Source organism: Anser anser (genome assembly GCF_964211835.1).
Source record: "Anser anser genome assembly, chromosome: 1".
In the NCBI taxonomy this organism is placed as follows: domain Eukaryota; kingdom Metazoa; phylum Chordata; class Aves; order Anseriformes; family Anatidae; genus Anser; species Anser anser.
Genome location: NC_139720.1, coordinates 130,235,105 through 130,302,946, shown reverse-complemented (window position 1 = coordinate 130,302,946; position 67,842 = coordinate 130,235,105). Strand labels below are relative to the sequence as shown.

Below are 67,842 nucleotides of genomic sequence, written 5' to 3'. Positions count from 1 at the left end.
TTTTTAGACTAGCTATTGCTAATAACAAACTCCTTGAATGCTCTGTCGAGAAACTGTCGTTCTTGGTATGCAAACTTAGAAGATGAAATGGAATTGGTGTACAACACAGCAGCCTCTCATCAAAAAAAGAAGTAAAGTTTGACATGGCCCATAAGCCGATATTAACCCCTGTGCAAATCCAAAATACTCTCAGTGACCTACAAAACCTTCCACAGGATACACCCACTTCATCTCAGAAACCTCCCCTTATGCCATGGGACGGCTATGATTTTTTTTGGCCCTCTACTTCTCTGAACTTTGGAGAGGATTCAGTGCTTTCTCAGCAGCTGGCCGTAGGCTCTGGAATGTCTTTCTGAGGGAGGTCAGGAAAAGTATTACAGTGAAGCTTTCCTGCCTTTGAACTTGCATGTTAACTTTGATGTTCGGACATCCATGTTCTGTGTTAAAGATGTCTAGTTATGTTTAGTGTCATATCGTCAGTCCAATTCTGTCACCCTGTACCAGAAAGCTCCTCCCCTTGTCATATTCAAACTATCCTGAAAATTTTGTCTACCTGTGAGCCTGGAAAAACCTGTAATGGAAAGGAAAGACATCTTTGCTACTGCAAAGTTGGCAAAGATACTGCTAAATTTTCTATCCACAACTGTTTCATGAGCTTGGGGTACCACATGCTTTTCCCTGGCTGGGTTACTGTGTTGTATATTCATAAAATTGTCATTAATCTTGGGCATATTCAGAATCGGTCCTGCCCTGATCTGAGGTTGAGCTGCTATGAAGGGACCAGCAGCTGAAGAGGAAATCAGGTTTGGTTCTTTGCTAAATGCCTGAACTCGATGCATTCACTCCCTCGTTAAAAGTACATACAAGGTCAGAGTAAGACTGTGGAATATGTAAAGTAGTGAGCAAAGACAGTAACAGTAGACAGTAAAAAACAGTGATAGCAGAGTAATTACTGCTTTCAAGCCTGGTCCTTGAATGCTCCCTTAAGCACCCTCATGAATTGAGTTAAAGGAGAGAGATGATGGAGGAGGCTTAAAGAGACTCCTGTGGCGTTGTTCTGGTAGCAGATGTCACCTTGCCTCAAGGAGATCACTTCAGTGCTCCTGAAAACACAGAGAACTTTTCACCAGTACCACGCTAAATCACCTCCCTCTCAGCCTCCTCTCACGCTGAGTTTGTCACAGCCCCAGCCTGACGTACAACATTGCTTCTATTGAAAATCTTTCTTGAGCACAAAATATCGGTTTGGTGGAGTGCCTTTGCTGCATGTAATAAGTTGGTGTGTTAAATTAACACATTTGTTTATACAAATATGTCTAAAGCATGCAGTTTATTATTTCAAAACATTAGTAAATGGCAAGAACAATCGGTTGTTCACAAAGTAGTTCACAAAAGAACTGTACTGCTCCAGATCCTGATACTATGGTGAGGGAGCAATTGTGGTCCTGGAAAATAAATGCCACAACAAGAAATAGTGCTCTGCTCATAGAGCAGTAAGTTTTCTTTCCATTTTACAGGCACGTCTCCCTTCTAAGAACAATATCTAAGGCAGGTGAATTTGCTAATAGACATGAGAAGCTGATCAGCAGCTCTGTGTCTGTCAGGTCTCACATCCATTTCTACCCTGTGCTCCTAAGGCACGTCCCGAGGTCTTGATCTCTCAGTCACCCTCTGTGCACTTCAGCTCTCACTCAGCCGAGATCCCAGCTCCACTTCCCGCTCAAATCATGATGGTGATGAGGGAGAAGAGCCAGAGAGCTTGGGAGCCATCAGGGTACATATACCAAGGAGCGGCTTCTGGTCCCCTGAGCTCACACACAGGTCACGTCTCTGTCCTCACCAGCACAAGACTAGCTCACAGTGGCTGACAGTTGCTGTGTATAATCCTCTTTTGATCCTTCACCACACCAGTGGTGTTCTCCAGGGGTCAGTGTTGGGGCCCATTCTCTTTAATATTTTTACTGATGATTTGGATGAGGGAATTGAGTGCACCCTCAGTAAGTTTGCAGACGACACCCAGTTGGGGGGAAGTGTTGATCTGCCGGAGGGTAGGAAGGCCCTGCAGAGGGACCTGGACAGGACGGGTCAATGGGCAGGGGCCAATGGGATGAGGTTCAACATGGCTAAGTGCTGGGTCCTGCACTTTGGCCACAACAACCCCATGTAGTGCTACAGGCTTGGGGCAGAGTGGAGAAGCTTCTGGGGAGCTGGGGATTGGCCTCTTCTCGCAGGTAACTGGTGATAGGACTAGAGGGAATGGCCTCAAGTTGCACCAGGGAGGAGGTTCAGATTGGAAATGAGGAGACATTTCTTCTCAGAAAGAGCAGTCAGGCATTGGAACGGGTTGCCCAGGGAAGTGGTGGAGTCACCGTCCCTGGGGTTGTTCAAGGAAAGGTTGGATGTGGTGCTTAGGGACATGGTTCAGTGGGTGACATTGGTGGTAGGGGGATGGTTGGACCAGGTGAGCTTGGAGGTCTCTTCCAACCTTCATGATTCTATGATTCCATTCAGGGACCATTTTGGTGAGTGCCTGGTCTCAGAGCCCTTCCCTGTGCCCAGCAGGAGCAGTCCCTGGAAGCAGATCTGGGCTGCTGGCTGTCTTCTGCCTATTCAGCAGAGCCAGTGATCCTGCTTCGGGGCTCCCCACATGAGACAGAAAAAATTCCTGGGCAAACAATACAAAGTGATGACTGGGCTCTCCCTGACAGCTCAAATCGGTCAGAAATGTGGGTTAGCTTTGTACTGGCAGACCTAATGGATATCTGTCCTGCAGCCAGCATACAAGCGGCATCAGCTCTTTGACAAGTAATCTGACTAACGTGACAGAAATGCAGTCATGCCAGTATCCGATGTGGATCACATATGATACAGTAACAGGCAGATCTGGTATCAATTGTTATGAAGCCACAGTCTGTTGACTGGACTAGACTTGGCTTTACTATTTATTTATTTTTTTTAATTAGTTTTGCTACACTTTACAGTCTATTTAATTGCAGGTCTGAATTTCCATTTCTGCAGCCTCGAGGCCATTTCTGTGCTTTAGCATTTGCACATCGTCTGTGGTAGAAAAGAAGGCCTGTCTTACACTTCTTCTGTTTGTACCTTTAAGACAGGACTTGACAAACTCGTTAAAAAATCTTGGAAATTTATTGCCAAAGAGTCAATACAAGATGAAGTGCCGGAACTCCCAGATGGTTCAAATATTAAAATGCTAGCAATATGGGTTTTATTGAAAATTAAACAAGTCTGAGGACTTAGTGGAGGAAAGAAAAAAAAAGAAAAAAGAAAAAAGAAGTGCAGTGACAACAGCAGATGGAGCTATTGGAAACTTTAAATCTTGGTCCTGGTGGGGATGCAAAATATTCTCTGTACAAAGCTGCAGAACCTTCACCTGGTACGTTTTATATCCTACTACTAATGCTCCCACCATACATAAGCTCCAGAATGTTGTCAGCACTGTTCTTTGTGTTTATGGTACCCGTTATTGTAATACCGGCCTCTGCTTTCTACGCAGTTTGAATTAAAAGAAAAATGAGTTTCTTATTTAAAATAAAAAATAATAAATCTAATATTTCAATAGTTTGTATCTGGTCTTAAACTGTAAAGCAAGTAGAATTCATTTTACATGTACTTTAAAATCCATCCAAACAAGTGTTTCTTTAAGTTCATAGCAGTAGTGTAGCCTTGAATATGTAAAAATAAAAACAAGGCAAAGTCTCTAGAGGAAGCAGTAATTTTTATTTGACTGTTAGAGTGTGCAAAACTCTAACAGTTTGGTTTTTTTGTTTGTTTTTTACAGATGCTTTCAGACGCACAAACTCTTTTTGAGGTTTGAAACGGAAGCCATGGGCTTCAGGCTTTCTGCAGGTTGGAAACATTGCTGCAAGTATAATTTAATTACCATGAAGCAGAGCAAGGCGATAAGGTGATAGCCCTCCAGGGGACAGGTAGAGAGGGTAAGCAATTATTAGTTATGAAATCTTTAGGGGTGATTTGTGGACGGTTTTAAAATAGTATGCACAGGAAAACGCCAGAGCAGAGAGAGACCGGATTAATTTAAAGGGTTTTTCATAATATGCCTGTGTAATTGAGTTACGGGAGAATATTGCTGTTTATTACGGAGGCAGTATTGATAAGAAGTGTTACATAGTTCTTGTGAAATGTTGAGCCTTTCCTTGTGTTTTGTGGCTTGTATTGTTTGTTTTATTCTCAACGGTGAAGCTAAATAACAGCTATGCAACCACGTTTGAGAAATGAAACACAAATCTGAACAGTTAGCCCATTCATAGGGAGTAAGAAAAGCTTTCCCGAGAAAGAAAGAAGAACAAAGGAGGCACATGAATGTGCTTAGACAGCCAGATCAGGGGTCAAGGGAAAGTTCTGGATAAATACTTTACCATTGAGTCACCTGACAGAGTGTGATGGGTTAGTCTGGTTATCTTGCATCAGTTTCAGCTGAACCTGTGAAATTAAGGTACATGCTAGAAATGCAGTCCTCACCAGTTAAAAATACCACTTTGCAAAACAAGTGGGGCAGAAGACTAGGGGAAATGCTTCCTTCTTTGTTACGTTCTTGTCACTTACTTTGTAATTATACTCAATAACCTGATATTTTTGATATAATCGTTATGGTTTAAAATATATAGCATATACTAATGCAGACTAGAATAAAATCGTTGATTATTCAGCTGTAAATGTGACAAAGGTAGCTTTTGATGTTTAAGATATGAAATAGTTCACACTAAGTCATGAATCCTCAATGCTGTGAACCTGGGAGGACCTTTCAAATTGAATGGTGTCGTAAAATATGATAAAAGTGAAAACCAAGAAGGGTGTTAATGGCATAGAAGTCAAAATATAGACCAAGCCCTGACAGCATCTTTTTATGTACTCATTTTGCTTTATTGGCTAAAGGAGCAGTTTCCTTTTAAGTTAATTTAAAACAGACTTTCTCCCTCCTGGAGTGAAAAATTTTTATTGAAGTTTTGAGTAACTGCTGATGTAGGAGTCTGACAGAAATGAAACAAATGGCAGTACACCATTTATAACCCCTGACTTGTTTGTTTTTTAATGTAGAGTGTAATAAATGAGAACATGGATTCACTTGTCCTGGTAACCACCTCGTACTTCCACAAAGGTTTATTCATTCCATGAGTCCCAAATTAGAAGGTGACAGCTCCTTTCATATTTTGAAGTTGAAAAACATTTATCAATTATTTACAAAATATAAATGGAAATGGCAGCTGAAGGAGCTTCCACTACTGTTGTTTTATTTTGTTTTCTGGATTTCCTTTTCCTTTCTTTACACTACTGTAAAGCAAAGTAACTATTGATTTAAATAGCATAACTCCAGGCTTACAGTTGCACATGAAAGCAAAAAACATACCTTTTTTTTATTATTATTTTCTGACAACATATGCAGACAGGAGACATTCTAGAGAGCCACATGATGAGTAAGGGCACCCATGTGGGTAAGAATGGCTGGAAAACAGGAAAGGAACTTAAGAGTCAGCTGGACCTGATTCCCAAAGGATACATATGGATGTATATGCTTGCAGTATATATGACAGGATTTATGTATGGTCTGTCAAGCTTCCCATGAATAATGCGTGCTATAAGCAATGTCACAGTACATGACATACGACAGCTTCCGAAGTAAATGGCAGCAGGGCATTCAAGATTTGCTTGAGTTTCTTCAGTGTTACCTCTGTCCTTCTGGAAGTCAAGTACAGTCTTTACAAGTAGGTAAAGATTTCCTGACTCTTTCAAATGCAATGGGAATATATTGCTCATTCAGTCTTTTTCCTGCCCCGTCCCCCAAAAAAGCACATGCAGGTTTGAAAGCTAGCCACACAAAAAAAGTGATGTTCTTAGAAACTTCATGCACATTTTATTCAGAATTAGCAGTTATTATTTAAGTAGTGTCATTCCTATTATACACATGGATATGTAGAGGCCATAATCCAAATGTCGGATTAAAGACATCTCTCATTATATAAAAATTGAGACACACCATAACAGGAAATTTTAGCATTATTATTCTGGCTATGAAACCTGTAAATCATGTCCATATGTTTAAAAAGCAAGTCATGCTGAACGCGGTAATAAAAGGCATTTCAGACTTCAAACACTACGTTCCTCTGTTCAATAACCTTCCCTCTGAGAAGGTCATTTAGTCATAGGTTAAAAGCTAATGACATCAGTCAAACGCCAGATCTGCCATGAATTTTACATACCCCATTTAAGTCTCCTGAATTGTTTTATTAAATCTCTGTTATTAAATTCTGATGTATTGATATGAAAGATAAGAGAAAGCATTTATATTCCCAAGTTTATTGAATATTTTGAAATGGATTGACTCCAGAATTTCTCAAATCAAATAACACTATAAATTCTTACAAGTCCTCATCAAATTCTAATTATCTGTTTTGTTTCCGTCTCCACCCAGAGCCTCCTTTTAGTCATAGTTTTCCATGCAAAGGATTTACAGCCTGTGCCACAGTATTAGCAACATCCGGATCTTCTCTGGACAGTGACAATGATGATCATCATGCAGCACTGGCATTCACAACATTATGCTTAAACTCTTGAGTTTTTCCACATGGTGCTTGGGTGAATGCTATAAATAGTCAGTACGTGCTCTAGCTTTGGTTATTTTCTCATCATACAGGAGAGCAGGATGGAAAAGTGCGGCACACAGCAATGCAGAGACTGGCACAGAGTCTTACAGCTGGGGATCTGCCAGGATGGAAATTTATTGTAATAGAAATAAGCTGTAAGATCCCTGTGCTGCCAACACAGTAGTGAGCTGGCACAGTCCAAAAAGTACGTGACTGAAGGCTTCAGAAGATGGAAGTGCCTTTCTTAGTCCTTCTTTTTGCAGAAGCCAACAGGAAGGGAAGAATGGCCAATGCTCACACTCCGAGCCATTAACGTGTAAGGTTAGAGGAAGGTATTTTCACATTCAAAGTGTGAATCTGGCTAATTCAGAGCCTTGGGGTGCCTATGCTTTGCCACCAAGCACAGTGCCGTAGGTTAGGTGAAGTGAGAGAAGTTGCATCCATCCTATGGAGCTGCAGGGGAAGGCTGCAGTTCTGTCCTGGTGTGTGTGGTGTCCTTGGCCCTGGGACACCAGCAAGAGGCATCCCCTTCCCCTGCCAGCCCTGGCACAGTGTGTGTGCTCACTTCAGCCTCCTTTTGTGGCCCGGAGGGCCAGAGGCAGCTGGCTGACAGATTAATGGGTTAGTGGAAGAGGAAGAGTTGCGTGAGGTGCTGTGCTGCACCAGCAGGGAAAGAGGTGGGGTGTGATTAGGGTGCACGTATGCACATGCACACACACACACACACTCATCCCCAATTCTGCTAACCTGCAGAGGTTTGGGTACAAGTCTTAACTTTGCGTGCCAGAGCTGCCAATCCTCTTTGATCAAAGACACACATTTGTAAGCCTTCTGCAAATTACAACCACATATTTTCTCTCATTTGCACTAGTTTCTACCAAAAATATTTATCCAAGCATTTCACAAAGTGATCCAAAACAGTTTATCACAAAATTTTGAAGTTAAGGGTTAAAATCACTGTGTGGCTTAGGCTGAACAAAGCCTGTGGATGTAGCAACATCTCGCTTCTTCCCGCTGGGATCTTCAGTCCCAAGTGAGACCTCCAGGCACAGATCTGTTTTACAGTGGTCTAGGAAGGTGCGAAAACCTCAGAGCAGGGTTTGCAGTGGTGATCAGTGATGGGACCTTTCCAGGCTCAGTATCCATGCTTTTGCATTCTCCTGGGGGTTGGATGGCTCATGTCCAAATCCCTCTCTGCCTCACTAAGAAAAGCTTTCAAACATGGTTTTCAGCTCCTTAGTGATTGCTTTATCTAAGAGCCTTCTGGAGTTGGAGCAGACATATTTGTCTCTCAGGTTGGAGCAGTTCTGTTTAAAAAAAAGAATAAAATGAAGTGTTCACCCTGTCAGGGTAGAAAGCTGAGGAAGCCTCTACAGATCAGCATTGACAAGACCGAGACATAATTAATACAGGGCTCCAACTGCTAAATCTCAGTGTAAAACAAGCTAGGAAATGCAAAAGCTTAAACTCTTTCCACGTGTCACTCAAAGTCAGACCTCTGCACACCCAGAGGGCATCTTCTCATCCTGCCTTTTTATGTCAGTACAGCTCTACTGACTTCAGGAATTATTTATTCATGAGCCTAGCAGGTCTCCAGTCAGATCCAACCTGTGGAAAACCATTCATTTTCCAGTTGTTGCAGTGTTAAATGACACTATAAACTACTGCCCATGGGCGATGTGGTTATAGTAAAGGAATATACGTTAACTTTCTTGACACTGAAGAAGAATTCAGCTGTACAAACACTGATGTATAGTTTCAGGCAAAAGTGTATTGTTACTCCATATGCCACTAGTGCCATCAGTTAAGTGTCTAGTTCAGTGTGAGGTGCCTGGGCTTGCACAGCATCGTGCCTCTGCAGCTCCTTTGCTTTCTGAGGAATGTGCTAACAGTGAAGACGACATTAATCCCACCACAGGATCGGGGTACCCCCGACTACGGGTGAGGTGAAAAGTGATGGGGAGGTTTGTTTCTTTTAAGAACCTTTGCATAGCTCAAAGACTTCACCCACCATGAATATATGTCTGAATTTAGAGACTCTCAGAAGAGTGAGGGAAGTGTAATGGTGTGCTGCTTCTACTGCTTGTCCGGTTCACCTTATTTTGCACTGGGGTCCTGTTCTGGTCCTTGTTCATATGGCAGGCCAATTGCATGTGGCCTGTGCTCTGCAGGAAACCCCTCAGCAGGAGAGCCCAGTGCAGATGAGGAGGCGACTTATAGGATTCTTATAGGATTGAATTCTGACTTTATTTTTTAAAAAAATCTACTTTTCCCTATAAAAATACAACAAATAAATAAAATAAAATAACCCTCTGAGATGCACATCAAAAAGCTATTTTCTATTCCACACATTGTGTCGACCTTTCCATCTCCGTTGCAGTTGTTTCATTTCCTCTGTTCCCTCCATTCACAATGCAGTATAGAATTGGAGAATTCGGCAGAGCGGAAAAAATGATTCAGTCATCAAGACCATCACTTCCAGTTCAAGATTGCTGCTTACAATATTTTCTCTAGAATGACTCAGACCAGACTTCAGTGGCTCAGAAAATAATGTTGTCCTTGTACTTGACTTGGTTAAAACACTGTTATTCAGGCCTCACACTGCTGAAAAGAATTTCAGTGCAAAGGACATATTTTCATGGCATGGTAAGTTAAAAGCAAAATTATCGTTTCCCTTAGAAAATCACTGAACAGTTAGTACTAGTGTGGCTGTTATCCCCTTAGGGAGATTAACACACAGGAACAAATAAATAAATCACACATAGCTGTCAAGCAGATGTGGGAAAAATTATTCTTCCATACTGAAATTATTGGACCAAGTGACCTTGTTTTGACCTGGGGTTGGGCAGGAGCCAGTCCCAGTGGGACAAACATAAGGCTGTGCTTGAGGTGGCTTTGGGTTTTTGCTTATTTTCTTTTTGTTTGGCAGAGTTTTAGCAAAACAGAGAAAAAATCAAAACCACTCGAATAACTGATGTATTTATTTTCTTATATACACTTAAATATGGCACATCTGACAGTAGTTGTACAATAAACTCAAAATGATAATCAAAGCTGGACAGTAGATCAAATAACTCAGTGCTGACCCTATTAGAAGGCAAATCCTGTACACTGAATTTCTGAAGAAAATTTCACCCTAGAGTTGCGTTAGCTAAGGATTCAGAGGCTAAGATTATCTAGTCTCAATTTTTGAAAGACTGGCTGGTGACTGCGACTCTATTACCAGTACCAGCTTCATCTTCCATAGCATAACATTGAACTGGCTCTTTCTGCACTTTCTTCCACACAGACAGAAATTCATCAGTTGTTTTTACCTCTTACAGAACAATTATCAGTGTCTCAGAGGACTGACCTGCAGTTAGTGATAAATAAATAAATGCAGACTGGATTCATTCTTCTGCTGTTAATGTGGAAGATGTTCGTGTTTACTACTGTTTGAAAGTCAGTGACAGCTACGTTGCGAAGCAGTGGATTTTTGTGGAATTGAGGAAGTTCAGTCAAGGATTTTCTTTGCTTTGAGACCCATGAGAACCTCTCTTCTCCTTCGGACAACGACAATGCCTGGCACACGTTGGTTTTGCAGTGGGGCATGTTCTGGGTTGGGATGGACATTTGTCCTCACAGCTGTTTAACAAGGGAGAAAAAAGGAAAAAAGAGAGGAGCATTTTAATATGATAATTCTTCACTGTCACTTTCCCCGACTTTTTCATCATCCAACACGTAGGAGACATTTGAGAAAGTGCTGACACCCTACAAAAAGGGAGTAAAGACTTTGCTGCCTGGCAGTTGTTGTCTGCAGCAACATGTCTTCTTGTTGTCCATTCATCCACAGTCAACCTAAGTAATTCTTTCATTTCTTGCGTGAAGGAGTATTTTAAAAGCATATTTTCCATTTAAGTTTTGCTAAAGAAACCTCAAAACTAGTTACACAAAAAGATTTGGAAAATGCATGGAGTGTAATAGCCCCAAAACAATTTTCCTGGTTCTCAGAGGAATCAGACCTGATTGGATGGCTTTCTATGTGTACAAAATTTCATTAGCTCTAGCAAATCATTTGCTCTGAGGACAAATTTAATAGGGAATGAGCTGCATGGTGTGGGTGTTAATTTAGGGTACCTTTGTCCCTAGAAGTTCATGAAAAAGCATTTGGCTGTCACAAAGAACACAGGTTGGGTTCTGACTCGCTGGAAGTGCAAGATTCAGTGTCTCACAGTTAATCCCCTTTGTAACACAGTAATTTCAAGTGTAGCACTGTTTTAGCAGTCATTCCCCTAAGAATAGGGAAAAAAATAATAAATCTAGGTAGTTGAATAACATCCTTGTCCAGATTTCTCAAAACATTAAATGTTAATTAAATAAACCTTAGACTCTTCTATGACGTGAGTATTGTAAATACTATCTCTATTGTTATTATTATCTCCATAATTGCAGCAAGGTATTTTATCCTGGGTGGCACTCCTAGCTAATTCAGCACTTGCACCTCCAGCATCTATGCAAGCTAATTCAGATCTTGCAGTATAGGCACTGAATGACAAGGAGCGCTTACCTGCAGGTTTCAGCATGAAATATCTTGTGTTTCTGAGCACAGCTTTCCTGGCTCTCCCTACACAAATAGCAGCTGCAGTTCTCTTTACTTTGAAAGAAGTCTGTGGGACACTTCTGTCTACAGATGCATTCACAATTTTCTTCATCAAATTCCATAAGTTGTCCACACATAGCCAGTTCAGCAAGAGGAGGGAGTCCTGCAATAGTTCAAAAAACTTTTAGTGTTAGGCTTTACAAGGCTAAATCCTGCTCTGTAAGACACTGTCTCTTTCATTGCAATCAGTAGGACTCACATGTGTACTCTTTGATTTATTCTAATTTTATAATTTCTGCTGCAATTTACAGTGCAGAAATGGACTTCTCGAGTTTTTCAAGGGAGGAGTGAGCCGATTGTTTCACTAACTCTGATACTGTTATTTCTTGTGGGTTGAACCCTGCATAAAAGTACTTTATTTTGGGGCTGTATATCAGAAGTGCCAAATGTTAGGTTTTGGAACACACAAACCTTTACTGCGCTGCAGGTTTTAAAAAGAAAAATCTTAGAAAGGATTTAGTGGATGCCCTAGTCAAAGTTGCATATGCACACAAACTAGCACCCTCACTGCTCAATGTATTTCACTATCCATACACTCTGGAAATTTTTACACAAATAATATTATGTCTAGCATGATGCAAGCCAGTCTAGCACTTCAATAAGCAACATATGTACACTTGTCAGTTAACGAAAGGAGAAAATACTTTTTTTTCAGAAACAAAATCCCAGCCAAGCGAACACTCCAATACCTCATCTATCTTCCCTCAAAATACACATCTGGAGAACAATATGAGGCTAATCCTAGAAAAAAAGGGGAACATATTTTCTGAAAGCCACATTAAAACACTGGCAGCACATCCCTGGTTAAAGGTCACGGCATATAATGTGTCACTGGAAAGGTAATTTCCTGTAATTTTACAATTAGCTATTGGATTTAACCTATGGAATGTGGAATGTAACCTGTATCCATGACCTCTGCAACCTGAGCTGTGCTCTTACTGACCAGAACAGGCCTGTATGTTACTTGAAAGAAACCATCATTATTTACTTAATGCTGAAAAACCAATATCCAAAAAATAAAAATAAAAACCAAGTCCTATTTGAGGAGAGGAAAGAATCTGCCCCAAATTCTTGGAAAACAAACCACTTCCTTGGGGTGATAAAGCTTGGCGGGTATGAGTGTTTCAGTCTCACTGTTTTAACATCAAAGACAGAGTTTAAGTTATTTTGTCCTAGCCACAGCCAAGCACAACGTGCTTCAGAGAGTTATATTTTATCTGAGGAAATATTGAGTTTATGTCAACAAAAGCTATAATTCAACAAGCCACAAATTCTAATCTCCAAGCTGACCTTACAAAAGGCCAAGAGTGAAGAGGACTTTGGCTATTCATAGTCCTTTGGACATACTCTGAAATAGGGAGTACTAATCCTTTCTTGAGTGAAAAGACTAACATGAGTTTAACTACATAACTTGATGGTCAAATGATCTGATCCAGAATAAGAACAGATCCTACAGAAAAAGTTATGCAACCAATCTATTAGCCTTAGGACATTGCAAATAACAGAGTAGCTTAAGAAATTATTTAGTTTTACTTTAACTTGCTTGCTAGCTCGCTTTTATCATTGCCTTGCCTGGTTTTCTCTTTTGCTTGCTGAATGTAGGTTAAACCACAGAGTCAGGGCTTCCATGTCCATCTGCTCTACTGCTGTCACAATTTTACTTCAACTGTTACAATTTCCTAAGAAAATCAGTTACTTTAAAAAAGAATTACATAGGGCTTGGGGAAGATTTAACTTTACTCTTAATGTTTACTGCTAGTAGGTGTTTTTATACTTACTCAGTTCCCCCACAGAATATTTCCTGCAAATTTATTTGAGAGAGTAAAGTTTTCCATGAAAAGCAGAGGGAGAAAGGAAGTACTGGACACTTGTACTTACTTTCACAGATTTATAGAATCACAGAATCACAGAACGGTTTGGGTTGGAAGGGACCTTAAAGATCACCCAGTTCCAACCCCCCTGCCATGGGCAGGGACACCTCCCACCAGACCAGGTTGCCCAAAGCCCCATCGAGCCTGGCCTTGAACACTTCCAGGGATGGGGCATCCACAGCTTCTCTGGGAAACTTGGGCCAGTGCCTCACCACACTCTAAGTGAAGATTTTCCTTCTAACATCTTATTTAAATCTCCCCTCTTTTAGTTTAAAGCCATTACATCTTGTCCTATCCCTGACAAAGAGTCCCTCCCCAGCTTTCCTGCAGGCCCCCTTGAGGCACCGGAAGGCCACTGTAAGGTCTCCCCGTAGCCTTCTCTTCTCCAGGCTGAACAACTCCAACTCCCTCTGCCTGTCTTCATTTTACCCTCTCCCATCGTCTTCCATAGATCTTAAAGGGCGTACTTGCATACTCTTGAGTATATATAGCGTATCAGTTTAAAAGACTCCCAAATACCTTATTAGACTACCTAAAAGATAGTCTAATACTTTCAAAGATTATAATCTTTTGCACTGACTACAGCTAATAGGAAGGACTGATTTTACCCATTTTATTTCTTATTCCTGATACATCTGCTGTCAAGAATTTCCCATAATGAAGATTCAACACCTTACCCAAGCAACATATTCCAGGGGATAATTTTTTCTACAGTTAAAAAGCTTTCCCTAATGTACGTCATGCAATTTAAGGCAAATGCAAAATAAATTAAAAAATAAAAATAAAATAAAAAATCAAGGGTGCCGACTTCATTAACTCTTTTTAATACATTCCTGGTTCTTATTTAACTTGCTAATATAGATGGAGTAAAATGTCCACGGAAAAAACATGAGATGGGGATAAGCATATACGAGCGTTTATTTTCAGGTGATTTTCTACACCATAAGCCAGGCCCATCTATGTAGAATTAAAACTGTACCTCTCAAAACAGGAAATGGGACATAACCAAAATGAAACAGAAGCAGCTTGGACATAGTAAATAAATGTATCCATTGGTAATTTTATCTTTACCTTCCTGTCTGTTGTGATGCTGTACATCTACAACACATTCACATTTGTCACTATCCCAGATCCATCCATTATGGCAAAGTTTGTTGGCAAAGGGACAACTAGGAAAAGAAAAAAAAAAGATGGAAATTAAAAATAATTAAAAATAACATCATGTGCAGCATCATAGTCATTTGGCAAAATGAACCTATGCTTAAATATGTACAATGGACTGTTTTCAGGGTCAGAGGGACCAGCCTGACTTTTAGGTACTTGGATCTTGGAGGGGAGCTCACCAACTGGAAGAAGGCTGAAGTTCTCCAGTGTCTGCAAAGGAAGAGGATTCAGAGCAGCCAGCAGGCTGAGTGAGGGCTGGAAGTGGCTTTGCTGAAATGTCACCTATTCCCCAGCCCAGAAGTCTAGCTGAAGGGCACTTGCAGGGTCAAGCCTACATGCAGGGCTAGACAGAGACTTCTGAGCTAACTTTAAATGACTCTAGCTGTGTTTCCAGAGTGTTTGTTGAGTTAATGTAGTCGGTTTCCTTTGGGACTACAGCATGTTATGCCATACTTTGGAGTCAGATGTGAGATCACTTTTCTCCGGACACTGAGCCTGACAGATGCAAACCAGAACTGAATAAAAAAATCAAATCCATGGTTTGCATCAATTATGACCCAAGGTGGCATGAGGTACGGGAGAGTACTTTAGGCTGATCTCAGTACTCTCATGTGCCCTGGCTGAATAATGTGTGAGCAGAACTGCTCATGTCATGTTAAAAAATAAAATCTTTTGGGATAACAGAAAATGAGGGCACCGTTATAATCAGAACAAAGTAATTTTCATACCTTAGACCCCACAACATAGGTAGTCACTTGTAAATGAGGGAACTTACCCATCTTCTTCTGGGTACTGGACAGATCTTCGTATGATGGTGTACTGATGACGCTGGGTATTTGATAAACACTTACAGCCAGTGTGATTGGCAATTTTGATTGGCACAGGCTCTGGAACACTTGTCAAGGGAACTGAGATCTCAAAGAGCTAGGTAGGTGAAATAAAAGTTATTATTTTTTTTCAGTTTCCATTATGCAATTACTATATTAAATCAAAACTTCTTAGCCTTTGCCACCATTTGCCTCACCACTGCTCCTTTCTAGCAATAGTTACCATAGGCATGAATGAGCAGGTGGGCACTGAGGGTTTTGAAGTGAAAGGGAAACAACGCCTATCACTGTAGAAACTTGCCAAAATGGTCATCCCAGAGTCATATAACCAGCTACTAAATACCCAAGATCACCCCAAACTCTTTGCAAATGTACTCAAATGCCTCTTTTGAATTGCAAGGGCAAGATGGAAAAGATATAGACATTGGGAACTTTGTTCTCAATTATATCATCAGTTGAATCTCAGCCACTAATAGAAACATTTAGCTCTCCTAAGGTACTCACAGCTTGCATCTTAAGGTCCCTAACTTAAGTCCCACAGACTTCTTAGAGACAGAGGAAACGGGAGTAAATAAAAGAAGTTCAGTGCACTTTAGTTGGGTTCCTGGAGGGAATCATTCTTTGTTGATTGTAGTAGGAGCTTAAGGAACCAAGCAGCCTAACTTCAGTCATGCAAATTGTTTAAGGTGATCTCTGGGTAGCCTTGTAGAAGCCCTGGTTCTCTGGGCAGCTCTATGTCGGAGTCCTTGAAGTGACCCACACCCCCTCTGACCCAACAGGCCAGCTTTTTTCAAGTGGAAAGTAAGGCATAAAGTACTTCTCAGCATGCCAGGTTAGTGCTGCATCCAGATTCAGTGGCTGAGAAATAGTCCTAAGCCTGACTGTTTAGATATTTAAATGTAGGTGTCATAGTCTCTAACTTCAGGTGGCAGGAATATCTTTCAGTGGATATTTTATGCAAGGAAAAAAAAACATACTCTTACTTTTATGGGAGTAATTTCATAGATTTTAGAGAAGTCTGGGCTGCTGGTAGTGTGTCCAGGACTGGAATTAGCTGGGGGCTTTTGAGGGAATGGTTATTTTGAAGGGCACTAAAGGAATGTTACACTCTGCAGAATTGCAGCTTTTCAACAAACTTATGAACTGCTGCTCCAAAAACACATAAGTAAGTAAATACTTTTTAGCATGACCTAGCTCCCTGAGCTGATCAGATGTCTTTTGTGTATAGCCAACAGCTCATAAGTGCTTTCTCTGTCCGGTGTGGAATGAAAGCAATTAATGAACATTGACGCAAGAAGGACAGGTCCAGTGTGCCCAGACACAAAGGAATTACATTACAAAAAAAAACCTGAAACAATATGGAAGTGAATCAGGCCTGCTGACCTTCAAATGCTTCCCCATAAGGACTTCAATTTTGTTCTTAAAACAAAACAAACAAAACTGCCCTCAGTCTTTGTTCTGTCTTAAATAAAAACCTATTTGATAACTAGAATTTAATATATTAATACAAGTACAAAACGTTTTATAAGTAGGGGTGCCCGAGATGAAGATTAATCTAGGAGGACCTGTTCATTTTGTAGGTATGGACACTGATGGTTTCAAACATATTGCTGACTGAAAGTACTGAAGCTGGAACTGTGCTCAGTTCCCGACTGGAGCAAGGTATCTCAGTACATAGACGCTAGAGGGAGTCTCCTGAAAGAAGCTCTCTGGATACTCTCTCTATGCTCACTTTTTGGCACCAGTCATTAAAATTCACATATTTGTTTCTTTTTGCACCTAAGCAATAACTGGCTGCTGGTTCAAATCTTTCTTTTCCGAAGTAACTTGTGATTTGGGACATTCAGATCCTGAAGCATTCATATTGAGAGCAGTTGTCATCTGCTGCTGCAAGTGTCTCCTTTTAAGGCTCACAAAACTGTACCTCAATAACTATTAACCATCCTTGTGGAATTAATGGCAATTTTGAGAATGCAGCTCACAGACTCCTGGCCCCACACAACAAATTGTCCCAGATTTTTTCCTTTGGTGGAGGGCATTCCCACGAGCCAATGCTCTCAAGAGGTTCCAGCTCCAAGTAACAATACGTTAAAGAAGCATTAAACCCCGTAATGTCACATGAGCCTACAGTCACTTTCTCAGGACCTGATTTTCCATCTCTACGCATATATAAACATTTGTAATAATACCACATGAGTGTAAAATGTCATTGCACATGCCTGTGTTCACTCCACATAGATAAAAAAAAATCAATTCTTCTGTTTGTTATGACAGAGCAGACAGATCTTTCATAACAGGATTTCAGAAACCAAACATCCTCTTTCCCCTCCCTTCTTTGAGAGCCAGGGCAAAGGGAATGCATGTAAATAGGCTCATTTACCGTTTTTGACACGTAAGTTGTACTCGTGTTCATGCAGCTCAGGCTCTCCTCATTGCAGCAGCCTCCACATCTGAACACGTTCACACAGGGAGGCTTGAAGAATTTGTTGGTTGTCGTACCCAGCTCTTTGGCAACCTCCACACAGGTTTCCCTTGGCACACACTGAGTCTTTTGCCATTCCTCATCTATGACTGGAGAGAACACCATTTTTATGAGCAATCACGGCAAAGTAAACCTCTGATTAGTGAGGCAAAAACATTACATAAATGAAAATGAAGTGCTGGCAGGCCATCTGCACTTACTTGGATCAATTTAAGAACCAGAGAGAGGCGGAGTACAAAATTATCCCAGTAACTTACACCAGCTGCCCTGGCAAAGAGGTCGCTACATTTATCCGCCTTTGGTTTTCAACAGGGATGACCAAAATCTCCGTTCGTGTCCATGGGTTAAGTAGGGCCACATTGATCTCTGCTGGCGGAGGATCAGCTCCCCAGAGCCCATCTGGTCAGGCTGGCCCCAACCCTTTCTTCTCTCCTGCAGGGTCTTCTCCGTGCTGCCACCCTAGCCTCTCGCCATGCATACCCCACTGTGGGCGCATAGAGCCTGGGCCTGACTGGAAAAGCACATTAATGATTAACAGATTCTGGTCAGAGGGTATTAGTACTCCCACTGGATGTCAGCCAGCGAGCTGTTTCCAAGCTGCTGAATGAAATCCAAGACAAACATTCTCACACCTAAATACCCTCCGGGGTTTTAAGTTGGAATAACAGGAATATGAATTCAAGCGTGTTTTATCTATTCAAAACAACGTGGCATCTTTCAAATACTCAATTGGTGTAGACTAGTAATTTATTTCAGACCTATCTGTCAAACTCTGACTGTGAGAAGGAATAATGCATTCACTGGCTGAAGCACGGAGAGAAAATAGAAACATTTACATAATACCATCTCAGGTCTTCTTAGAGGTGGCCCTGCTTTTTTTTTTCTGCCTTTGCTTATCTGATTCATGTTATGGAATTACTCGAGAGTCATCAGTGCTTGTGCTTGAAGTCCTTAAAATTCTGAAAACATTTTTCCTGTCTGCCCCCCTCCAGCAGGTTTATGAAAGATGAAAAGCAACTTCTATACTATTAAGAAAATTGCTCTCCCAGTGCAGTCCATCTCCCTGCTATCGTGCCAGCAGTATGTACATTTATAGGGAAGTTCTAAAAATATGTATTTTTTCTGGAAGACTTTTAATCTAATTGCTATACTATGTCTTCAGATAAGCCTTTATTTCACTCTCTCCTACCTGACTTTCCTTTTATTTATTTAATTTTCTTCAACTAACTGTGTATATTTAAATCAGTTTGTTTATTTCTGCAGAGTTCTTCACTATGGCTGATTCACTTTACCTTCCAGTCATTCAAAAATTACAAAAAATAACAGTTTAGGGTCTGGATTCTGATTTTGCTTCCTGTAGCATAAATTAAAGGAAGAATCACTAAAATCAACAGAATTTTCTAGAGTAGTTGAGTCTATCAAAGCAGCAATCTAATCCTAAGCCTTAAAATAGAAAATAAAGTGTTTGCCAAACTTACTAAAGTACATGCATGTAATCACTTCAGATGTCACTTCAGTGAGGGTAAGCAGTGATGACCTTTCCAACTGCACATACCTTCCCTTTATTAATCACATTATTTATTTATTTATTTATTTATTTATTTTAAATAGAAGGGCTGCTGTAGGAAGGGCTGGTCAAAAAAGCGGGTGTCATGCTTTGTTGTGAAGCACTGTGGTCGCTGTGATCTCCCTGAGCAAGCACAGGGCATTTGCTCCAAAATCTGGCTCTGATGATACACACTCAAGCTTGAAAGTGCTGCTGTTGTATGTGAACTGAGCTGCTCTGAGGAGGTTGTGGTGGGACAGGGTGAGGAGGACTTTCAGTAAGTTCATTGTTAAAGCTCTAGAAAGGAGGAACAGTCTTAAAATCGCCCCGTTGGAGTTTGGGGTGCAGTGGCAGATGGTCTAGCAGTGAAGCTGTGAATAGGCTTGACCCAGCCTTCTCGTCATAGCACTTTACTAAAACAAAGCAGATGCTCTTGGCAAAAGGGACAGTGCTTACTGACTAGAAAGGGTGTGGGAAAGAAATACATGTTTATAGGCTCAGTTTTTTAAAAAGAGCTTTAATACCTTGCACATATTAAAATATTAGAACAAAGTCGTTTCTGTTCTGGGATTATTCCACTTTGGATGGAAGAATGGAGAAGATGACCCAATAGGCTTTTTTTAACTTAAATTTCAGTGACTGGACTTTGATTGAGAAAGCTGACATACCTGTGTCTAAAGTTAGATATTTAAAGGGAAAGAAGGATGTGAACTAACAGCTGTGACAAGTGGTTATGAGAATATTACATCTGTACAACTATAGGTATCTGACTTTATTACCTGAAGAGTTACATTGTTCTGCCATTGAAAATGCCTATTGCAAAAAGCCTACATTGCCTCAATACAATTTGACAACATCCTCTGTTGTTTCAGTGTATTGACAAAAGGAACATTTATTTTTTTCATAAATACAGAGGCTCACTCAATGAGCAACAGTGAATAGAGAAATACAGCATTTGACCCTGGGTACTACTTCTAATAACAGCTACAGGAACTCCTAATGTTTCTGTATAGGCTTGTAAAGGTGTGCAAACAAAATGTGTAACATTAATTAAAGTCCCCTTAGTTGTTCTTCCAATCTGTATTGGATGCTGGGGTTTGTTTTGTTTGGTTTGTGTATTTTTGTTGTTGTTTGTTTGCTTTTGTTTTGTTGTCTCTACAAAATTTTTATGAGATGCTTAAAGCCATGCCTGTCACATAAAAACCCTTTTCAGACTGGCATTCATCTCTGCATTTCTGTTCCATGGTTCAGAGAACTAAATTGAGGCCTTTGCTCAGTCATAATTTAGTTGAAATGTAGAAGCAATAGATATGAAAGCGACAGCAATTGCGTGCAAATGTGGCTGTGGTTATTGTAAAAGCAGTGCTGGAACAGGATCAGCAATATCCGATTTCCCCAAAGGAAAGTGATATGGTCATGTCACTTCAGGGTAAAGACTGAACAAAAAAAGAATAGTTTGATCTATACTTGGTTAGCCTATAGTGTAGCTTTGCTGTAGGAAATCCATCTCCATGACTGAAGCATAGTACTTGATCTTTTATTTTACATCGGTGAACATATAATGGCCCTTGAGTCTCTCACCTACAGGGAACAGTATTCATTTTTGCTCCACGTGGGGAAACAGAATGTGATTCCCTTCACTCAGGTGCTGGCTGGCAGTTTCAAAGCCTACTTCTCTCTAGAGAGATTTCCTCAAATAGAGAGAGAAGATTAGGGCAATACCTCCTTCCTGCAGTTCCCACTCAGACACCGCTGATGATGTGCAGTGCCTTATATCAAAACACACCTAATAAAGAAAGGGATTTTGATGCCTGTAGTAAAGCTCGTTTGTTTTTGCCTGCAAGCAAATTCCAGGATCTGGCAAGATGCTGCTGGCAGGCCCCTCAGCCCATCATTCCAGCCCACTCTATGCATGTTTACTTCCCCTCTTTTTGTGGAGTGACAAATTCGTACATAATACATCTTTCCCTAGAATGGTACACACAGTACAGTAAGCCTTATTTGCCCATAAAAGAAGGAGACATACTCAGACTGTTGCCTGACATTTCTTTGTATGGAGTCATTTTCCATGAATGCCCTGCTCTTTCCAGTCCAGGTGTATTCTAGGAAACCCCTGGCAATTAACCCATTACTGCATAAGAAACGATGGTCCTGAAGCTGCAACCAGACTCCAAACTTGCACCCACCTTTCAGTGTATCAATGTCATAGAAAGCAGCAGCAAATCTGGTGGAGCGATGTGATGCAGAGCGGGAGTCTAAATTGGCCAGACTTTTGAGTTTTAGCCTGCATTTCCACAGCTTCCAGTCCTCAGAATGAGTGATTCGAAGCAGCTCTTCCAGGCTGGATGCTCTCCTGATCTGCTGCTCTGACCGCTCCAGTGCTGACAGAGATGTCCTCTGGAAGGAAAGGGGGAAGTCAGAAAGCCAGTACATTTACAGCCTGTCCTAGATGCAGCACACACAGCACTTGCACCAGAGGCAGCATATTGCAGAGAACAGCTGAGAATACCTGGGAAAACAGGAGAACACAGGAATGTCCCTGTTTTTAACGGTGCCTGATGTCAGACCGATCCACAGCATTTGTGCCCTTATAAATTGGGAAGGTGAGATACACCCTTCCTCATCCTTTCCATCACAGCCATCAGAGCTGATCGACCAATGCAGGCTGCACTCCCCATGTCCCTGCTCCCCAGGGAACCTGGCATGTCATGCCAGCACTGGGTCACCTCTGCAGACGACCTGAATGAGTTCAGCTGGCAAGGACAACCCGGGCACCTTTGCAGAGAGCCACCTTGGGTGGCAAAACTCTGGTGTCAATCAGGAGACATCACTGCAAGAGTAGGTGATATAGCCAGGAGATGCCCTAAATATGAGGGCCGACCCACACAGTGGGCAAACACGACATTCAACGTGCTGCAAAGTGCAGAGTGCATCTGCCGTTTCCCACCATGATTGCCGTCTGGGTCATGCCCAAGTCAGCCAAGGCGGCCTCACATCAAGCCTCCATGCTGTGGCTGTGCAGCAGTGTTAGTGCAGTCATTGCATTTTCCACCTTCATGAGGTACATGACCGTTCTCCACTTCCATGGGAGAACACTCCCTACAAAGGCCTACACTGTTAGTTTAAAGTCATTATTCACTTAAAAATACCTTTTTAACAGAAACTTAACAGTGCACGGCACACCACAACAATACTGGTTTCTTTGGCTGCTGCTTTCTGACATCTGTGTGCCTTTACCAAGACACTGCATATTTATTTCCACTGACTCACCAGGTCTGCTAAAAACTACTGCCTCCAACCCAAGCAAAAGGTTATCTTTGTAAATGGCTGTGCTCTGCTGGGCTGGTGCTCAGCTGTGTTCTCTGGTAATGCAGTCGGCTGTGCTTTCTGACTGGCAGATAAAGGGCTGCACTGCCAGCTCTCATAAATAATGCACCACGTCCTAAAGGCAAGGCTGAAAGATGGGAGCTGGTGATTCGGCAGTCAGCAGCCTGCAGTCCCAGCCAGCAGCCAGCTAGTGTTCTGCATGAGCCTAGGGAAAGAGTGAGGGGAATAGTCACCTATGAGAGAAAGATTTCTAGATGAGATCTGAAACCTAGGCATTGACCACATCTGTTGTTCGTTATTAAAACATCTGTGGCATTTATTTTGCAATGATACAGATGTTAGCTTGTACACACTGGCCAAGTTCATTTTTGCATAATTACCTTCCACTGACCTAAAATTCCCTAAGTAGTTAACCAGAATAAGTTATTTACTCTTCTTTTATGCCCATATGGAACATTGTATCGTGCTCTAGAAAGCTGCCATGCTTTATTATGATGAAAGAGATGGCTGCTTTTCATAGGTGTATCATTTCTCATACATTTCATCTGTGGTGAAAACTGGAAAGCCCATCTCAATACTTACGGACAAATAGGTCAAAAGGAATGTGAAAAATTAGCACCAGTAACTTAACTGCAAGACAGTTTTACAAACAAGCTACCCAAAATTTTGCTGATCTAGGAAAGCTCAAATTCAGTTTGAGGTCAATATGTCAAGAGTTATTTTTTCAAAGAACCGCAGCTTATATTCACTCTCATACACATACTGTCTCCTTGACCCTGCAAAACATATGAGTACGGGACCAGGGGTGGTGTGGTAATGGGACCAAAGATGTTAAAAATGAAATGTATTAAGCATTAACCTTTTTTTTTGTCTTTAAAGTAAAAAAGAAAGAAAAAAGAAAGAAAGAAAGAAAGAAAGAAAGAAAGAAAGAAAGAAAGAAAGAAAGAAAGAAAGAAAGAAAGAAAGAAAGAAAGAAAGAAAGAAAGAAAGAAAGAAAGAAAGAAAGAAAGAAAGAAAGAAAGAAAGAAAGAAAGAAAGAAAGAAAGAAAAGGAAGGAAGGAAGGAAGGAAGAAAAAAGATGTTCAAGCTAGATCAGCATCCAAGACCTTTAAACTAGAATGAAATTACAGAGAACCAGTAAAATTATATGATGCTATTCTGTAAATGAAAAGACACATCTATGCATTTCTTGTAGAAGTCAATAGTTAGGACTTGCTTTTCCATTTCTTTCACTTAAATATCAAGTGTTATTATAGGAGAAAACTAATTTTAATCTTAAGGTCAAAAAATACACAAAAAATATGCATGCCTCATGGTACAGAAAAGATCTCTGTGTTTATCTAAAGCAAAAATTTGTACTGCTTAAAGTATCTTTGTATTTTTAAAGCTATACAAATTCATTGATGTGGAAATTAACTGACTTTATGCCTGCAAAACTAATATTGTATAGAAAGAGGAAAAAGTTTTATTAATAGAATTCAATTTTGTACAAAAAAAAATGCATATCAAATGGATTTTGAATTGTGGTAATTACAAAAGTATACCTCTGATATTGATGCACTATAGTGGTATTGACGGAGCTTGCCTATATATGCAGTTTGTTCCTTCTCTTCTTTTACTCTTTCTCTTATATTGGAAATTGGAGAAGTGCAGTCAAAGGAAACGGGAAAAGCAGTGCACATTACAGAATTCCCTTTACAGTCATTAGAAGTTAAACCTAGTTAGCTACACCGTGATTATCCAAAACTCACACAGAGCCCTTGGAACTGAGTTATCACTTCTCTGTGCCAGGGCTATTCAACCCTGAAGTGAATCATCTGCCTTTACTGTCTTCATATTTCCTAACAGATACACAAGCTCTTCATTTAATGGGATAGTCAGTTGCCTCCCAGCCCAATGTCAGGATAATTATGTTCCTTCTTCTTATATTTGACTTCTTCCTGGAGGGAACAGATTTTTCAGCTGATTTTTTAACTTCTTCTCAGGAATCCAATACAAAATTTCCGGATGCCATTTCCCATATCAACGACAGCATTGAGATAAAGTGCTGTCTCTCCCTCTGAGCACTACTGACACTAGGCGTGATGGTAAGCAGAAGGTACTGACAGATATCTGGAGAGGGCTGAATCCCAAGTAATTGTAGATTTTTACACTGTGGACATCTATTTTTTCTGTGACCTAGTCACTCTCAGCTCCCTCTACAGCTAAAGTAGAGAAATAGACACTTGTAGAGCATGAGGCATTTGAAATCATGTTGAAAATCTGCCAGCTGCCCAGTAAGTCAAGGCTCACCAGATCACAACAGTCATCTGTGTTGTGGATCTTTGGTTAAATGAATCTCACTGCAGCTTTCTGGGACATAAGACATTTGAAGACAAACATCTCATTTTCTTCTAGATGCTGAAACAGGAACAATGAATACTGCCTTACACATTTGTTTTGTCTTCATTGAGACTTTTACAATACACTCAATAAGATGTTCTTTTAAACACTTGCTAGAGCATGGACAGACTGTTCATAATCTAGAAAGAAGTCTCTCGTCTTTATACAGTTTGACCATAGAGGTGGATATCCACAACTTAAAAGCATTCAAAACTAAAAGTTTATAGAAGGAAAAAAAAGAAAAAAAGAAAACACATGGAAGATGCAGCAGCCCCACCAGCAGGATTATGGCCTCAGCTGGGGCACTCTTGTTATGGCACAGCAGCACTGAATAGTGTGTGGTCACAAACTCTTTCTCAAGCATACATTTGTATTTAGTGTGTTTTGAAAAGGACAGCATCATCTGAAAACATAAAACCTTTTATGGTCTCAGGCAATATCACAGATGACATACCATATGACTGGTAATGCTACACAGATGTGGACACTTCTTTCATGTACAACAGTTTGAATTCAAGCCCTGTTTAGTTACAGACAAACATACTCTGGCCGACTGAAAAGCTCCGCTTGGACGAGTGCAGCTTTGCACAGAAAGATGAATAAATGTTTCAAAATGTGAAATTGGATAAAGGTGTTAGATTTGACGACATTCCAAACCTACACCTCATGTGATAATCAAAGACTTTTTTTCCTTCTCACAGTGATAGCAAGTGGACAGCTTGCAAAGAGGTCAAAACTCCACTGATATTTTTGGGAGGTCCAGGTGCCCAGAACAAGCAAGAGGAACAGAGACACCTTCTATCTGCTTCTCCTAACTGCAGTCACCTTCATGTGCTATTTCAAACTTTTCAGAGACCCCTTCCTCCCTTTTTCAGGCTTTCTCTGATAATGAGAGCCCTTCCTTCCAGGTTCCTCCCCCTGTCATGGTGTCATGTGCACCACCTGTGCCCTCCTCAGTTCTTGTCTACCTGCAACATTCACCATTCTGCTTTCATCATCTTGTACTGCTTGGAACGCTGTACTTTTATGTTTATTTTTCCTTTTTTCTCCACAGTCTTAAGCGATGGGTCAGGTGAGAGCCTAATGAAATCTAACTCAGGCTGAGTTGTTCAACCTCTTCATGTAGAGACATCCATTTTTTCTCCCTGTCATGCCCTCACTCCCTTTCTCTTAGGTCACCAAAGATTTGAGTGGTTTTCTGGGATGAGGTTTCACCACTGTGGTAGTTGGTTGTGATAGTTGCAATCTAGCTGTGGAACAGGAATTCACTGCACTTAGCACTGCTCACATAGTTGGCAAAATGATGATCTCTGGCCCCCAAAAGCTTAAAATTTCCATTAAGGTTTGAGAGAGAAAGAAAACAGAGGAGCTATTGAAAAAGGGCCAGGACAACATTCTTTACATGATCCCAAAAAGAAAAAAATAAAAATAAAAATATATCTTTGGAACCATATCATTGGAAATCTCAAAATGTCACAAACTTTCACTACCCATAAATGTATACCCCATACTAAACCATGTACATAATGTTATTGGCTACAATAAATGTTTGCTTAGAACTCATCAATAACAAATAACAAAACAAAGTACAAGTAGTATAGTAGGTTTAAGTAGTTCATTCTTATCTCTTCATCTTGTTGCTACTTTTAATATCATTTTTCAAAGCATCACAATGAATTCCATGCCCAAAGATAAAAATCTGATTTGTACTCAAATCAATTTTTCTGTTTTTCATGACAGGAACCTCCCATATGTTCCAAAACTTTCTTCAGTTCAAAGAGGAATATCTATTTTCCTGCATTTGGACTATGAGCAATATCATTGACATCAGGAAATGATAACGTGGGTTAACATTGTGATTTTTGGATAATTACAACTTCTGTCCTTCCAAAAGAAACCATAATGGACTATCTATCTTCTTCCTAGCAATCTCAGATGCCAGAGAACTCTAAAAGTAGTTAGCATTGGAAAGAAAAAAGAGAAAGAGCAGCAGTACATTCAGGGGCCTTTCCCACCTTGGAAGATGGTTTAAATCAGACAGAGTTCATTACCCTGTTAACTTATAATAGTCAAACATTTGTCTTGTGTGTCAGGTTGTACAGATGCAGAATTTCACAATTAGTCTGCACTGCTCAAACTGTGCCCCTTCTTGAGACTTAGTATTGTCAAGCTCCTATCAGATGTTGCCACTCAACAGCTTGCACCTTTTCTTCATGCTTGACAAGCTCCTAGGTTTCTTGCTTAAGGAAAAAGTATCCTACACATTTCAAACTGATGTCTGAGTGAGCCAGCAGAACACAATACATTTTTACATTTCACTCCTTCTAGTATGTCACAGATGATCTCTGCATTAGTGCTGTATTTGGCCCATTCAGGACCCTCTGGAGGTATTTTGAACAACAGAGAAAAGATGCGTAGAAAGCAATGGTGAAAGAAAGGCCCACTGATGTCCTAAATTTACTCAAGGACCCATACCACAAACACATGCCTAGGACCCCAAATTAATTCTTTTCAAGTTCAGTATTTTTATTTAAGAAAACAGATGCACAGTGAATAATATTTTGCATGTACAACAAGGCAAAAATAAAGGTTTACCAAAATCCGTATATTACACGCACCGAGGAAAGTTCTACTTGCATTTCACTTTATACTCAGGCACACTCGCAGACTCAAGAAAGACATCACTAAAGCTTACACAGATGTCTAAACCACTTTCTTTTAGCCCCAGCCCCAGCAGTCCTTATCCACAGTGGGACATAAACCTCTTCTCAAAGCTATACATGTGTAACATCTCTTCTGAAAGAGAACATATTTTTTTTCCAATTTAGGGTCACAGATAATATTGTGGCAAGTGCTGCACAAATACCAATGGAAAGCTTCAACATTATCACTATGTCTGGAGCCAGGACAAATGATTAAGGAACCTCTCAATAACCTTGCACTGTTTTATGATCCATCTTCTCAGCAGTTAAACAATAAAAAGAAGGTAAGAACTTTACCTTGCCAAACAAAGCAGATTTTAGCTGCATAACAAAGAGTTATGATTCTCTTAATGCCATTGTATTACAAACATTGCCAAGCAGGTTTAAACTAAGTTCAAACTAAATCTTTCAAAATTAACTAATTTAGTGGGGGTGGTTTCATCACAAAGTAAGGGCACTTGGGCGTCGACAAAGAGTGCTGGCAGCAAATGGGAACATTTTGAAGCTTTATGCGAGTGCCATGTGCTTGATGCAGCACTAGCAGCCACATGTAGCTCAAAAGAAGTCACAAAGACTTCATGCAACCAGATGATGCAACTGCACCAAGGCCTAAAGGAGCTGGGACTGGCTAAAGACAAGGACTGCCAGTTGCCTGGGTGGAGGACTTTACTTCATGCCCTGCCTCAAAGCCACGTTGTGGTTCATAGTGTAGTCTGTTAGCTGATCTGACCAAGGAATCTCTACACTGAAAGCGAAAGCGAGTTCTTGTGGAAAAGTCTTGCTCTCTCTTGGCAGGAAAACAGCCCAGCTCCTACACAAAGATGGTGCCTTAAGTCATCATTTGAGCATTTCCCTGATGAAATTGACAAGCTTCCATATAATCTCTGAAGTAAGAAGAACTCCTTTTGATGATTTGCATCATTTTTAGTAACTATTTCTAGCATTATTGTGGTTTCCAGGAGTATGGGCCTTGGGTATGAACACAAAATAAAGAGACCATCCCTAACCTGGTGACTACAACCGAAGTAGAAGAGAAAACAGAGGAAGGCATTCATCCAAAGAGATTACCAAGAAAACACAGAAAATAATGCTTAGAGTCATAGGCCCTGATTTTGAGATAGCAGGGGTCCAACCAGCGTCAAGTTTTATCATAACAAATATTGTCAATTTTACAGCATCTTGTATTCTTGGGTGTTGCATAACAGGCAATAAAATTGTGAAACTCTTCTGCAGCTTGTAAGCATCAGATTTGCAGGAGTAACTTACAGCCTTATCAAGAAGTAACTGCCTCAGCTTTTAAACGTCTAGCATGGGGAGTTTAACTTTACCATGTCTGACACATAATAGCTTGCATTAATTTTATCATCACCATTGTATTTCATTTCTGAGGAGAAAAAAAAAATGTTTTCAACAGCTCCTCTAAAATCAGAACTTTGATTCTCTGTCAGCTATGAACTTTTGATCTATGTAATACCATCCCTGACAGTATCCCCTCTGGGCTCATGATTATCTATGCATTATTAGTGCACAAAGAAGCTATTTTTAATTATAATGAATGTGACCTCATAGAGACAAAACAATGAGATATTTTGACTTCCTACTAATATTCTTCCCTAAAACAAATAGGATTCTTATGGAATTTCTCACTGACATTTAAAGGCTCTTCCGTCTTTATCAGAAACATGGATGAAGCTTCAGGGGCTTTCAGTACTTCATTCCACCTTCAGATGGAGACTGTTTAAACAAAAACTTAAATCTGTTCTAATACTCAGGAAAAAAATTCAAGCTCTCTCAGACTTATTGGGACACTCACCTGGGCTGTCATTCGAGTTACAGTATCAATAATCTGGAGGGACATGCAGCTTATGCTAAAGTCAAGTGTTGGTCCAGTGAGGCTGACTTCTAGCTTTCACTTTTTTGAAAGTTCTTTCTTCAGAGGAAATTGTGTTGAAAGACTACAACTATATTGTCTGAGTAGATTGCAAAAAACATACAACTGGACAGAATTTCTTTTTAAGAGGTTGGAAATGACCGAGTCTTTCCCCAAATACAAAATTACTAGGGACTGTGTTACAGTTGAAAAACCCTATCATATCAATGATAGCCAAAGAAGTTGCTGGGGGGGGGGGGGCGAGGAGCGGGCTTGAGGACTCCCGCAAGTACTGGGGCAACTTTTGTCTGCACAAAAGCCCTCTCAGCAAATTGAGGCCTTGATGTGACTGCTAATACTTTCAGCTTTTCAGATGTGTCCACTGCTACAGTATTTTCTGCAACTGCATCAGAGAGTGACCCCATATAACTCCCACAAGCAAAAATATGCATGTGTCAAAAATGCATCTTCTGGCTGCAGTGCCCAGACAGCTACTCCTGATTTGTCCAAGGAGCAGAAAATGGTCCTCTGAGTGGAAAGCCTGAAGGTCATCTCTCTACCCTCACCATTGCCTGCTTGCCCAGCTAGAGCTCAAAGTTTGGAAAGCAGGCAGAAGAACAAAAGTTTTGCTTCCCCCATCCAAAACCTAGGAGACACCTCTCTGCTGTCTGCCTCCAGAGTTAAAGAGTATTTGTCTTGACCATACTTTCTCTCAGGAAAGGGTGACTGTGTGATCAGTCCAGTCATCCCACAAGGTCTAGTGTGTCAATGCTGCTGAAAGAGAAACTGCATAGCACCCTGTCCTGTAAAGAAGAGCAGCAGCAAATGGCCAGAGCACAGAAAGAAAGTCTCACAGTTACATTATGTGTGGTTTTGGGAGGAACATAAAGTGGTAAAACTGATAGTTTCATCTGGTGTTTTATCAGGGAGCAGGGGACTGATGGAAACATTCATCTGAGAGAGTCATATTTCTCACTGATAAAGAAATGATGTTTGAGGGTCTCTTTTGATAAAAATTTGTCAGCACATCATTTGGCCAAGACCCAAAACTGGAGAAGCAACTTCTAGACTGCTCCAACGTTGCTGTTTAGCATGTTAATAAGTTCCCTCCAGACTCTTCTCCTCCAGGCTCTCGCCTCACTCCCAGTGAAAACAGGAGACTTAATTACCCATTTCCTAAGATTAGTAGTCAAGGTGGTGATAAACAGCTTATAATTTAGTTGAGGATGATATACTTTCAGAAGTAAATCATATTAGCTACCCTGTGTCTTCAGGAGAACAGCTGTTTTATATTTTGAATGGCCTTTTCAATTAGAATATATCTTTTGTGGTGCTACAGCAAACAAATCAGACTTGTTGCACTTTAGTAATGTGATTACATTATCAAAATCCTCAGACATGAGACATTTTGGTTATTCTACTCTGAACATTTGGTTTGAATGAAACTAAATACTCAAAGCAAAGCAGTGAAAATAGCAGAATGTTGCATGACTTGGAATTGAAACCATGAATCTCAGATTATTTCATTTCTTTTATGTGTCTAAACAATCAGAAACTGATAATGTATCAGAATATTTCTCACAACTATATATTTTTGTCCAGATAGATCTTTTTAATTAAAATTAATAATTATTATGAGTGGTTTTTTTTTTTTCTAGCCAGCAAATATTTTTAGAATCAACTACAACTCTCATCAAACAAATCTTCCTTCCCACAGCCAGGTCTTTTGGCTCTCATGGGAAACTCCCTCACAGCAGCTAAAGTATGCTTTTGAAGATAACAGCATTCACTATGCCTCGTCTTGTTGGCAGTGATGGAAAAACAAGATGGATAGATGGAAAAAAGAAATAGGTCTACTGTGGTGTGGAGTTTCTTCCTTTTCAAGCCTGGTTATCTACATTGAGACTTTGCCTTTAGGCCCCTCCTGCGGTAATCATGCAAAGTATATTTGCTTGGTCAGTGAAAGGACAGACAGGGATTGTCATAAATGCCCAGGGTGGTAACTGCCTGGTGTATCCCAAATGCTACTGATAGCTATGGGAATCCTACAGTATGTTTTCTCAAGCTCTACTTCTGTGCTTGATTGTGTGCTCTGGCATAGCTGCAATGTGTTCAGGCAGACAGGATGCTCACCACAGAGCACAGCTAGAGACATTACATAAGCTCTTACCTCGTCGTATACAATGGTAGGTGCTTGTCTAACACTGTGACACAGTACACATGTCAAAAATAGCATATTGCAGATGTTTACAAAGAGTGTGTCCAGGCTGTAGTCACTTTCTTTTGATATTTGTCATTGGAAATCACTGGGGTTTGGACAGTGATTTTGGAATGTCTCAGTAATAGAGAATTGGATGAAATCAGATGACTATATATTCTTCTAATATTTGAAAATATTTTTAATGTGATGAAGGTTCTTTCAGTTAGTGCTTTCACTGGTTTCTGGTTTTGCCCCAAGACACTTCAACAAATGTTTTGGAAGTATGACTAGCCAATTGTACGGCCGGATTTCCAAATGTCACTTCACAAAGCAGAGCCACTGCCAGTACTGACTGAACTTATGTTACCCCAATCACATGCACACATTTTCCTGGAATTGTAATTTTTCTTAAGTAATATTTCCCTAGCAGTTCAGGAAAGTATCCTAACATGGTTTCTGAGTCACATTGCTAATTAAAGTGAAAAGTTTTGCCTGTTTGTATGGCACATTCTCTGTGTGCAATGTGACATATGATACAGCAACATGATGCAACTTTCTTGTAATTTAACACGACTCAGATATGATTCCTTTCCCAACTGCATGCAAATAGTGACTGCACTGTAGTGACAATGAGCTCTCAAAAACTAACTCAGCATGCTTCTGGTCTAAAAAAGGTGGTTCTGGCAAAGCCATCCTGACCTGATAATAAGCAGAGTAATCACCCCTTTCCAAACCCATGCAGTGCCCACACTGGATCACCAAACCCTATGTGTTCAAACGTGTGTCCCAGTTTTTCTAAGTGCCATTCTGCCAAAACAGTAAGAACCCTAGGTGGCGTTCTGCCACTGGCTGGATGGTCATACCGTTTAGGTCAGATCTGGGGTAAAAAGAAAACAAATACGCAGATGTCCTTCAAAAAGTTAATTTTTCTTAATGTCAGCAAACTAAAATACCATGCTGAATAGTTCTACTATTCATTGATACAGAAGCCCAAATATAGGTGTTTCACAAAAACATTCAAGAAAAGAATGAATTCTGCTTGGCCTTCCCATGGGCAAATGGGGTCTCTGCAGCTGTCATGGGGGCACATAGAGTTTTGTCCCCATTCCCCATGTCTCACCAAGAATTATGAAGATTTGTATAACGTACTGGGGAAGCAGGGAGCAGGTGGAGGGTTTTATAAGGGACCAGCACATAGTGGGATTTATAAGGGTTTCCTTAGGAAAAGTATCATATCAGGTTTACCTCCTTGCAGCAAAATAACTCTGGTCACTCTTTATCCCAGCAGTGCCATCAGTTTGGGACTACATCTTAAAGTCAAGCCCAGAAATAGTAATGGCTGGTTTTGTAACTGGACTTACTTGCCCTATGAGCAAGGCCTAAAAGAAACACCGACCCCAATCATTTTTATCAGTGATAATGACAAAAAGTACTGTACAAGATTCTTAATGAATAAGAATAAAGGAGTTATCACCTACAACAACAGTACCTTAGTTATTTTTCCCAGGCAGGCAGACAGGAGATAAGACACCAGCAAACCTTACTGAGATCTGAGTAGGGACAGTAGTAACCAGAACAAAACTTGCAGCCACACCAGCAGAGATCTTACAAGCCAGATTTTGCACCATTTTTTCCCCTTTTCAAGCAGGTTATTCCTCTCCTAGCCCTGCTTGCCTCCTGCGGGAGCTGCATCAATACCACCACATCAGTGGCTAGAAACAAGGCAAATCCCTGTGGGGGAGAAAGCACAAGCCACAGGAAACCGCCCTCAGACAAGCAACACTCGCTGAGCCTGAGCTGATTGCTTGCCCTGATTGCTCTGTGATCATGAATTAACAGAAGGTTCTCCACAGCCCTCTGAACCTGCCTTCCTGCCTCCCCTGGACTTTACAGAGCTCCAGATGTGAGCCATGACTGATGTCAAAGTTTAATTAGTGCTGTCTTCATTTCAAACCGCTGAATAATGGAATGAATTTCTCAAATGCTGCATCTGATTAATCTAAACAGCCTGGTGCATTTTTCAGCACTCTATACACAGACGTTACAATCCTAGCTGAGATGGACTGGACTGGAACAGCAGCTGGGAGGGATTCTTCTCATGAGTGAGAGCTGCTCTAGATAAAGCAGCAGTGTGCTTGTAATTTTCTTTCCCAACTGATAAGAGCCAAGGATGGATGCCGCGTGGCATGGCAATATATGGTGTTGTTGTCTTATCCTTCACTGTAGCTTCTTAAGTCAGTAGCAGATAAGTCAGAACAAATTGGCTTTCCTCACAACCTCCCTGATAGCTTCCCAGTCCTGAAGGAAAAGCACAGGCAAACATTTCTGCAGGAATGCTGCAAGTACATTTTCACGTTTTTGGCTCATCATGCCTATCAGAGATTGTAATCACAGAGAATCAAGAGCAGCAGTGACAATAAGAAAACACTTATGAAAACCACAATTTCATAATCAGTATTTCAAAGAGTTTGTTAACTTTGAAAGGAAGCTGGAAGTAAGGATGAAAAGTCTAGTTTAAAGAGAGAAAGTGGTTCCAACAATCTTCATTGAGTCTTTTCTAGCTGCTGAGCAGCTGACTGTACTTCCAGGAGTTGCCTCTGAGGAAGAGAATCCATGAGACAGAAGAACTGTTAGAATATATCCTTTCTAGAAACGAAGCAACATTTGCAAGCTGTTACTAGAGTGCTGCATAGATCTGACTATCTGAAAAACAGCGTCAGTGATAATCAGAGACAAAAGCTTACTCCCTGCTCCGCTAAGACTTGCTCAGGTTTCTTTGCAGAGCTCTGTTTTGGTTGCACAGACAGACTGCAGCTGGCTCCAGGAAGGAAGAGATGCAGAGCTTCCTGATTCCTTCAGCTCCCTGTGTGATGGCTCTCCAGTATCTCCATGTCTGCCCGAGGGCAAGGCATCTCCCCTAAGGTGCTCCAGGGATCATGGGGAAGTGCTGTTTTGCTCTCGCCCTCAGCAGAGCAGGGCAGTGGACAAGGACCACGCACCAGCAACTGGCTTCTGCCTCTGTCCAGCTCGCAGTGGCAATATGAGATTGTTGAATCTAAGACCCATCAGAACAAAAATGGCTACTTAAGCCTGTATCAATATTTGGTGCGGAGTTAAAAAAGGTTATTAGCTGTGGAAAAGGTGTGCATGTAGCAGAGAGCAGCTGGCTCCAGGGCTGAGCTTATCTACCCCCTCTGTCTTCTGACCAGATTTTGAGTTTGATGATACTCCCCGGGCCTATCGGCAGTGGGATTCTCTCTAATGAACCAAAGGAGAGAAGGGACACAGGGAGAAGACCTCTGCAAAAAGAGAAAGCTCTGAGTTTGTCGTAACTTGGGCATTACTTTCTCTTGCCTTTCCCATAATAAATAACATAAGGGGCAGAACAGGGCAGGGAGCATTGAGACTCACCCCCTCAGCGGTCGGGACTCTGTGGCCTCATTAGAGAGACAGTTTTAGTGCTGGAAGACAGAAGTAGGTCCGACAGACCATTGGGGCTTTTCCTGGCAAAAGTCACCTCGGCTCTGATGAATATAGGACATACCTCTTTGTATCTAATTTTAAAAATTCTGGAAAAAAGTAGCATATGTCTGTCATTGCTGTATGGGAGAGGAAAAAGGTGTTTGGGGGGGAGAAACAGGAAAAGCGACAGTTAAGTTTGTGGTGCTTTAGCTGAGGGGATAATGTAAGAGACTGGCAGAACAACACTTCAACGAGGCATTTTTAAGCACTTCATGATGAAAAAAATTAATGCTTAGACATCAGAAAACCCATGTGGAAACGTAATTGTTCACTAAGGATTTAGTATGTCAGACTGGCAACCTGAATCAAATAACTGGAGTGTGAAATAGAGGGATTACTGCCAATGTTGATATGAGTTCAGCTGAGGAGTTGTGTCTGATACCTGCACGATTGCCCTGCCCCAGGCTGAGCTGCCTACTGCTCCCCGTCATGAGACTCTTTCCAGTTGGTTATAACATTGCCGACATTCAACGTCCAAGCTGAAACTTTCCATGCCAGATGTCTGCTTCTAAATGATTTTAATAACTTTTTGACTCAGTGGAAGGTGTCCCTCCCCATGGCAGGGGGGTTGGTATTAGATGATCTTTATGGTCCCTTCCAACCCAAGCCACTCTGTGATTTTATGATCCCATGACTTGTTGTCCAGACAAAATGGTTTGCTCACAGTTAAGGATGAATCTCCTTCTGTATCTGTGCAAAAGCCTTTTCTGGCAATTTTGTCTTTGAGAATGTCTAGCATTTCCTTGTGGTGGATAGCAAATGTGAAGTTTTGACACCTGAGGAAGCTTTGTTGGCACAGATGTGCCTCCTGCTCTCTCTGTAAATAACCACCCAAATGTAACAGCAGCAGCTCATGGACACTCAGCAGAGACTTGCCGGGGTTAGCAGCTAAATTCTGCAGATGGGGCTTGTGCTGACCACACTCCAGCCTGGAGCTGAGCAGGACAAGGATGCAGACCAGAGCAGGAGCAGCCCGCAGAGCTGAGAGCTGGGACAACACCATTCCTCTCACTCAGGCTCCTTCAGGGGTCGGGCAACATGGAAAAGGAAGATGTCAGATTTAAAGTGTAGAGGGAAGAGGAACATTACCAGAAGAGTGCAAGACCTAGCTAAGGAGACTGAGAGCATTTGGGGAGACCAGAACTAGAAACTGGGGTCAGGAAAATAGAAAGGCAAGAAGTCCTGACCATGAAAACAAAGCTAGAAGCTAGGGATAGAAGAGGGGACCATGATCAGTCGGGATGGGAAAGTAGAAGGGTTCAGCAGGGCACTGAGACTGTCACTGAAAAACTGAGACTGATCTCCTGAGGGTCTGTGGATGGAGGAGGCTATCCCAGCCCAGGAGTATGTGAGTGGGAAGGAAGGTGGCACAAGGAGAGGGCAAAGGGGATCCTGGTAGGGAAACTGACCCTAAGCCAGGGAGGTCCAGGAATACGGGCTGGGGAGCCACTGATTGCTGGGACTGGGACAGGACAAAAATGTAGACAGGAGGAAGAACTGGGGTCTGGTAGGCAGGGAATGACTGGGTTTGGTGCACACGTGGGGAACAAAGAGAGTCCTGTACCCAGAAGAGTATGGTGTTTCTGAAGGGTTAGGAAAAGTCAAGCACAGCAGAGAGACTCCCTGAATTACAGCAGCTTGTAAAGAAGCCTTTTAACCTTCACAGCATTATTGAGGATCACTGTGGCAGGGGGAAAGAGAGTATTTAAATGCTTAACCCCCTGAAACTCTATCACGTGTTACCACTCTGACACCACCTGATAGTTTAGTCCATCAACAGGTTTAAAACTTGAAGTGTCCTGGGCTGAGCTTAGTTACCTGGTCTGCTATAACAACGGATAGAGGGAGGAGGCTCTCTGTGTCTCATTAGTTGTGATTAATACCTACATCCTGACCTCGTGTTTTTTATCCCGGCAATATTACTGTTGATCTTAAAGAACTTTTTAAAAATAAGATATGATAGGTGACTACAATACATTACTTCTGTGTTCTGCAAGTAAAATCTGAGGTGCAATTGGTAAGAATACAGATAGCCCTGTATACCATGAAGCACTGTAACATAAAGGACTTTCTGTGGGGTATACTCACATGCACACACGCACACACAAACCCACATGCCATAAATGCTAAAACAACCCAGAAACCTAATACACTATGTCAAACATTAAAATAAAAATAATTAACACCTTAGCCAAAAATGTCTCAGAAAGAGCCAGAACAAACAGGAAAGGAAACAACCAAAAACAAACAAACAAACAAACAAACAACAACAACAACAACAAAAAAACAACAGTCTTTTCCTTGTGGTAATCAGCAGCCAATGCATGTGAAACATAGCCCTTTTTAGTGTGATCTACATAATACCTTCATGACACTCTTGGAAACTAACTTATTTTTGTTGAATAGAATACCCAATGTCTAGGATGGCTGCTTGAGAGTGGTAGCCAAATTACAATGAAAACAATTACAAACATGCCTATGTTGGCTAGGCAATGTCATCACAGTCAATAAACTATAAACCAGTTTAAATTAGCAAGAAGAGCTCTTGTATGTATGTGGGGCAAAATGGATATGGTTTCAAAATTTAATTAAAAGGCTCTTAGCTAACTAGCGATTTGCTAATAAGCTGAATAAACTTGTGTTCCACGTGAGGGCAGAATTAGCATCATTGCCAATTATACAGTGGTTAGTATTCTATATTAGAAAGTGCTTTCTGATTTAAGTAAAGAGATTCCTAAATGTGAGTAAACAGTGACTTGTCATGCAGTGCAATGTATATAAGAACGAAGGCAATGTATATGAGAATTATTGCACTGGTCTTCATGCCTTCCAAGTCTTGATAGTTAAGGCTGTAAATTAAAAGCTTGTGAATGGTGAGCAGGCAAAGGCTTTAGCCATTAGTCATCCTGAAAACACATTGCTCACCACTGCTAACTTCTTGTGCTGGCAACAGAAATCTGCAATTAAGTACATAATTTAGCCTTTCTTTTCTAAACCTCAGGTCAACATGCAGTGCAGTTCACAGAGTAGTGTGTGGTCATCTCTTGCAAGCAGGAGGTTTTTTGAAGTGAAAACAAAACTATTAGCTTGTTTTGCTCTGTCAGTGAGAAGTAATAATTTGTTCTGGACCACACACTGAATTAATCATTTTTGGACACACTACACATGCAGAATCTTGTTCCAGCTTTTGTTCTGATTTTTCTAAATGATTGTCCTGGCTGTTCTCACATTTTCTCAGAAAGTTAGACACAAAAAAAACATACTCTCTAGGTGAAACTTCAGCTTAAATTTTCTTGCATGCATTGCATTCAGAATAAAGGTTGAATTTCAGGCAGTGTGCTCTATTATTACTAGTTGCTGCTTATTTTAAAGTCTTGGACAACATTTCCTAGTAAAACAAAAGAAAAACATTTCTCAGATTTCTGGCAAACAAGTAAGCAACTGACGAACAAGTGTTTTTAGAGGAAAATTTTCAACACCAGTGTTCTTACTTCTGAAATCATAAATACAAAAGAAAAAAGTGCATTTAAAAAGTATCCCAAGTGCTCTGACTTGTGCTTTGCTTTGTATTTTCCTTTTGTCTTGCATGACTGATACTAAAAGTTTAATAAAAGAACAAAGTATATTAAAAGTAATTAATAATAGCTAGTAAAAAATAATAAAGTAATAAACAATTAATATGTATTTAACTTCTATATAGACCCTCTTTTTTCTATGGCTGCTAAATATCCATGCAACTGAACAATCACACACACACACACAAAAGCACACACAACAAAACAAAACAGACAAAACAAAACAAAAATCAAACAAAAACAAACACCAAAACAGCAAGAAGCTCACCAGCTTGCACATGAAATTTATATAATTCTGGCAATGTGGATTATTAACCATGTCAATAAACAGAGATCACCTACCTTCACAGATCCATTCTCATACTCAGATCCTTGCAGCAAATGCAGAAAAGAAACTATGAAAATATTCACAGTTGCCCACGGTTTGTACATTCTGGTGTTTAAAATCCACAGGTTACTACGCAGTCGTTGTCACACAGCTAGAGGCGTCTCTTTTGAAATGCATTTCTCTATCACCAATGCAGACAAGAAAAGATTCCAGTTTTTCTGTCATAAACTCACAGAAGATTCCAAAATACAAGAGCAAATATCTAGCTCTTTACTCTTCTAAACAATTATTTTGAACAATTCACCTAGACAATGCAATTTCTTAGAGTAGATTTTAGATGCACTTGAAAGAAAATCATGATAAGGGTTTAAATAGATTTCTATCTGTATGTATACACATACACTCTCACAAATGATCAGGTTTGGATTCCAGTTAATGAAGTTAATATATCTTCCATCAAGGCATAAAGAGGTATTCAAAATCCATCTGTGGTCCAGAAAACTGCAGAAATCTGCTCTATTCTGTGCTCCGTGTTACAGCAGCCTTTTCAGATGGTAGTGTAATGGCCAATGTTTTGAGCTAGAGAGCTGTAATCCAACTCTGTATTAAAACTTTTTTCACAACCTTCATGGAAGCTTGCAGAAGCATGTGTCTTAAATCTGATACAGACTTTGGCAGTAACACAGTCAAATTTTGGCTCTAATCCCATTTTGTCCCTACCAATAGCATAGCAGTTTTTAAACTAACTGATGCAATCTAGACTCCCATTATTTTAAAGAAGATTACCTGAAACATGAAACTTCAGCACACGTTTCTTACACAGCACACAGATTTTAAGTTCTTCCTTTTAAAAAAAGAGAGGGAGAGAAAGGAAAAGAGAAAGAAAGACCTTTTTCTTTTATGTGGCATAGGGTTTTCTGGATAGGTTTTTAAAAGGAAAGTTTAAAATTATCTTTAAAAACACACAGGATTTTGAATGTTTTAATGAAAGTTCAGGAAGCTAATATATAAAAGATATATAAAAATATAAAAGGAATAATCTTTTTTTTTTCCATTTTCAGCAAAATAGAATCTCTCTTTCTGCCCCAAGATAAAAAGATCTGCTTGAATTTTCTCTGCACTTTTCCACAGTTCAAAACCAAAATAGATAACAAGCATTTAAACTTATAACATAGACAAAGGCTCTGATAATTACGCATGTTAAATCTTTATTTCTGTACTCATGTAGTATTTTATATTCAGGAGACTAGCTCCACTCTCACAGAGCTTAGGGTTTGCAGAGCTACAGTTGTTACCATAAAACAGTCTCGTAGCTAATACTTCACAGCACTGCTTTCCTACCTTTGACTTCCAAGCAGTAGCTCTCTTAAATACAAGCCACATTTCTGTTGCTATCAGTAAGGTTGCAAAATTTCTTCCTAAGTGTTCATCACAAATGAGTATCTTAGAGAAAATTATTTGAATCTGCTTTCTCCAGTTGTCGCCAGTTAACTGTGCCATTATGTTTTAAAAACATATATGCGACTGTATAATTTTTAGCGTTGTCTTTCACCATTTGTTTTGTGAAAGCAATTTATTCTCCCTTTTTTCTAGCTGGTGGCTTCCTCCCCCACCTACCCCACACTGGTTCGTGTAAGGACAGCAGGAGTTTCACTCTCTGAGTTATGTGAGAAAGCTCCTGTGCTCTGCGGACCTGCTTCTTCCCCTCCCATCTTGCCCCCCACCACACTTCCAGCTGTGTTCATGCAGTTTCACTGGCCCCACGCCACTGGGGACATTCTGTGTCATTGCTGTAGTTTGCCATTGAAAGACATCAACTATTTCATTCATCATTTCAAAGGAGCATGTTATCTCTTGCTTATGTACGGTCACTCTGACCTCATTTAGTTTCCCCATTTCCCTTCTGATGCCGATAGCCATCTGCTTGCAGGAACTGAAACCCTGCAGAACAAAGTGAATGCTCCTTAGCCTTGAGTGCGCTGCTTCAGCGCAAGGGACCAAACCCAAAATAGTCACTACAAGGTCAGGACTGCATGATAATAACTCTCTATTGACCTGTAGTTATCTGGAGGGGGTATCTGCCTACAGGCTTCTCTCATTTATGGGGATCATTAATTGAACACAGATTCACAACACAGGCAAGAAGCAATATATCCTTTGTGCCCTGAAGCCTGGTCACCAGGGTATTACTTACACAGCCTGTCTCCACCATGGTTCATGGATGAGCGTCTCTGTTCCCCTTGAAGGGCTGGTGAAAAATTTCTCCTTTTCTTCAGCTAGATCAGGTACCTGGAGCAAGCTTTCCTTCCAGCCACTAGTCTGGCTGCTTTTGGCTGGTGCCCTCGCACAACATCACTACTCTGCTTCATAAGGTGGCAGAAGCAAGGGACAACCCAGCAACAGCACAGAGGGTCTTGAACACCAGCTGTGGAATTCCTCCTGTATCCCAGTGGGCGTTTAACTGCTTATAGGAGGTGAAAGGGCTTGGAGGGATGGAGAGTGAAAAGGCCTTGTGGTGATATATTCTGCAAACCAGTAAGGAAAACACATGTCTGAGAATGAGAGCGCAGCTCTTCAAAATGGGAAGAGATACAACCCAAGGGCTCTCACACCCTCAGCCTCACGGTGAGAATGGCAGTGACCTTTCCGCCTTTGTGGGACCCACAAAACCTACTTCAGGGACTATTAACAAACTAGCACTAGAAAATCAAGGCTGTTTGTTTTGGAAACACTGGAAGGAAACACCTCAATAATGTTTTGTTTGTGTTTTAGTTCATCACTGCTATTTACCAAATTCAATTCTGAATCACAAAAGCATTTGGAAAGACCAAAATTACGTCTTTCTGGAAGCAAAATGTTCATCACAACTGTCTGCCCAGCTCTGGCTTCAGTGGGCTTCTTGGCAGGAATACTGAACTGAACCTCTGGCAGTGAATCAAATCCATTTAAAAGAGCAAGTTAGATGCTGCAGGCAGAAGATACACAATACTTAATCTCTCCCTCAGGGCTCAGACACAAAGACTTGCAAAGGAAGAAAAACACCTTTTTTAAACTGCTTGGACTTCAAATCTAGCTCAAAGTTGTTAGTGAAAGCACAGGCAAAGCAAGAGAAAACAGTTGTTAGGACAGCAGAGCAACTCTGATGATGGACTTTTGGGAATAGCTTCCATTCACTATCTGCCCTGCAGTCCCTATGACTTCCCCTATTCCTCTTGTCTCTCCTCTCCAATGCGGGATGTGAATAGGGGCTCTCTCCAGCAGGGCAACCAGGCAATCAGGTCCAGTCAGCATGGGTTTATGAAAGGCTTGATGAACCTGATCTCCTTCTATGACAAAGTGACGCTCTTGGTGGATGAGGGAAAGGCTGTGGATGTGGTCTGCCTTGACTTCAGTAAGGCTTTTGACACCGTTTCCCACAACATTCTCCTCAAAAAACTGGCTGCTCGTGGCTTGCACTGGCGTATGCTTCGTTGGGTTAAAAACTGGCTGGATGGCCGGGCCCAAAGAGTTGTGGTGAATGGAGCCAAATCCAGTTGGAGGCCGGTCACTAGTGGAGTCCCCCAGGGCTCAGTGCTGGGGCCGGTCCTCTTTAATATCTTTATCGATGGTCTGGATGAGGGGATCGAGTGCACCCTCAGTAAGTTTTCAGATGACACCAAGTTAGGTGCGTGTGTCGATCTGCTCAAGGGTAGGAAGGCCCTGCAGGAGGATCTGGATAGGCTGGACCGATGGGCTGAGGTCAACTGTATGAAGTTCAACAAGGCCAAGTGCCGGGTCCTGCACCTGGGATACAACACCAAGCAGAGCTACAGGCTGGGAGATGAGTGGCTGGAAAGCTGCCTGGCCGAGAAGGACCTGGGAGTATTGGCTGATAGTCTGCTGAATATGAGCCAGCAGTGTGCTCAGGTGGCCAAGAAGGCCAACAGCATCCTGGCTTGCATGAGAAACAGCATGGCCAGCAGGGCTAGGGAGGTGATTGTCCCCCTGTACTAGGCTCTGGTGAGGCCGCACCTCGAGTACTGTGTTCAGTTTTGGGCCCCTCACTACAAGAAGGACATGGAGGTGCTCGAGAGAGTCCAGAGAAGGGCAACGAAGCTGGTGAGGGGTCTGGAGAACAAGGCTTATGAGGAGCGGCTGAGGGAGCTGGGCTTGTTCAGCCTGGAGAAGAGGAGGCTCAGGGGCGACCTTATCGCTCTCTGTAGGTACCTTAAAGGAGGCTGTAGCGAGGTGGGGGTTGGTCTGTTCTCCCACGTGCCTGGTGACAGGACGAGGGGGAAGGGGCTAAAGTTGCGCCAGGGGAGGTTTAGGTTGGATGTTAGGAAGAACTTCTTCGCTGAAAGGGTTGTTAGGCATTGGAATGGGCTGCCCAGGGAAGTGGTTCAGTCACTATCCCTGGAGGTCTTTAAAAGATGTTTAGATGTAGAGCTTAGCGATACGGTTTAGTGAAGGACTTGTTAGTGTTAGGTCAGAGGTTGGACTGGGTGATCTTGGAGGTCTCTTCCAACCTAGATGATTCTGTGATTCTGTGATCATCTCAAGCCTACTCTTCACACACCTTTCTAACAATTTTTTCTGCCTACTGCTGCACTGATAACAGTGTAAATAGTTCTCTAATGCTAACTCAGAACTATTTTGAGATTATACTGCAGGTTGCCTGCAAGAGCAGTGAACAAACTTGCTGTCTGACCGGATGCCTCCTACGACTATGACCTATGTTTTCTTTTACTATCTAAACACAAATTAACAGTACTAGCTTTTGTTTTTATCTCCATTCGCTATTGTAAAACCACCTGCTTAGTTCTGTGCATGACTCTGCTCTGCATTTTTTTAAAGCTAGCACTGTAGAATGAAGTACTTCAATAAATATTACGTGACTATTTGCATTACTGCGCTTTGGTAGCTGAATATACAGCTCCATTGACACCAACAAAGCTAAATTCTGTTAAATGAAATGAGTCTTCATACTTTATCACTTGTGGCTAAGCAGTTGTTTCATACTATGGTAACCAGTAAGCTCTTTGCAGGAAAAACTTAAAATATTTGTTTTAGTCTATTTCAAATATTGATCAATGCTGAAGTCTCAAATGGATGAACAATACTTATGAAAACAAGTTTAAATTTCTATCTATAAATATTATATATTATTTATTCAATATTATTGCATATGAGCATATGAGTCTTAATTCCAAAGTAACAGTTTCACATACATTGCACAGAACCCCAGTTCACTGATTGTCATAAATTGTTTTTTTGATAGAAGAGAACATAAAATAAATAAATAAATAATAAGGTACATATACCTAGAAACAGACTAATCATATTTTACTGATACTTTTCTCTAATTTGTAAGATAGAATATGCAGACCAAGTACAGCTTACTTACCAGGACTTCTTATTGAGTTGCATAGCAGGTTTGGCTTTAGAAAAAAAAAAAAAAAAAGATAATACTAGTGAATGGAAAAAAAAAACCACCATATTTAGCTTATAAATTTATTGCATGCTTGCATACCCAAAGAACAGAAGAATTTATTGGCAATACTGAACAACCTATATTCTTCAAGCTGAAGTTCTTTCATCTGATAAAATAAATTCCTCTTGTTATCTGAAAATAGCATACCTGCAGATAGGTCCAGACCCGTGTCACTATTTGCCAGACAAAACTACTAGGGAAACATCCCCAAAAATGTCTTTACTGGGAGAAATGTAGCAAAACACACACACAAAAAAAAAAAGGTACTTCAGACCTTTTAACACAAGAGTACATCATGAATCAATAGGAATAGTCAGATAACATAACATTTGTGAGGATATGTCCTAAATAAATTCTAATTTAATTGATCAGTCTCAGATAGCAAAATTTAAATTGGAGATCAATAAAGGCAATTCATTGCCTTTACTTCAAATATTGTATTATTCCATTAGATACTTTGCACTTGAGAACTCCGCACAGCTTCAAGTCTCAGCATGGAGTAATGTTCGTGGAACTAATATAATTCCCAGTGAAGGTCATTAAGTAAGTATTTGTAAGATGATTCTATGAGCAGATCTGTAGATTCCCTCTAAATAATCCTTACACAGAGGAACTTTTATTTTCTTGAAAATTACATAGAAAAAGAAAAAGTAGGTCAATTAGCTCAAATACTGCAAGCAAGAATCTAACTTATATTTAATATAACACTCATGATGCAGCAATTTGAGGCCACTGACTTAGTACAAAATACTAAATTAATTATAAATTGTTATGTAGTTATTAAAAACATGTTTAAATAACACAAAGATTAATATAACAGCTACTGGAATCAGAAATTTCTGCCAAATACCAGAGTGTTCAGAACATTGCACTAAATGCTAAGCTGGATTGATAGAATTAATTTAGAGAAACACGCAAAATCTAATAGCCAGATTCATGACTAGGTGCTGCTGAAGTTGTACTAGTGTGGTGGTGGGACAGCGCCCACCGGGCAGCCCCAGGACCAGCCCCACACACCATCCAGGTGGCTGTGGCACCCCATGAGGTTACGCTTTAGCTACTCTTCAGTAAGACAGCCTCATCAGCTACTTGCTGCTGTGAACCTGGAGCTCAGTGCAGGCTGAAAAACCTGCCTGAAAAGTGGTCCGCGTAATTGGGCATTGGGCATCCACTGCGCTCCAGGCTGAGGTGGCTAAACCACTATCAATAGCCAATCTAGATAGATTAAAAGTCGGTAGGGAATGCCTGCACAAGCTACAAACACACCCGCGGCTAAAGGGCAGACATGCTCTCAGATTTAACGAAGGCGAACCGCAATATCCATGGGTTCAGTTCTCCAATGCGCCGCACCGAGGCCTAGCTCAGAGGAGGGACTCTGCTGTTAACTGCGTGCAGCAGCAGGAGAGCTGTCAACACCAGGCAGATGAAAAACACAGACATTTGGGGCTGAGCTTCTGAGTGATGAACACACCTTGAAACTGCTCTGTCTTTGAAAGGCTCTACCCCAGCCTCATGAAGGGCATGGCTGCCTTCACATTTCTAACTTCACAGTGGGCATGGCTGCAGCGATGAGTGACAGCTTTACCTAGCAAAAGTACGAAGAAATCAGTGTTTCCTTGGTGTCTGTTTGTGTAACTCCATCTTCTAAGGAACCTAAACTACGTTGTCCCTAACCCAGAGAGCCTAATTTATCTCTGGATTCCTGCAACCCAGTATCTACAACAATGGGAGCTTGGCTTGTCTTTACCTCCACCTGTATTTACATAACTGTTAATGAGGACACAACTGGAACAATAATCAGACTTTAATTACAGAAGCATGTAATATCATTCACAACCCCTGATTTCGCCTGTGACTTATTCTAAGTCCTCACTATTTTTTCTATAAAAGAGTGAGGCAAGCTAAACGGGAAGGTAAGAGTTCTCAAAGGTAAGGAGAAGAAAGGAAAAGAAAAGAAAGAGGAAGGAGTGAGGGGAGAAGGGAAGAAGAGGTAGAGCTCTGACCAGGAAGCAAATGTCATCCTTTACACCTATTGTAACAAGGGTTGTGACTCCAAATTGACTGTGAAATGCTCACTGACAGGGGGGTTTGAGTACATCAAAGGATCCCTAACTTTACAAGTAAGGTGCCTAAAAATGCTCACAAAGCCAAGAAAGGATGCAGATACCAAGAGAATGAATTCAAAGTCAATAGTTCAATATCTACCTTTAATCTGAAGCAATAGACAAGTGAGGTATAACTGCAAAACACAATGAGTATCTAGACGGATGAATCCTGGCTGGATTGTGAGCAAAAATAGATGAACTCTTGTGTGCTTACACAGAAGAAAATGGTAACAACAGTCATTTGCTCCAGTATGCATATCACTGTTGTTAAATCATCCTCGGTCTTAAGGGTATGCACAACTTGCACCAACTTGTATAACTGAATAGACAATTGTTGTACTATACATATCAAGCCTAGAATTTCTCAAGGGAAAGATGTGACTACAGATGACATCAACATCTTTAACCTTTCAAACTCTGGGAAATGTCTTGAGTAAGTGAAAGAACCTTATCTGCTCCTCCTGCACACCAGGAAAAAGTCTCTAGTGCAGCTGAGTACAAGGTAGCATCAGCTGACTCTTCAGTCAGAACAAAATGTTAGATATTTCCACATGGAATAGAAACAATGCAGCCTGTACTTTAAAACTTTCCATTTGCTCATCCAGCACAGTAGAGTTCTATGACAATAAAACTGAAGTGGCTGCAAGCTAGATGGTGGCAGCAGAGCATCTAGAAGACATCATGAAGACCGACACATCCTTCTTATGACCACAGTTGCACCATAATACATCAATTAGCCGAGAAAATGATCATTTAATCAAGCAACTGTTACATTCTCAGAGACTGAAGAAGAAATACATGTTACAGACCTTGTCAGTTGAAGCTAAATTCATACAAGGTTATTTTCTGAAGTGGTCTTACCACAGGAGTTATCCTTCAAGTCTTCCTGGAGATCTTTACCCAACTCATCATGACACTTCTTTGAGGTAAGCAGGCTTTGTGAGAAAAGTAGAAAATGCAAGATTAATTTCATCTTTGCATTTCAGACAACAGGCTAGACTTTGCCAACATAAGCAGTCAATGGAACTGTAGTCATGACTTAATCTATCATAATAGGGCCACAGGAAAAAAAAAAAAGTTTCCGAACTGATCATATTTACCTAAAGCATAAATTAGCCATTGTCCTTTTTTCTGGACATTTTAATTTTATCCAGTCAAAAAGAAATGTTCTTAGTCAAAAGTAATATAAAATACCTCAAATTCAAGCACCTGCCTAATTCTGTTGTCCAGTCAAGAAGATGATGCCTTGGAATAAGCAGAAACAACCCCTTGGGAACATTTTCTGTGCACAAGTCCCAAACTCTTGACCCACTAGGTAAGGCCAGAGTATACTGTGACAACATGCCTACCTCTCAAGGCCAGCAAGAAAGTCAGAGAAGTCTTAAAAGATGCCAAATCATAAAAACAAATAGCTTAATGTTGCCTAATCCCCCCTCTCTGACTCTCCCTGTCTTCATCAAAAAAAAAAAAAAAAAAAGCATTTTTTTCCAGGATCTTTTAGCAGTAAAAATCCATCAGAACAACTATTTTGACCCAGCATTTCTCCCAAATTAAGACTCCACTCCTAATACAGACATTTTCACAAATAAGGGCAATTAATAGATGAGAGAGAACATACAGAGAAGTAGAAGCTTGGAGGTTCAGAAGGAGCAAATTTTGCTACAAGTCCTAGACAAAATGAAGTTAGTTTGTGGGATGTATGACAGCAAGAAGGTGCCAATAGAAGGGTTTATACATTTATTTTCTACCAGTGATTTCCCTGCTTACTTTGTAACACCCTGAAGCAACATCCTTGAAGTAATATAAATATATGTAATAGATGGTCTGAGAACAAGTACAAGGATCATCGTAACTGACCTTGCACCCTGAGAACATGCACATAGTGGTTTACAATGACAGCTGAGCCCCCACAAGTTAATCTCAGGACTCGTATCCATTTGAGGGCACTTTACAGTCACACTCGGTAATCTGAAAATAAAGCCCATCTGGTGCAACTTAAAGTTTGGGGATTAAATATTTGTTATTTACTTTTGGTTTAACTCCTTTAATATTCACAAACACTAGGCCAATAAAAGGATAAATCAGCTCCCTGACGTCAGCAGCAAAGAATTAATGATCTCTCTCTTGAGGATGTTTAGAGAAATAAATGTATACTTTGAAGTGTATATATTACAAAGTTCATCTCTGGCTCTAACAGGATGATTTTTTTTTCACACTTAAAACACAAACGTACTTCTATCCCTTTCCAAAAAAAACATGCTTCCTGTCTTTATTACTTCCTATTGCTATCAATAATGTATACTGACATAAAAATAGTTTTTTAAGCTCACCTTCCATTTCCTATTGAAAATGCAATAAAAGATGGCCTGCCAAGTGGCTTTTGTGAAGAGTTTTATACCCAAATTGATGGTTCTACTCCAGCTCAATCTGCCTGTCAAACCATGGTCAAATGAACACTTCATATCCATCATCATCTGTTCAGTGACCAACATGAAATGATCTATTTATCTCTAATTTCCCATTATTGATATCAGGATTCAGAAGACCAGGTAGCATCAAGGCTTCTCAAAGGACAGGAAGAATCCTGAAGAGGCACAGAGAGTGCCCCAACTTTCTTTCACCTTTTTGTCTACTGTTTTCAGACCTAATTTAACATACACACGTTATTTATTTATTTATTTATTTATTTATTTATTTATTTAGGATCAAACCCCTGACTGCTGTTACCCTGGTCTGCTACCAAGTGTAAGATTCTGCAGCTGTGTTCAGATAACACAAAAGGCCTGATGTATCACCTACTAGTCATGGTGTTCTGGAGTAGATGAGCTCACTTGGCCATACAAAACATGAGATTTTAAAAAGAGTATTTTACAATGTCACAACAGCTCTGAGTGTTAAATTCAGACCTCCTCATCTGTTTGAGAAATACTTTGTTGGTGGCATTTGATGAATACGCTATGAACTTAAGCCTCTACCACAGTCTTTTGGCAAGGCAGTTAATAACAAAATTGTCTAGGCTTAGGAGGGCTGTCAGGGAATTGGAAAGCAATTTTATGTTCTTTAAAAGAAAAAAAAAAAAAGGAAAAGACAAGAGACAAGTAAAATGATGAGATATTCTTAAATTCACATAAACTGCTAGGTTAATCTTTAAATGCAGTGAAGAAATTTGATAGGAAAATTTATAATATAAAAAGTGAACACAATTTAGATTCTGAAATAGTACTTACTTACAAAAAGTACAAAAGTGGAAAAAAAAAAAAAAAGACATAAGTCCAAAAGAAATTAAACCTAAAGAATCAAAAATCTCCCAGGAATGCGTCACTCCTGTAGCAGGCTAGATAAAGGTAGCTGAAAATATAATATTTTTGACAAGATTTAAAACACTGAAAAAAAAAAATACGTGATCTTTTTTCTGTACCTAAATCTTCAAGTCTTGCTCTTGTGATGCTTTATGTTTGACGGAATATTCTTCAGCAATAAGATCGCTAAATATAAGAGAGAGATAGTAAAGAGGCTGTTGACTATGGGACCTCTGCTCCTCTTCTCTGGTTCATGACTGCTTTGCTCCCTGGTCCTGTTTTAGATCACTCCGGTTAGCTCACTTCAAGACAACACACAGGCGTCGTTCTGGCAATAGTTCATTTCAGAGACCTCTTCATCAGTGAGGAAGACCATAGCAAGAGGATTCTCTGGTTCCCCTCACCTAGAGCTTTACGACATCTCCAAGAAGGTTTTGCTTCTTCAAACATGCACAAGTATCTTCCTGCCATGGCCCACGTTATGCCATATACATAATTATGATCTAATAAATAAGTCATTACGGTTAATGATGTTGAAAAATTCATAAAAATGATTGTTAATTATGATTTAAAAGCACAAGAACATCACGTGGAGCTCAGACAAGATGGCTGGCCAACTACTATATAGCTTGGTTTCAGCTAACTGCTCAAAAATACTAGTCTGATGTGTTGGCCTGAAGCAATCTGGGCATGAGTTTCTTGGACTCAGGGAGAGGTCCTGTCAGTGTTACTCAGACAGTCCAAGTGACTACCAGAAACTTAGAAAATGTATGCAATTAAGAATGTTTTTTGCAGACTGACATTTTCTATGACCTATGATGCAATCAACAGTGACTACGGATTTTAGTTGTCTTCTGACACTGAGGGACCAAAGCAAATACAGTAAATGTATTTCAACAGATAATTACTTATGAATCTTTCTTCCAAGCTGGACTCCATGTTAAGAATATTTATTTGGCATGCATTTATTTGGCACCACCCCACCCACCATTGTTCCGAATAAAATAAAGGGCACTCAAGAGAAAGCAGGACACAGCAAAAGAGCAGATGATACAGAAAGGGAATGAGAGGATACCAACATGATGTAGATTCATCAAGACTCAAGGTGAGTTAGGGTCACTACTTTGCTTCTCCTAAGAGAGACTCTATCATCTCACCAGTCTTGGGGGACAGGAAAAGTAGGCAATACACAAGGCAAACTCTTCTGGAAATCAGTTAGCTTGTTAAGTGTAACTGCAGGCCTATTATTGTTCTCCTATTATTCTATTTGGGGAACAAGAATAACTTTATTCTGGCTACTTAAATTTTCAGATTTTTCAAAAGAGATTTAAAAGGAATGATCAGACAGAGTTAATCTGTTCCTGCTGATGTACATGGAAAGGCCCCCTTTCCAGTGCTGACTTCAAAATTAATGAGGAGGTTGAGAGATTGGTATGTATCATGAAAATTAAGAAAACAATGAGCAATTAGTAAAAGCACAGCAATTCAGGAATATTTAGGAAATTTTTGTTCCAAAAATTCTGAGAGCATGTTTATAAATGTATATATTAAAGGATGCAAGAAGATGATGAGCCCACAGTTACGGCTTATGGCAACAATGTCAACAACTCTCATCTCAGTTTTATCAAGAAATGTCCTTCAGGCTGCAATTATTAGGGCAGAGCTACCTTGTTTTCAGAGTGAACTGTTACCATCAGTTAATACACTATGTGATGAAGTTCTGGTTTTTGTTTAGCATCATCAGGATCTTTGAATAAAACAGACATTTAAATATGAAAATAAATTATAGGAACTGAGTTTTAAGTTATGAAAGTATTTTTTCAAAAATCTGCAGAAAATGATTTTGCTCAGAAATATTATTTAATATAATCAGTTTAAAATCTTAACAATTTTTTTTTCTCAAATATGTTCAAATTCACGGTTTCTCAAAGTCAACCCAAAATGTTTCAATAATGAAAGAAGGCCATTTTGCCTCTACTTGCAAGCTAGCTCTGTGCAGCCAACCTTTTTGTCCAACACTGGAAATGAAGGATGACCCAAAATCTTTTGCTATTTAATGGACTATGGGTAAGAAATGACTGAAATACTCTAATAAATACTTAAAAAGGCATGAGAAGATGATACAAATCAGAGGAGGTTGTAAAAAGTGTATAGTCTTACTCAAATAAGACCTTATGTTCTTAGGGCATACATTGTCAACACAGAACTGTTCACAAGGTCCTCATTGTTACTCTGGATTCATTTCATACCTTTTGAATACCTTTTTCCAAAGTGACGCATATGATTTTATGTGAAGTAATCTGCAATTTGGGTATATCAGCAGTTCCCTCTTAATAAAGAATATATATACTTCCTGGACATCTCATTTTCTCAGATCCTTCCAGAGAATTCTGAAACACCTAGCTATATAAACCCAGATAATACATGTAAGATGCATTACTATTCATACATAAAGTACTTACAAAAGGCCACAGAGTATCATCAAAGACAATTACAGAAATGTTCACAGGCAATTTTTATGATACTTTATGAATTTGATTATTTTTTGTAAATCATAAATGTTTTGAAAGACATTTTACATGTCTTTCACTTATAGATACGGCCAAATCAGATAAGAAATATTTTCCATTGCTTGACCTGTGCCAAGAATGCTAACACTACAGTTCATAAGGGTCTCTACTGAGAATAGCTGTTCTAAATATGTGGTTAAATTACAACATCTAAACATCAGCAAAAGCATGCAGAAAGCTACCTGGAAAGGCTGATTTTCATTTATAATTGTAATATTTTCATAGGGTATGACAATTATTGGTTAGTTCCCACTGGGTCTGCTTCCTTCCAAGGCTGAGGATTAAGCAGTAATTCACAACATTTTGAGGCATACGGACCAGATCAATTAAACAACAGCATATGTATTAAAACTGATGACTGCTTCTTGGTTGGAAGTACTGACCAGACTTAGAGATTGTCCTACATCTCTTAGCAAGAAATTTAGGATTAAATACACTAATAGGGAAAAAATAGAAGTAAAAATAAAAACGTCCCTGTGTTTGAATCACCCTGGTTATTCATCTAGTGTACAGACAACCAAAGTTTTCATGAAGATGTTGCTTCCTTTCGTGCATTTGTAGGTATGAAACAGGACCTCAGATATCCTTGCCATGGCCACATGCTGCCTCACTGTATGCTGGTGGGTATATCCCCAGAAGGAAACTGCAGCACCAAAATGGGCAGAAGACCATCCCTGTTCTCAAACAAGTCAGAAATGAGTCAGGAATTCTCCACCCTGATCCGATTTCCACCCTCTGGGATATCAGAAAGCTTACAGCACGGTGATCTACATCAGCGATGCTCTCCACAGCAGGCTGTGAAAACCACATAGTTAGTCACAATTTATAGCTGAAATCACCACCTGCAAGCGACTGATTTTTGTCAAATAGCAAAACAGTGGGATGCTGCAACACACTGCCGAGGCCATTCGGCTGGAAAGCTGCTTGCTAGTGCACGGCTTTTCTCCATCAGATTGCTCACCAGGGGTGGTCCTGCAACAGTGTGCAGGCAGGGGCACCCGCTGAGATGAAAGGGTGTAGAGCGGTGGGTCCGAAACAGCTCCAGCATGTGGTAAAACAGATCTGATAGATGACATGGAGCATGTAAATAATAATCTCTTGACATAAGCCTATTCTGTGCACACTTGTGTTTAAAACTCAGCAGTACCAACAATGTTCTGAGGCTGAGGAGGAAATGAAAGCAGTGAGCTGTCAATCCACCAACACATTTTTCTGCTCAGCCACAGACTGTTGTTATTTTTATTAAGAGCAGCATCTTACATATTTGTCAATCTTGTCATCTCATCTTTTGCCAGGAAGTCATGTTTGGAGAGCTGAACAGAAGCTCTGGGGAGAGTTCAATACAGAGATTTACCAACATACCCACCATTGGGTTTGGTATGAATAGAGGGTGTCAGCACTGAGATAGAATGAGATGCGAAAATCAAGGTTAGTGTACAGAGTTTTAAAAAACTTACAGAGAGGTCAGCACTGGAGTGGGCTGACTTATTTCACAGGCTTGGACAGTGAGCTGCCCAGGCACAGGTGGCCTCTTTGGTTACTGTCTGCAAGCCTTCAGGTACTGCTGCCATCTGAGTGATGGGTAAGAGCAGATATGCAGAGGTGTCTTTTTTCCTAATTCCCAACATCACAGACACAAATGAGGCTATGTGACAGACTGAGGGAATTATTAATGCTACCTTATAACTTGCTTGCTCTGAGCAAGATATTTTTTGTCAATGACGAGCTTCCCCAGGAGAGTCCAGCACCTCCCTCAAAGGCAGTGCTAAGGGTACATTTGTGTGTGTGAGTAGACCCTATCAGACAGGTCTATATATGCTATTTCTTCTCATCTTTGTGCATATTTGTGTTTGTGCACCCGTGAAGTCTAGCCTAACCTCTGAAACTCCTTGCACTGAGCCCAATCATGCTGTGTCAAAGGGAATTATTGGTAGCTATGGCTGGGTTCATTTCATCTAACTTTAGACTTCTACAAACAAGTATGTAGACTTATATCCAATTTTGTCACTCTGAACTCCCTTTCTAATGGAGAGAAACAGAAAGTTTCAGGATGCTATTTACCTGACCAAGTACATGCACATCCTTTAAAACGAGGACTGTGCCCTCCACTTATTTCCCTCCACTGACTCTAAAGTGACTTTAGTAGGACCAGCTCAAGTGCTGTAAGCATCTCCTGCAGATGTATAGCCATGTAGTAGAATCAGGGTGTTTTCCAGAAGCATTTTTTCTTTTCCTCTTATACTGTCTGGAAAATGTCAGTTTCCTGGAAACATTTTAAATTATTTTGCCACATAACCCAAAAGATCACTTATCATTTCTTACAGAATTCACAAAGTATCCCATCTGGGTTTGTTGCTTCATCTGAATAAAAATATTTCAGCCTCACGTCCTTCTTTCCCCAAAGGTGAAACAAGGTCTTCCAAAATTTTCTGCAGGTCCCTTAGGATTTTAGACATGTTGTCTGTTTCCTAAATAACTTTCAGTAACCCTACTTTTATTTTTATTGTTATTTTTTTAAAATACAAAAATTCCATGTAACTCTCCTTGGGGTAAAAATGTTTAAATCTGCCCTGTTTCTCCTCATAGTAGATATTTATCAGTTTCCTTTCCTGGCTGTAAAATATAATCACCACAATTCTATGCACTTTATCGCTCCCCTCACAGAGATTCTATTGTACTAGTGCCAGAGCTTGCTTGGTTTTCTCTTTTAGGAGCACATTTTTTCCCACCTGTGGTGATACCTTCCTTTGTGAAATGCTTTACAACACCATGAGGCAGATCTCCCGTTGATACAGTTTCAATATAGGTAACTTAATGCACCCCTGTTTTCCAAGAATTTCCACCCATGTCTGTCTCTTCTGAGATCTATCATGTAGCATTAACCTCTAGCAAAGGATTTCCCTGTAGATCATTTTACTCTGTTTGATTTGATCTCTTTTTTTTTTTGGCAAAACATATTGCTTTCATCTTTAGAAGCTTAACCTCCGTCGTTATTTCCCCTTGTTTCCGAGTCACTATTTAACCATGCAGGCTGTGGTGGGGATTACTTTAAACTGAGAAAACAATTTTGTTCTGTATTGAACTATGCTGCTGTACTGCTGGGAGAAGTGATTACATTTAATAGAAGCTGTGGCTTGCTATTTGAGATGTATAGTAGTCTCACTGGAGATATTATACTGGATCTTACACACATATCTGTTATATGCCCAAACTCCACAACTGGTACATGTTTTCTAATGTTAAGAGGTGTTAGAAGGAACTTCTTTTTAATTATTAATCAAATTCTGAAATGTGGTGTGCCCTTTGCACATTGAACTATGCTTTACTCTTTAATGCAGCCAAGTTAATATTGCTATCAAAATTCTAACTTTGCACTAAAGGGACTTCTGATGGGTCAATTTTTCAATAGTATGAGAGTGAGAAACATTCATATGTCTACAATATGTAAACATTCACTGGCTACTAACAAGCTAACAAACACCACCTTTTCTTTTTCAGGGCTACTACTGTATCAGAAGTAAATCTGCATTAAATCAGCTGATAGGAATCCCACTAAATTACACCGACCACATTTCCTGCATTCCCTCCATGTGCTGTGTACAAGGAATCATTTCAATCCCTGGTGAACAGCTCTGACAGTGGAATACGGAGGCAAAGAACGCAAGCTCTGAAATTCTTAAAAATGTCATCTCTTCTTTAAAATGTCATCTCTTTTATTCTATGCCTTCCAAGTCTCCATTTTCCTCTTCTCCCTATTCTTTTATGCTTCTGCATTTTTTATTATTACTATTTTTTATGAAGGGCATACCTTGGTAATTTTCTTTTACCTTTTTCTCCACCTCCCATACTTTTAATTCTATAAATACATACTTTTGGAAAACCCCTATGACCCTTTCAAAATAACTTATTTCCACCCACCATTAGCTCCCAAATCATGGTCTGATTCCTAAGTAACACTAGACTCCAAATTCCTCACCCGATCCTTCCTTTATGAACATCTGTTTACACCAGTTCTAACCCACTTCTGTTCTTACCTTGCAAATTGATTTTGGATGCCAGACAATCTGCTCCTCAAGCCAAATTACAGACTGCTGGTTTTGGCTCAGTACTGTTGGCTGATACAGTTCTCCAGAATGACCGAAAAGTGTTAAGTCAGTTCAGATCTCCAGAGACGGCATTACCACAGAGAACAATGCTGCATGCTCCTGAAGGATTTGTTCTTAGAAAGGCACTTCAGGTTAAAGAAACATCTTCCAACTTCCCTGTCAGACGAACAGCCCTGTTGATTATGAAAACTGAAAGGATTTCACATACTTGTTTTGCAAGGGACTGGTTAATGGTTTTGAATTTCTCTTACATTAAGCAATAAAAATAAATCAGCCTTATTTGGTTTTCCTTATATCTGTGTTTTTGTCATTTGTAATTTTACATCATCACCATTTAACTAAACACTATGATATTTTGTCTGCGAAGATGTAGGAAAGTCTTCTCACCATATTTGAAAATAAATAAATAAATAAAATGGGAGCATTTTCTTTTTTTTTTTTTTAAGGTTTTAGAAGTATTTTTGAAAACTCTCAAATGCTGGAACAAGATTTACAGGACATTGTTCACTGAAGGGTGCTCATGGCAAAATAGAAAGCTAAATGCTTCTCGCCTTCAATACACCAAGTCCACCATCAAAGCAACAAACATGCTGAAAGCACTGCAAGAGTGATAAAACACCCAGGGAAAACATAGACAAAATGAAACAAACAAACACTGTGCTGTGAACACAAATACAAAGAACAATTAGGATGAAATTTCTTTTTAAGACATTTGCAAACAAAATAACAATAGTTTTAGCTGGAATACGCAAAATAATCTCAAAAGAAACTATCATTTAAATTAAACCTTACTCTACTTTCAGGTCTCCCAAAGAATCTCATTGCATTATATCTCCTCCAGATTTTTTTTAAGCAATTATGTTTTGTGTAATTTTATGTAATTATGTTTTATGGTGATGGGCAGAGGAAAAAGCAACACAGGGTGGCTATTTTAAAAAATGGGGACTATCCATGTAGAATTAAGTTCGCAGACATAATGATATTGAATTTATCTCAAAAGCAACAGGTCAAAAGTAACTTATTTTATGGCAACTAGAGTACTACTCCATTACCTCCACTTATTGCACTCATACATTCACAGAGAGCTGTGTTAGAAACTCCAGTTCTGTATAAAAATGTGCATGGGAGCTTCATTATTCAAGGAGAAAAGTGAGTCTATTTGTGATCGAAGGGATCTGCCAAATCAGAGCCACCAACTCCTAACTCATCCATAACCATGAGGTCATTCAAGAATAGCTAATTTACTCTGACCCTTTGCTAAATTTATCATATTTACTCACTAGGTTCCTGTTACTTCATGTGCCATGACCACCTGCAGTCATTCTGCTAGCAATTCAAAGACAAGATCTGGTAAGCTGATTACAGCAATTGAATACAGTCTTGACCACTCAACTACAAATCTATTCATATACACCTGTATGATGCATATAATGTATAATTTGGGGTGATTCACTTCCCAACTTTATTATTGTTCTAATACGTAATTTGTGATCTGTGCCCATAAAGGCAAAAGAGCTCACTGGTGGTGTTACACGCTTGTAATACTTGATATAATCTTGTTCCTCATCTGCTCTTTTTATGTGAAAGCAGCTAACAACTGTATCTTGTATGGCAAATAAGATCAATTTTTTATGCAAATCAAAACCACGGTAGTGGATAATAAAGAATTCCCTATTATACAGCTAGCAGGGAAAAACGTGTTACAAATGTGAAAGAATAATGTGGTGCTGAGATTCTGCTAATCTTGAGGGCAATCTTTGACTGACATAACTAGTACATGGTCTGTGGAGACCTGTTCCCAAGAGGGGAGCTATCAGGCACATGAAGGCTGCAGGATGTGGCCCCGGCTTCTTTCCAAGCCATGTGGAATGCACTGCTTCCAAATCCACAGCCTTGCTTCAGCTGCCTTGTACCGTGCAAAAACATCTGTTTTCTGACAGTACAGGCACTGACCAGCTGCTTAACTCTTATATGTGCCTGTTTTAAATGAATCACTCGTAATTAAAGCAACTAGGTTCCTGAAAAGTCATCTCTAATGGGTCTGTGGTGTTCTTCTTTTTTTGTTTCCTTTCACTCCTGTGTGAATTCTCTGATGAGAATTGTGAAATTTTCCCTGATTTTAAGCCACCTGCAGCACCCTCTCTCATGGGGATAGTAAGAGTGGAGTTCATACTGCAGTCTTCCTCAGTAGAGGGCTCTAATAGAATCCCCATGCCTGTTTGCAGGAAATTTGCATTTCCACTTGTGTAATTGTTTGTGAGCAACCTCCTTCAGTCCCTCTATTTGAAACTAGCCAGTGGGTACTGTCTTTCTGAAACTGATCCTGCGGGGGCTGCCCACAGGCAGCAGCTCTTCAAGCACTGCTCCCACACGGCTCCGTACCACGGGGTCCATCCATCCCCCAGGAGCAAACTGCTCCAGCACGGGTCCCCCACGGGCGGCAGCTCCCCCCAGACCCCCTGCTCCTGCGTGGGCTCCTCTCCACGGGCTGCAGCTCCGGCCCGGGGCCTGCTCCTGCGGGGGCTCTCCATGGGCCGCAGCCTCCTCCAGGCCACATCCACCTGCTCCACCGGGGGCTCCTCCACGGGCTGCAGCGTGGAGATCTGCTCCGTGTGGGACCCATGGGCTGCAGGGGGACAGCCTGCTCCACCAGGGGCCTCTCCTCAGGCCGCAGGGGAACTGCTGCTGCCTGCCTGGAGCACCTCCTGCCCTCCTGCTGCACTGACCTGGGGGGCTGCAGGGCTGCTTCTCACTCCTCTCTCCCAGAGTTGTCCAACAGTTTGTTCCTTTCCTTAAATCTGCTCTCCCAGAGGCCCAACCAGCATCACTCCCTGCCTCAGCTCTGGCCAGCGGTGGGTCCGTTTTGGAGCTGGCTCTGGTCTGACGTGGGGCAGCTGCTGGGTTCTGCTCACAGAGGCCACCCCCGCACCACACCAGCTACAAAAACCTTGCCACATAAACCCAATACACAAATGGAGATATTTAGTTCCCATCTACAGGAATCCAGCTCCCACCAAGCACTGTGCTACTCTGTACCTGAAGCAAAATTTGGCACAAGTAACTGCCTTTTTTAACTTGTTTCTAAACAATGGGGATGAAGAACATTGCAAAAATAAGTTGTTTCTCACCCCATAAAGTTGAAATTCTTCACCCTGCTATGACTCAAACCGAGGTCATTACATTCCTCTTCTTCTCCCACTTTCCTACTCCCAAAAAAGTACTAAGCTTCTTACCTTTTGGACAGCTGCACAGCCTTAGCTTTTTTTTGTCCATCCTGAATCTCAGTTACGCTTTTTGTGTTTGCATGTGGCTAAGGAAGAAGTAGGGAAGACAAATGTTATTTACATGCATGGAAGCTATTTTTAACAAGGTATACTGATCAGGTAAGACACTAAATTATTTTTCAAAATATACCATTTAATTGGAGAAGGAAAAAAAAAAACTAGTTATGTTCTACAAATATCATTCCTCAATGACAATTTGAGTGAATTTTCATATGTAGTGTATTTTAAAGAGCTTTCGAGATATAAATTTTTTCATTACGTAAGTAAAAGACATATATTAGAGAGAAAAGGGAGAGATCAAAAGGTACAAACAGAGCTCTACATCAGACTTGAAACACTTGTAGGGGTACGGGTTAGCTACTCCACCACATACAGTATCCATAGAGGAATGTCTTTCGCAGAGGGAAGGGTCAGTTCGGAAGAATGTAGAAGAGCTTGAAGGCACACTCTCTTAACTGTCATGTGCCTACTAAAATACACATACCAAAGAATATTACTGTGATACAAAGTGACTAGCTTGTAAGAGGAGGTGTAGGACCACTGTTCAAAAACATTTTGCTTTCCTTTGTTCCTCATAAGAATGCTCCAATATCCTAGATAAATGGAATAATAGTTGAAGAAGAAATTCACATTAGTATCATTACAGCTGTGGTAATAGTAACTACAATGGCAGCTGCATAAACATAATGTGGAAATGGAGAAAGAAAAATTCCTAGTAAAACCGGAAGCCAAGACATCAAACAAACAAACAAGCAAACAAATAAAACAGATGGGAAATTTGGTCGACATAGAAAATTTTTAGGTTAATATTTAGAACATTTCCTCGCTCTGCATGTTTCAGAGGTGTCTCTTTTCCTTCAGATGGGTACATTGAGCAGAACTATGTAATGTCCCTCACAAAAGGAAAAGGTCATGGACAGCAGTTGCATCTCCTTTCTGCTCAACAGCTCCAGCACATCATTTTTCTCTGTATTCTTGACCTATTTCTATATCTGTGAACTCTTCAGTAAAGCATCAGGGAATTTGAAACAGGAGAGAAATTGATAGCGTGTATAGAGAGACATGACTTGTTGCTGTCACCATTCACATAGTGAAGTAAATTAAGGGAAACTTAGAAGAAATACAATTTTAAGCACCATTACTTTTCATGGGATATTCCACACTTGACTTCATAGATTACAGGCAAACTAGAGGAGTGACCACCCTTGGCCTGATACTCATTGGCAAATGCTGGTGGTCAATGGTTTACCTCACATTGGTTGTCCTTTTAGAAATCAATAGTAACTATGAAACCTCATCCATGCAAGTGATGTGACCAGAACTTGAATAAATAAAACCAATGAAAATATCCACTAGGAATAGCAAAGCAGTAAAAAAGTTTTTTCCAGTGGGTGTTTACTTGGCTTACTCTTATTTGGAAGTATTTCTTGTTAAGAGGCAGTTCCAAATGTACATAAGAAAATCCTTTCATTTCCTCCTTCCCACTCCCCCCACCCAGCTAAATAAAAAGAGAGTGTAAGTCCATTTAAGTTAGATGCTTATGTTTTCCAAAATATACATCAGTCCTCCCAAAAAGAAAAGCAATGAAGATTCTTTGGAACTTCCTGAAGTATTGTATAACAGCCCTGAGGTGCTCCTAAATTCATCTCTTTACCACAGAATAAAAGAAGCCCAGCTTGTTCCTGTGAGGGACTGTCACATTATTATGCCATTCAGCTGCAATGAAGAGGGTTAAGAGGTCAACAGAAGACTGCCCAGGTTTAAATGCTGACAGACATTTTCTACCATGTCAGTGGAATTCTGCTGTTGGATTTGATCACCTTGCAATTTTGGTAGAACTTCTTCTTTTCAAAATGAACAATTTAGGGATTATTCCTGGAAAAAAATGCTGCTGAGCTCATGTCCTTTTTTGCAGGCCAACTGAATTTAACAGACAAAGCAAAAGCAAAAAAGAAAAATTAAATCCTTGTGACAGGTTTAACTGATTTTATTAGAGAACCACATTTCTTCTTCAGGAATCCTAAAAAAGTCTAAAAGTCTATTCAAAATTAATGCAGATTTTCAGGTGAAGTCATTATGGCTAAGTCATTATTAAGTGTATTTTACTCATTGAACTCCTTAAAGACCACAGGAAGCTTCACAGTATTGCATGATGTTCACATGCAGAACCAACCATAAACTGACACTGAACTGGCTACAAAAGTCTGGACAACAGTAAGAAGAAACACTTTCTTCCTCTTCCTCAGTGCTAACAGAGCCTATTCAAATACAACACGTGATCATAGACATGATCTTTCCTGGTCTCTGAGGACTGATTTCAGCTAATTATGTTTGACAAATTGAGTACCCATAAAAAGACCAAATGTATCTCAATGTGTAGTGTGTAATGAGCTGCATAGTGGTCACTGGACATTTACAAGAGACTATCAGCAGAGACTTTGTGTTCTGCCTGGACAGAACATCATGGACTCTCTGGCCAAGCAGTGACAACTTTCAGAAGTAAGATACGTACTTGAAATTACCAAACCAAACCAACAAAACACGTTTTATAGATAACTTCTTGTAGGCCTTTGCAGCAGTACATTTTTTATTCATACACATTGAATAAGAATTAAGTAAATTGAGTCCAGTCAGGTTTTGAGTTTCTTCAAGAATGGAGACTCCATCACCTCTCTGGGCAACCTGTTCCAGTTCATACAACGGTCATTTACATCAAGGCATCAAACTAAGACAAGACAGGATACAGAACAGTTCCTCACTCTGCGGAGAAAAGCATTAGGGATTACTCAAAAATATCAGGTTTGAAAAAATGTCAGGAGAAGTAGTCTGACATGTTTTCTTTTTCTTTTTTTTTCTTACAGAGAATTTCTAGAGTTTGTGATATTATTAATTTCTGTTTCCCATTACATGTGGCAATCATGAAATCAATATGCCTTTATCATTCATATTTAAAATAGAAATAGCCTATTTTGAGTATTATTTAATGCACATGCAGCCTGCCTAGTCAGATCTAAACTGCTTGCTGGTTAACATATTTTAGTATACACCCTAAAATTTAATTCTAACTGTGGATCAAAGAAAGGCAGATGTATTTTTTTAAGAGTGAAAGCTTCTATAGCAAAACCACCAAAAGTCTAAGCTGTAGTTTCATCCGTCTCTTTACATGCAGAAGGTCATATTTCCTTCTCCTGTGGCTCACACAAACTTCCCAGATCTTTTATTCTGGAATGGGGATGGTGGTCAGGACTTTCACTACTAATAAACCCCCTGGTCAGCCTTGGTCTTTGGCCACCAATCCAAAATGGTGAATCTGCCAGGGAACATAGGAGTTCACAGATCACCCGGGGACCAGGTGGATAATGAGTGAGCTGTCTAACTCCTAATAAAGCGTTAAATGAGATTAAAAATTGGAACTCTTTGATATTCCTTCTTTTTGTTCTTGCAATTTTACTCATACAATTGCTATCACCTCCACTAGATAGTTCCCTAACTAAGGACCAAACCATTTCAGGAAGGGGCCCTTAGAAAGCAGTCTCGCATATTAACCAAAAGCACGCTCTCAATACAGAAAATGCACATATCAGAAATGGACTAAACATATAAATTCCCTTTCTGAAATGAAGAATTACCTATATTGTATTCCCTTCAAAGAGTTTCTTTTCAGAAGTCTTTAATTTTATCACCCCTAACATTCTTTCCTTCCTTTCCTGGGTTTTATTTGTAAAGGTGTTCTTAATTATAAGAAGAAAGACATTGCCACACGTAAGCTCTGCAGCCTATTGAAATCACAGCTGCTCCAACAGGGAAACACTGGAGTTCCCAGCATAAATATGAGCACACTAAATTCCCCTTCTGGATATCAGAACTGATTTACTAACCTTTTTCAATATGTCCATTTTATTGCCAAACTGAACCAAAATAAAATTTAAAAAGTGAAGTAAAAAGAGATGATAAAATGTAGTGGGGTTTGCATACCAGAGCAGTAATAAATTTTTCAACATGTGGCTTCAAATGTACCCGTAAGTATTTTACAATCATATTTTAAAGACATTTTTATTTAATTTGTTTTTTTCTTTAGGGTTACTCCATTTTTAACTTATATAGCATATTGTGTTTAATTTCCTGACCTAATTATAATTTGCAACACCATGTCTTATGATATTATAAAAAAATGAATGTCTTCCTCTCACTTCTTTTTCTTCCTGTATTACTTACTTCCTGACAGACTCAATAAACTTAGTGATTTGCATCCAGATACCATATTAGATTCAGTTATCAATAATTCCACAAATACATAGACTCTGTATTCAAAGAGAAATTCAGGTGGAAATCAGCCAAAATTTTCTCTACTCTTGCTTCTGTAAATGCTGTGTATTGGGCAAATCCATTCTTCTAACAGCTGCTTCTATAGGCCTTACTCAGATCTAGTCACCAAATCTTCTAGAATACTTATTGTTTTAAGTAAACAATCTGTTGATAATCACCTGTGCTTTTGTTTTGATCCACATATTGGAGCACTAACTCTATTTTACCTGACCTCTTGCTTCACCTACATTTGTTTTTCTGTTCTACATCTCCTCCTTCCAGTTTTTCCCCTTCTCCCCTTTCCCCTCCCCTCCCCTCAGTGTCAACGAATCATAACACAAAGATGGCATTCCACAACAATTCTCTCTTTTTAATTCATCTTTGCTTTCTCCTTAAATATTTGAAGTCTCAGATCCAACTTCACTCAGGCAGCTGTGCAGTAACCTAACATCTGCTTCCTCGCATATCAACCACATGCAATTTTACCACGTCCTGTACAAATGCAAATGCAAATTCAAATGAACAACAACAACAGCAAACAAACTAACACATCTTTATGGGTCCTAGAGAGCTTACAGTATGACTTCATCTTACTTTAGGGCAAAGATCAGCACGGACAAATGGGGGAGTAAAGGAACCAGCAAGGCAGTCCTGTTATGCTAAACAGTGGGCTCACCACAACCTCAAGTTATTGTTGCAGAAAACCAGCAAGGCAAGCTCTTGCAGAGAGGTTTGGAAATACAAGTTTCCCTCCATGTCTGTCATAATAAACAAAGATGAATTTTAAAATGTCGCACTCTTATGTATTTAAACATATAGCAGAAAAAGAAAGAAATGTGGGGAGAAGACAAAGATGGCCAAGACAATTCATAGTTTTATTCATATTCAGTTTTACTTCACCTAACACAGGAAATGATTTTAACCATTATTTCCCTATCATTCTTCTAATGCTTACTGCTTAGTTCTTTTTCAACAGATATCATTTCTGTCGCACTCACAGTCTATCAGTTGTATGTGAAAGACCAAAACTTTTTTTTGTATGTAGAACTCCCTTCAGTTAAACAGAATTTCATGAGTTCAAGATTCTTCCTATGTAGATACAAATGCAAAATTGTAACCTTAAATTATAGACTTTCAGGTGGGGATCGTACTTGTCTGATTCTATCAAGTGCATAAAACATTTCGGACAGCTAAAAACTTCACAATCAATAAAAAAATGCTCATGGGAGACAGCATTTAAGGACTGCAAGCCAGTGGTATGATGGTGCAGAGACTGAGAAGGAAAAAATCTTTTTTTTTTTTTTTTTTAAGAGTCCTAATGACCTCCAAGTCAATCATTTCCTGACAGTTAACGACCAGATGGATTAAGACCTCCTCCAGATGGCCATTAACTGCCAGGAAATAGCCGACTGATTGGCCATTAGTGCTTTAAACACCATTAGGATACTGCTCTTCATTAGTCCCATTCACATGATGTTGCTATACACTGAGTATATGAATGCAGCAGAAAACCTTAGTTTCAAAAGATACCAGAATAGAGTGCACGTATGAAAACAGTATAAACAGATGTGTTTCGCTTACACAGAGCTGTATTGCTGGTAGAACCATAAGAATGCGATGCTCATGGAAATCATTGAAGAGAGAGTCATCACTGCAAGCTTCCACACACTAATCCACTTACGTGCCTTCTTTTATGTCCTGACAGGACCACCCCAAGGGGTGAAAGGTTAGTCTCCATGCCAAATCGACTCATGGTTTTCCTGCTAAGATGTCCAAAAAAGTATGTGACTATTGAGATTAGGTTACACGATCAGTATTAACAGGACTAAGACAAAAATTCTAAAGCGCAAAAAGCATAACCATTTAGTTTTAGGGTACACACACACATTAACATATTCAAAGAGAGACTAAAATATCTCTTCCAAGCAATATCTAGAAACAGAGAATTATATTTTTTTTAATCATGTGTGGTATATACATATAACTACTTTTAGTTATTGACACAAAAAAATGCACAGTAAAACTAGCTGGACAACCCCTAATTAATCTGAGCCTGATTTATCGTAAAATCTCCAAAGTTAAAGATAGATCATTAATCTATCTTCAAAAATATTCTTTCTGATTCTCTTTATATATATATATACATATATATAAATAAACATATGAACATTTATGAAGTGAAAATTGAACTATTTGTGAAATTATAGGTAAAACAGTTTTGGAAAAATAACCTGCTAATGTTATTATGTAATGTAAGGTAACTAAAGAGCAGTGGAGCTGAGAAGGACTACCTTCAAAACAGCAGTGAGCACACCTAAAGCTATCTTCCTTCTATTATTTTTAACAAAAGTTACAAATACTCCAGCTCAAAATCATCAGCCAATCCTTTGCAGAAAGAGATAGAAAGACACTCTCACTATATATTTGCCACATTTAGATATCATTTTTGCAACACATTTTACACAAAGGGCATGTTAACCCTCAGCTTGGAAAGATAAAACTAGTGAAGAAATTGTTTGTTTGTTTCTGCAAAATTAATCAGTGATTTTGTACTTGGTGCTGGTGCTTTAAGGCCATACCATTACAATTTACAGGTCTGAAGATAAGCCCAAGCTTTTATGAGAAATCTACAAAACACAATATGAGCTAAAATTATTACAACACTTAGGTCCTCTGAAGGTCCTTGGTGCCAGCAAGGCCTTCATAACAAGCTCCCACATGCTGCATATTTCATTTTCCTGAGATTTGTGTCCCAAATATGCCAAAATTAGTTTCCATCACATGCTGCAGATGTGTTAAATTCCTGGAGAGGTCTTGTTTGCACTGGGGCAAAGCTGTTTTCTTGGAAAAGAGAGGACGACTTTCTTATTACTTTCTTTCCCCTTTTTTTTGCATTATTTTACTACAGTAGAATATATTTTTGATATGTTTGCTGAAGTCTTCATAGCAGGGAGATGCAATTAAAAATAAACCAATACATTTTTTTTTTAATTTAAGTTGATTAAATGAGTATCTCAAAAACTACCAGAGGTTCTGTGGTGCTTTCTGAAATACAGAAAAACACAGAGAGAAATCCAACACCCCCAGAAGGAACCATTCTAATTGTGCCTGAAAATAGATGATTTATAAAGTAGAGGAAAATAAATCTTTAGTAATGTCAACGTGTATACGTTACTAATTCCAAATATGACTATTGTGAGCTATTAAGCTAATCCATCAGTGAATTGGGGAGGTCTATTCAAAGAGTACATGAACAACTGGGGCTCACAAGCAGGCTGGATAGTCATGAAGCATAATCCTAACACCTTAATATCACTTCTGACATGCTGTCTCTCTTCACAGACCTCCTGAAACACCCATACAACAGTGACAATGCACTATTGTAGACCAGAGCTCTACTGACACAACACTGCCTCTGACTGGCACTTACCAGTCTGTGGTGAATGATGGAGTCCGGGTTGCCTCCTCCACACGTAGAGAGACGCTCCTTAGCACATGAGAGAAAAACCTGGATGATGTGCTAAAGGCAAAATGTCACAGTTGGAAGAGGTAGGATTCCTTTTAATCCATGCACTCATGCATTGGTATCAGAACAATTTCAGATAGCTGAAGCTCAGAACAGGCTTCCTATATAGCAATGACTTATCT

The 67,842-nt window shown here is 40.0% G+C and overlaps 1 protein-coding gene and 1 long non-coding RNA gene across 2 annotated transcripts; both read right to left on the bottom strand.

The window, feature by feature from the left end:
• Positions 1–9,583: 9,583 nt before the first annotated feature.
• On the bottom strand, positions 9,584–39,731 carry VEGFD (vascular endothelial growth factor D). The gene is made up of 7 exons (XM_083821563.1): positions 39,070–39,731; positions 21,336–21,546; positions 17,502–17,692; positions 15,070–15,218; positions 14,202–14,299; positions 11,167–11,362; positions 9,584–10,244 (listed from the first exon to the last, which is right to left on the bottom strand). Exons 1-7 carry the CDS (start codon positions 39,157–39,159, stop codon positions 10,118–10,120), a joined length of 1,062 nt encoding a protein of 353 aa, XP_083677689.1. The 5' UTR covers positions 39,160–39,731; the 3' UTR covers positions 9,584–10,117.
• Positions 39,732–41,170: 1,439 nt separating this feature from the next.
• Positions 41,171–59,916, bottom strand: LOC310901889. The gene is made up of 5 exons (XR_014586268.1): positions 59,839–59,916; positions 56,534–56,794; positions 47,492–47,565; positions 44,439–44,472; positions 41,171–41,580 (listed from the first exon to the last, which is right to left on the bottom strand). It is a non-coding gene; the product is annotated as an uncharacterized lncRNA (long non-coding RNA).
• Between the last annotated feature and the right edge of the window lie 7,926 nt (positions 59,917–67,842).

Bases quoted from the DNA above. Each gene is read 5' to 3' on its own strand.
- VEGFD (XM_083821563.1), bottom strand. From the start codon at position 39,159: ATGTACAAACCGTGGGCAACTGTGAATATTTTCATAGTTTCTTTTCTG. The intron at 21,547-39,069 runs GTAGGTGATCTC...CTTTCCTTCCAG, and splicing joins ATGAGAATGGATCTGTGAAG to AGGACATCTCTGTCAGCACT. The intron at 11,363-14,201 runs GTAAAGATAAAA...GAACTATTGCAG, and splicing joins GCATCACAACAGACAGGAAG to GACTCCCTCCTCTTGCTGAA.